Source organism: Barbus barbus (assembly GCF_936440315.1).
Source record: "Barbus barbus genome assembly, chromosome: 26".
Classification (NCBI taxonomy): Eukaryota; Metazoa; Chordata; class Actinopteri; order Cypriniformes; family Cyprinidae; genus Barbus; species Barbus barbus.
The window spans coordinates 5685334-5745995 of NC_136754.1; the positions used below are offsets into that span (position 1 = coordinate 5685334).

Sequence of the window (60662 nt, forward strand, 5' to 3'; positions counted from 1 at the left end):
CGTTATTCTGCATTCCACGGCTTCCTCTTGGATGACATCAGTGGTTATTTCCCAGAGCTGAAGCACGTGCGGGGAATCTTTGTCTTAAAGCCTTTAATAACACACATTACATTACAATTGTTCTACATTACAATTGTATAACATCATAATGAGTCTTTTATGTGTGAACTTATTTGTGTGTGTATGTGTGTGAATAGTAATACAAATTATTTTTTAAATAATTAAAGTTTTATTATTATTTTGTTACATTTCATTGCATTAAGTTTGAGGTATAAGAACATCAATTAATTCACTTTACATAGAACATTTAATTTAATGCAGTTAATTAAAAAGCAAACACTGTAACAGTATAACATAACATGCATATACAAATATGCAAAGTACATTTCATAAAGAAATAGATCCTCCTCCATTGAGAAATATTCTTGTAGTAACATCTGTTTAACCAGAGAAGTTGTCAAATTAGACTTTTGAATGTTTTTTGCGGATTACTTGAACTTTCTCCCTAAAAAACAGGAAAGAGATAACAGAATCATTAGCTTTAATTTCAACACTGTCCAGTTAATGCTCATTTGTTTTTATTTATTAACAGCAATCACACATCTGCAAGCTTACTTCAGCATACGGACCCTCTCCATCACCCAGGGTTTGGAGGGGTCTGTGCAAATGTTCCTGCCTCCTTTTGTGTGGAATCTGTGAGGTAAAGAAGCATGTTTTGGTTAGGGTTTTCTCTAGGAATCAGTTATAATGCATATAGTCAGTCAATACAAAATGCACCATATAAAGCATCTTATACTTACATGACAGCATCAATGTGGCAGTTTCTTGTCATGTCCTGAATGGAATATCCTTTGATAATTGCCATTTGTATCTGTCCTTTGGTATACTTCCTGCAACATGCTGTAAACACAATAATAGTTTAGATTTTGTAACTTTATCATTACAAAAATATCTTCACATCATGAACCTCAGATTTTAAAAATATTTAACAATGTCTCTGAGAAACAAAACCCAAGTTAAACCTAAAAATTAATCCGTGACTCTGCCAATAGCTTTATTATCAGTCTAGTTATAGAAAGAAATAAGGAAATGTACTTACACAAAGCAGAAGCATCTGTACAGAGTACACTGAGAGTTGCAACCAACAGCACGATCACTGTAGCTGAAATGCGAGTCATCGTTTCTGTCAGTGTGTGAGAGATCCTCAGAGCAAGAGTCAGATGAGAAATGTGCCAGTTGTGAGAGCAAGTCTATACTTAAAGGGTTGAACATGGAAACACCCGAGACAGGGCTTTCCACGTACGTAAACAGAAGTACATGTGTACAAAAAAAAAAAAAAAAGCCACAATGAGATCTTATCCGCCCTGTCAGTCAAACAGGTGCAACGAGGAAGAACACAGAGGAAAAATTAGCCAGAGGGAAAACACAGAACACAGAGTTTACTTCCTGAAAGAGAGAGTGAACCATCAACATATTTGAATTGTTTCCTACTGGCAAATTAATAGAAAGAATGCTGGAAACTCCAGGAGTACAACTTGAAGGTCACTAGAACAAAGGAAAATTTCAGGGGTGATAATTTGCCTGAAACATAGCTTTATATTATGTCAAATGAAATGACATCAAAGAAAATGCCAGAGGGTATGTGACATAGTTTATTACTTCTGATACTTTAACTCTGCTGTCATTACTTTAGTGTATATTATATTATATTATACTATTATTTCAAATAATTAGTTACATTTACATTTATATAGCGCTTTTCAAGGCACTCAAAGCGCTTTATACATACAACTAACAAATATCCCCATGCTCAATTTGGGAGGCAAACACATTCAGATTTTATTCTTTACAAATAAGCTAACTGCACACATGCAATGTAATCTGACCAGCACATTAGGAATATATAATGTGATATAATATTTTAAGTTTCTTAACTGTTTGCTCATTCACTTTTAAAATTATTTCAACCCACACTAAAACTTATCATAGCACTTCATTTTTAACTGCATTTTTTTAAATTAAAAATAATTTGGTAAAAATTTTGTAGAGGTTTTAAAGGAATAGTTAACCAAAAAACGAAAATTTAAGAGACTCTGATGAGTGTTCGATTTCAGATGCCGTTGACTGCTGAATGTTAGTCTAAGTATAGATGTTTAAATCATTTATGTTATTTATTTTATTGTGGCAGTAGATGCAAAGACATTTAAAGATTTAATTCAAGTAACTCTTCTGCATTACTATTATCCACAGATTCCACATCTTGGAAATAATTAATGAAAAATAAAACAATTAAAATGAAATAATTAATTTCTTTGCTCATTTTTAGCTGCATTTTTTTAATTAATAATAATAAACAAATTGTAGATATTGTTAAATGAATAGTTAACCCAAAATGAAAATTTGCTGAAAAGATGTAGATGAGTTTGTTTCTTCATCAGAGCAGATTTGGAGAAATTTTGCATAACATCAGTTGCTCACCAATGGATCCTCTGCAGTGAGATGACAAAAGGTGATGGACTTTTTCACTCGAGGAAGCATTATTATGGATTATGAACTTGTATTTTGGCCAGAAGCAACAGTTTAAAGTTACAATGTCTTAATGATGGATTTGTTTCTTACAAAAACACAGCTTTTTACTTAAGACATTGATTAATGGGCTGGACTCATATGGATTACTTTTGGAATACTGTGATGTTCTTATCAGCTGTTCAGACTCTCATTCTGACGGCACCCATTCACTGCAGAGGATCCGTTGGTGAGCAAGTGATGTAATGCTATATTCCTCCAAATCTGCTCTGATAAAGAAATAAACTCATATTCATCTTGGATGGCCTGAAAGTCAGTATATTTTCAGCAAATGTTCATTTTTGGGTGAACTATTCCTTTAAAATTACTGTTGCATAAAAAAAAAACTTTCTCTGTTTAAAGTGTCAATGACCAATATTTGAATTTGTTCTCAAAGTCACTGCAGCACATGGAATATTTTACATACTGTAAAACCGCTTGGAATTACCAGTTCAGATAATGATTGATAAAGTGCGACACAGTTCATTTGACATGGAACTTTTGAAACCAGGAAGTGGGAATGTCCGCCAGAACAGGACTCAAACATTAACCTTTTGATTATAGAATGAATGCATTATTAAATTATGATTATATTGTGTTTATGATTATATAACATCTTTCATAGATAAAATCACACACACAAATGGATGCAAATGCATAATTATGAACTACCCACATGCTCATCGGCGTCCTCATTTCCATATGCTAACGTGTGGTTTCTTGTGGGGGTGTAGAATTACATATATTTTCTAGGTCATAATTTTTTATGTAACTCATGTCCTTAAATCAAAGGGTGAAATAGGTCATAAGAATGAGAACAAAGCCTGACAGTGGCTCCTCTAGCAATGAATCACTTCCCTTCAAACCCACAGCCTTCGCTTTAGTCTTTCTGTGTGACTTTAGACACCAATTTTAATGTCGCTTAAAAGTGTTGCTCTCTGTGTTGGTTTTACAAAAACATTTTCACATTCTTTCATTTACACCTCCAGGTTTAGAAAGGTGTCATGACATTTCGAGTTTAATTTCTACGAAATACACTTCTGATCTTTTAAAATGGGGGAATGTCTGGATTAGAATTAGAGTAAGGTTTAAGTCATATCAGGTCAAATATAATATTGTTTTTTTTTCCCATCAAAGGCTGCGATCTGATCTGAAGCTGTGATAAGAGAAACTTGATGAGTGTTCAATTTCCAGGAAAGGCGGATGCTTTTGACTGCTGAATGTTAGTCTGAATGTTTGACTAGATGTTTATGTTATTTCAATTGTTTTGTCTTGAAAGTAGATGCATAGAAATGATATTTAACTCAAGTAACTCATCTGCTATCACAGGCATCACTATTATCCACAGATCCCGTATCTTGGAAAAAAATAGCAAAAATTCTTGCTTCAAATGGAAAATAGTTAATGAACAACTGATGAGTCTTGCTGTGCTCACTGTTGAATGTTTAATGAACATTTGCATGACTTTGTCTAGAATAAAATGGGAAAGGAGTTCGGACACTGCAGATGAGATGAAGTCACACATGCAATACAAACCTTCAAGTTAAAGTTGTTCAGTAATGATCTGCTCTTTTATAGACATCACTTGTATCTGTTTATATTTTACATCTGTTTTATATTTTAAATCGTTCTACCTGATTTTCATTATTTATATATATATATATATATATATATATATATATATATATATATATATATATATATATGTATGTAAATGAGTTTATTTCTTTATAAGAACAGTTTTGGAGGAATTTAGCATTACATCACTTGCTCACCAATAGATCCTCTGCAGTGAATGGGTGCCGTCAGAATGAGAGTCCAAACAGCTGATAAAAACATCAGTTTTCCAAAAGTGATCCATATGAGTCCAGTCCATTAATTAATGTTTTGTGAAGTGAAAAGCTGTGTAATAAAAAGTCAAAATGATAATTTTAATGATTTTTTTCATTACTTCAAGATGCCATTGGTTACATTTAACATATAAGATACCAAGGAGATTCAAAGACATTATTTTTTTTAATTTACATGTATGCATTTAGAAGAATCAGAATCAGAAACTTGAGAAAATTTAGCAGGTACTTTTGTCCAAAGCGACTTAAAATAGAGGAACAATTTTTCAATACATATACATATATACAGTATATAGCTAGTGTTAAAGGGTCAAGTATATGCATAATATTTTACCTATTTAAGTTATTTTGTTGAACTAAATAAACGTTTATGCATTATTTGGGTTAATTTATTTTAAATCATTATTGCTTTAGGATCTCCTCAGTTTTTTGTTGATGTTGATTTTTTTAATGAAGACAAATGACACCTAAAATATACAACTCATCTTATACTGTATTCATATTGTACATTTTCACGTAAAAGTAAAATCTTGATGTTGAGAACAAACATCCATCTACATGTTTACCCAGGTACAATTTTTAACCTTATCTAGCTTTTTGAATTATTATTTTTAAGAACTACATTTAATCTATTCTTAAAATAGTATTTCCATTTTTCATTTTTTTTTTTTTTTTTGCATCTTGTTTGTTTTGCATTCCTTACATATGTTTTTGAATTTAATATTTACCAGCACTAATAATGATTTGTGTCTAAACCAGTTATTTCAGTGACTACGCACTTGTGATAGTATCACAAAACGGGAAAAATTTAGCTGACCTACTAATATTTAACTCAAGACACCTTGATTTTCCCCCAGTCTTCCACCACTCCGTGACGCTGCTGTGTGGTCCACAAATTCCCCTCATGAACAGCTATATAATGTAGCTTTTGGGGATGCCAGAGAACGTGGACTAGGAGAGCTCTGCATCTTCATCATCACTATCATCGACTCTTCTGCTGCTGTCCGCACAACTGTCATCAACTTGTTGAATACTTTTTATCAATTTGAGTTTTCTTTTTCACCTGTGAGTGTCTTGTTTCCCTCCCATGATGAGCAGACTTGTCCTGACGTCCTCTGCGCTGCTGCTGTTACTGTGTGTCTGGGTCAGCCTGAGTCAAAGCAGTAAGTAAAACTGACTTTTCTCAGACAATCTTTTTGGTTTAAAGTATTGCTCAGTGCTTTGGGGTCCTAAGGCTGCTCTTGACACGTGACCACGTGCATTTTTATACATTTAGAATTGGGACACTCACATTCGTCATATAGCTGACGAAGCTGACGAAGCTAGCTGCTTATAATCAGGGATTTTGCAGTTGATTTGATGACTTAACTGAGTGATATGATGGGTTTATGTCTTAATTCAGTGGCAAATTGAATATAACTTTATCTAACGAATAGACATCTTATTTGAGCATCACTGATATGATATGGTTTTGGTTTCTGTAATAGTACAAATAATCTGAATGTGCTAAAATTAAATACACAATAACCAGATTTATATATTTATTGTCACTAAATCCAATTTATTTCACTTTAACTAATATTGCTTATTCCACATATTTTTAACCATGTTCATACTTTTTAATTGAATAAATGTAATTGCTTTCACAATGAACAGATTCATATTGATTCTAAACAATTTCAATAAATTAATTTTGAAAAAAAAAAAAAAAATTAAATTAAATTAAACCGATGCTAATAGTTAATTATATAACTATGTTGTGACTTTTTGAGTGCTATTTCTTGCTAATGACAAATATGCATCACATTATGTTTATTATTGTTTATGTTCTTAATATATATTTTTTGAGTGTGTCGTTACTTATACATTGCTGTTTTGTGGGATATATATGCAGTAGTTGGGTTAAATGTCATGAAACCACATGAACTGAAAATTTGTCTTGTGTTTAGGTCCGGTGAGGTGCTGTACCAAATATTCATTACAGCCTTTCCCTGTCCTCCGACTGAAACACTTCACCCGACAGGACGCCACCATGACCTGCAACATAGAGGCTGTCATGTGAGGAGCAACGCTTATTTCTTAAATAGATGAAAATGACATGTCTCAGATATAAATATTCTTTCATAACAATGTAAGAGAACAATCTGTAATATCTGAAATATTTAATCTAGAACATTCTCTCTCCCGCAGTTTTACTACAGTGAAGAACAGACAGATCTGTGCCAACCCTGATGATCTATGGGTTCAGAATGCCATCTTGCATATACAGTGAGTTCAGCATTACACACACTACATGTATGTTTTTTTGGCAATGAGCACAAGGCTTAATAGTGAATGAATAAACTGCAAACATACTACTGACCCAGTTAAAAGTTTTGTAATCTCCTTATGCTGGTTATACTGGTAAATATGAATGAGCTAAAGTTCAAATTTGAGAATCGTCTCCTAAGAGTTTCATTTGATTGTCTCTTGCAGGAACACAAAAAAGTCCTCATAATATGGACACCATCAAATCGGTCTAAACTGCCTTAAGCTGAACAAACGAACAGTGACAGAAATCCTTCAATAAAATGTATTGATTAGAATTTATTTTTATAATTAATAAATGGTTTTGACAGCAACACTGTTTGTTTTGTTTTGTCTGCAACATTTCTAGTAAGATTGACAGTTTGAAGAATTTGTTCACAGTATTTTATGCTCACAAGGAGCTCTGATATAACAGCACACTAAAACAAATAATCACAGCAGTAAACCTGGCAAAATATAAGTTTGTGAGCACATACAGTAGACAGCAGGTGGCTGTATGTGCCCATTTGCCAGTAGTCAAAACCCAACCACCTCAAAATACAAATAAAACCTTTAATGCATTTTAATTATTGGAGATTTATTTATAATGAATCCAATGCATTCTCCTTTTAACCACATTATTTATTTATGCCACAGTGATTATACTGTTACAAATAGAGGTGATTACAGTAATGCAGACTCGGCAATCATTGTGATTTTAAAGGAATAAGTTAAAGGATAGCAACTTGTATACAATACTATATTGTTATTCACATAATGTTTTCACAGGCTTTACCAAAAATCTCTGTATTCTCTTTAAGCATTATAGATTAGGCAGATATGGTGAGAACTCGAGTGAAAGACCAACACTCAGGTCATCATAGTTTGATTGTGTTGTGCTTAGGTTTTTGGTAATTTGGTACAAAAAATGATCAAAGTTTTTATTCAGTAAGAAATGAATCTAAACTACAAGTTCAATGTTCAGTTTGACTGGTATTAATTTCATAATTGCCTGTGTTGTCATCTTACCTTTTATTTAAATGTGATATACTGGTAATTGGAATAGACTTATGTAAAATCCCACCCATGAGTAATACAATACTTATTTATTTATATTAGTGAAGGTCTAGTCTTCTTAATGTGAAGATGATTACAAGCTTCAGGCAGACTTGATCCACTTAAATTGGGATGAGACTGTGTTACCGAAACAGGCTTATTGAAGAAGTCTGAATTGAAGATCATGATTCAGATAAACTGAAGTATCTAAACCCCGAGAGGAAGTCTTACCATGACCTTGGGACATTAACAAATTCATGAGTTTAAGGCTGGAATAACCTCAGATACTCCAGATAGATCTCCTGAGACAGACAGTACAAACACATACAAGGCATCAGTCTCCACCCAACAGGGTAATAAATAAAAAATGTGATAAATGTTCCCAAAATCTAGAATGACATGATTTTTTTAAATCATTTTAGATGTTTGTGAATTAGGTTTCTGATACAATGGTTTGCTAATTTTGTATATCAAAACAAAGACACAGACTCAGCTCACTTTCATCAAATGCATTGTAATAGATTTTAATAGAAATTTGAAACAAGCAGAGTTAAGCAATTTCATATTATGGATACATTGTATATAATTGAATTTTTCTTAGTATATTTTGATTATTATGATATACATGTGAATATGATTGTTAACACAAATTTATCTTTTTTAGATTAATATAAATCATTTGTTGAAAACAAATTGAGATTTCATAGAGAAATCTTTGATTAACAACATATGCTATGTTTATTAGAACAATGTGTTAATTGTCATGCATATCAGGACATTGGCAGCAGATTGTTACAGATGTTAGTTTTATATGTTGTATATTTTAAAAGAGCACAGTGAAAGTTATTAGAATTCATGTTGAAGATCAAGATTCTGTGTGCCACAATCTGATGGTAATATTGTGGCTCTTCAGCACCCTACCAGGGTTTAGTTTTTGCTAAAACGTTGTAATAATATGTGTTCAGCAGGAAGCGGATTTGAACTCCAGGAGCAATGTCCAATTTTGACTTATACTGGTAGATATCATAATCCTTTGTGCTCTTGGTTTCAACCTTTTCAAACTTCACAGCATATTGATAGGTGTAATAGTTACCATTTCCATCTTCTGAACTTTTGTAAAACCCAACCCATGCATAGTAGAAGGCATCTTCCCATTCACAGAAGGTGTGTTTGATGTACAGCTTAGCACAAGCTTTACCATCCTTAGTAAAGAGCTGAAGACTAGCATCATATTTTGGTATTGCAGTAGGTAACTCTTTGTTGGCATCATAAAACTCTGGTCCATAAAAGTATTCTGGTTTAGACCAGGGCAATGGCAGTACAGGCTTATGACCAGGAATAGATTTGCAGATTTTAGATGGTAATATTGTCATTTCTTTATCATCCTCCCAGGAACTAGTATGTGCTAAAATATTGTTATAATTTTTCTTCAACATTAAGCGGATTTGAACGCCAGGAGCAATGGCCAAATTTGACTTGTACTGATAAATTTCATACTTCTTTGTGTTATGACCTTCAACTTTTTCAAACTTCGCAGCATACTGATAGGTGTAATAGTCACGATGTTCATGTTGCAAACTTTTGTAGAACCCCACCCATGAGTAGTAAAGAACATCTTTCCAGTCGCTGAAGGTTTTCTTGATGTAGAGTCGAGCGCAGGCTTGTCCGTCTTCAGCGTAGAGCTGCAGACTAGCGTTAAGCCCCTTTATTCTGATGGGAATCACTCTGTTAGCTCCATCAAACTCTGGTCCATACCAACTGACTGGTTCACCAGAAGAACTGAGAATATGCAGTCGGGGTTGGAGACCAGCATTCAGTGAAATAGAAGTCTCTAAATCCCCAGATAAGTCATAAAGAGTGAACTTTTTCTTTCTATCACTGGAATGAGAGTCTTCCCAAGTATCAATGTGTACGTCAACGTTTCCGTTTTTTCTCATTATGTCCTCAGGTATCTTCCATTTGAGTTTTGCAGAACCTCGTTTAGTTGCTTTTATAACTAGTTTTATTCCCTCGAATGTATTACATTGGGAATTGAGTGAGCGTTTCTTTCGACGGCTGATGGGTGAACAGTCAATGCTGTTATATCCTACTTGTGTCAGAAACTGGCTGCATCTCTCATCTTCCAGATCTTCTGTATATTGTGATATTTTGTAAGTGTAATATATTTTGTTTTTTTTTTCATGTAATTTGCAATCAAGAGTGTGTCTGATCTCTAAAATCAGTGGAGAATCAATTTCATGGGTCTCATATGGATTTAAGTCATTCTTGCCTTCTTTATATGTTGTAATAAACACCTTGAATATTCTGTTTGGCCTGTTTTCATCCACAGAGACAATGAGCCTGTCCATGCTTCTTTCTGGCTTATTGGTGTTTTTATAATACCTCCGCACATAGGATGGCAATGCATTGGCTGCAGGATAACTTAGATTGCCAACCGAATAGTAACTCTGCCTCAATGAGCTCAATGAGGGGAGAACACCCTCTCTATTTTCATACAGATGGAATCCAAAATCTCCTCTATGAGGATCAAAATTCGAATCAAGGATAAAACTGTTGCTTTCATCAACATCCAGGACTTTTTGTGCAAACCAGAACAATAACTGAAGTCCATGATGTGGAGGAGAATTGCCATATTCAACATTTTTCAAGTTTTCAATATTGTTAAGTTTTCTCATAGAAGTGACGTGCGCTGAGCAGAGGCAGAAGAGCAGGAAGCAGAGTCTCATGACAGCCATGGCAAAACCTTAATCAAAAACAAAACTCTGTTAATCAAACATATAAGCTGTACATAGAATTGAATAATAAACTGGCAATTTAATGATGGAAAAATGTTTAATTTAAGATTGTAATATTAACAAATATAACAGTTTTTTCTGGTCCTCAAATCTGATTGGCTGATAAGAGTCCAGTATTAGAGTGATAACAGAGCTCCTTCACCGTTTGTTTTACTCTGCATGCTGAAGTTGCCATATTTCTCACAGCGAGTGTCATTGGTGGACCCCCCAATAATTAAAAAAAATAATACTGTTTTGTGTCACTGAATGTAGTTTTAAGATTTTTTTTAGGTGAGAATATACTTGTTTGGACTTCAAATATGCGGCTTGTTAATAAAGATAACGTCTATTTGAAAATTTGCTTTGACGTTTTCGGAGATGTGAGCTCTAGGGTGCCAACGGCCGTTCAGCGCTCATAAACCCGCTGAGAGTTCATAATAATAAACAAATACTCTGTGTATTTGTTGGCTGCGTAAGTTGGTTTTGCAAAAAAAAACTTGCTTGTTCAAAACTGCGCTTTAGTATTTTTTAATTTAAAATTCTTTACTGCTGACTCGTAAAACAGTCTCTTGTCAGCATCTAATGGCAGAAAAATTTTACTAAAATTACCCACAAACACACACAGTTTCCTAATACTCAATACTAATATTATTTATATAAACTATTACTTATGAATAATAATATTTAATAAACAACAACAACAAAAGTTGCTAGGCAATTCAGTCAAAAGTAAAGGCAGCGCTCTGATATACAGCATTGAAGTTACATAAATATTATGAGATTTTGCCAAAACTATTTGCTCTGGAAAAAATGATAGATTAATCAGGTGAGGCACTCTTGGGTGGGTTTATGAGCTCTGAACGGCCGCTGACGCGCTGGAGCTCATATCTCCGAAAACGCTGAAGCAAATTTTCAAATAGACGTTATCTTTATTACATACATACATATAAGGGATAGTCAACGGCTTGCCGTGCATTAAAGGATTTTAAATGTACGACATGGATGCAAAGAACCACCCGATAGAAGGTTCAAACGCTCATTGATGCTCCATAAGGAAAAACGATGCATTAAGAGCTGGGGGTGACAACTTTAAATTTACCCTGATCTTCAAATTCAAAAAGTTTTCACCCCCTGGCTATTTATGCATCATTTTTCCTTCTGGAGCATCAGTGAGCGTTTGAACCTTCTGTCTGTAATAGTTGCATATGAGTCCCTCAGTTGTCCTCAGTGTGAAAAGATGGATCCCAAAATCATACAGTCATTGTTGGAAAGGGTTCAAATACACAAAAATGCTGATAAACCAAAGAATTTGTGGGACCTGAAGGATTTTTCTGAAGAACAGAAGGCAATTTAACTGTTCAGGACAAACAAGGGACTCATGAACAACTATCACTAAACAAAAGAACACAGCTCTGGATCATTCAGGTAACAACACAGTATTACGAATCAAGTGTACAGTGCATCCGGAAAGTATTCACAGCGTTTCACTTTTTCCACGTTTTGTTATGTTGCAGCCTTATTCCAAAATGGAACATGTTCCTCCAAATTCTACAAACAATACCCCATAATGACAACGTGAAAGAAGTTTGTTTGAAATCTCTGCAAATTATTAAAAATAAAAAAATGAAAAAAAAAAATAACGTACATAAGTATTGCCATGACACTCAAAATTGAGCTCAGGAGGATCCTGTTTCCACTGATCATCCTTGAGATGTTTCTACAACTTGATTGGAGTCCACCTGTGGTAAATTCAGTTGATTGGATATGATTTGGAAAGGCACATGCCTGTCTATAAGGTCCCACAGTTAACAGTGCATGTCAGAGCAGAAACCAAGCTTGAAATCCAAGGAATTGTCTGTAGACCTCCAAGACAGGATTGTATCGAGGCACAGATCTGGGGAAAGCTACAGAAAAGTTTGAAGGTCCCAATAAGCACAGTGGCTTCCATCATCCGTAAATGGAAGAAGTTTGGAATCACCAGGTCTGTTCCTAGAGCTTGCCTCCCGGCCAAACTGAGCAATTGATTGAGAAGGGCCTTGTCTAAAGTTGTGACTAAGAACCTGATGTCACTCTAGTTGAGCTCCACGAACATATGTGGAAACAAGCATCACTGCAACTCTCCACCGGTCCAAGCTTTATGGCAATGTGGCCAAACTCAATCCTCTCCTTAGTGAAGACGCATGAAAACACACTTGGAATTTGCAAAAAAGTACCTAAAGGACCCTCAGACTCTGAGAAACAAGATTCTCTGGTGTGATGAACCTCAATTCTAAGCATCATATTTGAAGGAAACCAGCTCTGCTCATCACCTGCAGAAACCATCCCAAAAGTAAAGTGTGCTGGTAGCAGCCTCATGCTGTGGGGGTGTTTTTCAGTGGCAGGGACTGAGGGACTCATCAGAGTAGAAGAAAAGCTCAGTGCACCAAAATATTCAGATAGCCTTAATTAAAACCCAGGGCCGAGCATTCAGAACCTCAGACTGGGCAGAAGGTTCACCTTCCGACAGGACACTAGCCCCTTTCACACAGTAATACCAGTAAATTGCCGTAAAATTACCGGAAATATACCGGTATTTTTGAAAAGGTCCTGTTCACACATGATCTCTTTATGGCAATTTGCCGGCAATTTTCCAGAAAAGTCTGTATGTGTGAAAAGGCTTGCTGACCCTAAGCACACAGCATGAGTGGCTTCTAGACAACTCTGTGAATGTCCTTGAGTGGCCCAGCCAAAGCCTGCGAATGAACCCAATAAAATATTTCTGGAGAAACCTGGTGCGTCTGCCCCCATCCAACCTGATAGAACTTGAGACGTGAAGAGATGAGGAGAAGAATGGCAGATAATTGCCAAATGATATTAAGCAAAGCTTCTCGCTTTCTACTCAAAAAGACTTGAGGCTGTAACTGGTGCCAAAGGTGCTTCAACAAAGTATTGAGCAAAGGCTGTGAATACTTATGTACATAAATTAATATGAATAAATTTACAAAGATTTCAAACAAACTTCTTTCACGTGGTTATTATGAGGTATTGTTTGTAGTAAAATAATGACTTTAATCCATTTTGGAATAAGGCTGTAACATAACAAAATGTGAAAAAAGTGCAAAAAGTGAAGTGCTGTGAATACTTTCTGGATGCACAGTATATATATATATATATATATATATATATATATACACACACACACACACACACACACACACAAATATTAATAATTTTTAATTTATAAATAATTTTTACAGCAATATAAGTGCTGGTTTGTCTTAAAGCATATTAAAAACAGCACATAGACATATAAACATCATTAAAAACTTAATTTCTACCACAGGGGGTCATTATATGTCAAGAACCCATTAGTACATTCTATCATTGATTGACTATGTAAAGTCAATAATTTAATAATTTTGTTTGATGTAAATTTTCTCTTTTGTAAAATGAGTACTCCGTAAACTCAGTAAATGTAATTCTTCATCATTTTTAATCTGAAAGCATTTCAACTCTATGAAGACATATATAATAATCAACAGACTTAAATTTAAATTCATCCTACCTCAGATTGAAGGTCCTCAGTGGAACAGCCTCTGCATCCTTCACATCTCTCAGATGATTATTTATACAGAATGGAGGAGGCTGTACTTTACAGACAGGGCGTGTCTGCAAAGGACAGCATGTAAGACAGTCCTTCAGTTCTACCCTCATTTTCAACATAATGATCAATTTTCAATTTAGCAGAATTTAAGTACACCAGTTTAGTATACTAAAAGTACATTTATAGGGTATTTCTTCATAAATATGTAAATGCATTTGTAGTTTACTTAGCATGAAATAAATGTATTTCAAATATATTTTAGTATATTTATTTTTAATAGGGTTGATCTGATAAAAAAAAACAAAAAAAAAACATCAGATGTATTAGTTTGTATCTAAAAAGACTTAACAGTAAACTTGGAAATTTCGGATATAAAAACATAAGTATCAAATTGTGTTAAATTAATCACTTATAAATAAATGCATAAATGTAAATTTAATTTATAAATAATTTTCCCATCCAACTCCAAATAGTGACCCATAGTCTTCTGTTTAGTTCCAATTGTAGACTTCACTCAACCCCAAGTCTCTACACCTTATCCTTATACTGGAATTTAACTAACCTAACTTCCTTTTTCACTTGTTTCTGAGCTTCTCTGTACTGAACACTATCCCTCGTTTATAAAAAAAAACTATTATAAAACTTAAGGCTGCCAACTTTTGAGTTCAACCTGAAGTGAGAATTCCCACATGGGGTGGGACAGGGGTTTAGTTGGTTGCGTGAATGCAAAACTCAAAAAAATCCAAAGTTTTGAGCGGTGAAGGAATTCTGACTAATTTGAACGTAGTGGAAAATCACGAGTTCAAGACTGGCTACACTGCTCAATGTTACAAGAATGTTGTAAATAGAAACTTCTAGGTGCTTTCATTTGAGTATGTTTTTCATTGCGTGAGTAAATGATTGTGCGGTGTGAAAAATTCCCCTACACACCTGATTTAAGTTAATCCGGGTGTCTCCCGACAACAAAAAGTATCTTCAGGTGACTTTTCTGACTGCTAACAGGCCTAAAACAGTTTAATTAAGAATTACAGCTAAGAGAGTCTTACTCTGAGCCAGATGACATCTCGGCCCCTACGATCACTATCACATGGGACTAAGAACTGTTCCTCTACACCTATAGCCAGACAGACTTGAAACAATGCCTTTGAATATGCTTTCATCATGGCTGGGAAGACTTTATTCCAATCACAGAGAATCTCACCAACAAAAAGAATTCAACAGTTTATACAGTATAGCATAGCATGGCAAAGATGACATGATTCATTATATATTTTTATGTAATGTAAATGGTTCTTCATGCAGTTCAGCACTCACCCCTGCCCACTGTTTCTGGCAAAGCCAAATTTGGTTTTTGATTACTTCAGCTCTTTTCTCGTTATGAGTTGTCATGTTTATTTTTATATTCAGACAGATGTCTGTTCCATCCGTCATAACTAAAGTGTTGGTAAATTGTTCTCAGAAGTATATAAATGTTAGGCCTGCAAGTAAAAGAAAGACAAAAATTAAGCCTGCACGAAAGAGGAATGTTTGTCACGATTAATTTAAAATGTTTAATTCAAAATTTCCTTCACAATCCCCACTCTTTATTTCTCTTACATGATCATCAACCTTCATTCATCAAATGAATTTATCATGCTTACATGTTTTACGCACTCCTTACCGAATAATCGCATTATAAGTAACATAAGTGGTCAAAAACATTACCTAATACAATGCGAAATAAATGAGCAATCTAATCATAACATCATCATGTTAGAATTTGAATGTTAATACTTATATTCCTTCTGTCAACATCCTAAGCTGGAATGAAAATCCAACTAATTTTACCACATACTGTACATACCATCTTCTCCCAACTTTCTATCCAGTGCCATCCTGTTTTCAAAATGAATTTTTGAACAAAAAAAGAATTGTTCATACCTCCTACATACCTTGGTTTAATTCATGTTCTGAGTTTGACTAAATCACAAGTATCGTTAGCAATATGTCAGACATTTTGGTATGATATTTAGCCATGTAATCAATCAATATTCTTAAAATATGTTTGCTCTTACAAATCAATCTACTATATGTGACCCTGGACCACAAAACCAGTCATAAGGGTCAATTTTCTGAAATTGAGATTTATACAACATCTGAAAGCTGAATATATAAGCTTTCCATTGATGTATGGTTTGTTAGAATAATATAGACAATATTTGGCTGAGATAACTGTTTGAAAATCTGGAATCTGAGGGTGCAAAAAAATTAAAATCATTCATACTCTTGGTGATGAAGTCTGGTTAGACTAATTTAGTGCATTTAGAGTGCGTTCTTTCATTGCATGATTCAGTCTATTAATATTCATTAAGAATGATAAAGTAATTCAAGACAAGGGGGTTAGAAAATGTATATATTTATATAAATTCATATAGTTAATATCACACGAAGAGAGCTATTTTTTCTTTAAAAATCAGCATGGTTACAAATGTAATATTGATGATGCACACTTTTAGAAAAAATGGCTTTATAAAGGTAAAAATGCCCATAAAAGGATCTAAATTTTTGGAAAAGATTAATTTCTATAACTTCTGTGAACTGACCACACAGAATATAAAGGATATAAAAAAACATTAGGAGTCAACTGTCCACAGTGGCCCTTAAGATATCAGCACAATAACACGCTCAGCAAAATATTGTCTAATTATCTTTAGCGATAAAATCTTGGAAAATATTATTTTTAACATTATTAAAAATATTAGATATAATTTTTTTTGTCAGTATCACACACCCCTACTGACACAAAATTATTTGCTGTGGTCACTTTGTCACGTCCAGTTTAGACAGCCTCAAGCTGTTGGTTTATTTCATTTTTTGTCACAGGGATATAGTGTGTTTCAGGTTGGTTCCATCCTTAAAATTTCAAAGATTGCAGATCATAAGAACAAGGTCAAGCCAGACATTGGGGACAACAAAACTACAGATCAGCAGAGGGCAGCAGAGGTGCTGATAATGATTGGCTTAGGTAGAGCAAATTTCCATCGTTTGCCAACCAGAGGCAGAGTGCAGGTGTTCAAAGGGAGCTTCTGCAAACTGGAAGTATAGTGTGCCAGAAACGTGTCCTAGACCAAGACCAGCAAGCAGTTACCAGCACATCAGCACACCACCTTAGCAGAGACTCAGCCATAGAGGATGAGGAAGACACCTCTTCTACCGCTGAAAGTCAAGACAGATTATTTCAAATCAGGAGCACAAGAGATAGCCTCTCTAAATGGATTTGCACTGATAAAGAAAATGTCATTGAAATATAATGCAGCCACTCTGTCCAGTGCCCCAGTAGAGAGACTCTTTAGTCTGGGGAAACTTATCATTCATCACTCCAAAGAGGAATAGACTCTCTGACCAGACGTTTGAGAAGCTTCTGTTTTTGAGATACAGCCACTGGTTTAATAGTTAGGATGGAGAGATGGATGGATAGCTTGGATGAATGGGGAAAATTAATTGATGAATTGGTTAAATGACTGGGTTGTTTGGATGAATTACTATGGTGGATGAATGAATGCATGCATGGATGGATGAGTGTTAGGAAGGAGCGTATCGACTGATGAATAAATGAATGAAAAGTTGGATTAAAGTTGGATTTATGCAGCAAATGACAGTGATTTGAATAGAGGCAGAGGGGGTTACAACAGTACCCTCTGCTTGACCTCTACTGTGAGAGGAGCACTTGTGTGACTTGTATATGGCCAATGGTCAGAGATGGCCATAGAGTTTTATTTTTTATTTTATTACATGTTATATATTTTTAATTCACAAAGAGTGTATATTTTTATTCTTTTTATTTATTTTTGGTACATTGTTCAGTATTATAATGAGAGCACTTCTTGTTAAACTGTTTAATTTTGTGAGGAAGAAAATACTTCAAGTAGGCTACAGAATGTCTGCCAGTTGTGAAGTTGTGTGACAGTTTTATCATTTTAATTTGCACTACAAAGAATGTATGTATATTTATTATTACCATTTTTTTTGGTACATTTCTTAAGAAGCACAATTTACTTTTAGACTTATCTGTTGGCCAGTTGTGGTCTGTGCAATAAATATTAAAAGTTCTAAACCATCCATTGTGTTTTATTGCTCCACTATAGTAATGATAATATTTACAATAGTAAACTAAATTTGATAGATGCCTCTCACATTGTCCTACAGCAAGATTAAAATAGTGTAGATTAGTGTACAATGTTTTATAAAACTGATCATTTTGCAGTGGTCTCTTAGTTTTTTTCCAGAGTTGTGTATAACCCTTAATGTTATAATTACTTTTTTTATTATTATTAGTTTATATTGTACTTTATTTTTAAGTGTAACACAAGCTTTACCATCATAAGTAAAGTGGCAAAACTGCATCAAACATCTGTGTTCTAGTTATTATATCAAGCCCCTTAAATTAATATGTATCAGTCAAATATGCTAAGAGCTCAGGTGTATAAGGGCAATATTCAGGTAATCATAATTTAATTGCAATGTACTTAGGTTTTTGGTACCCTCCCAGGGCATGCATTTTATTCAACGTGAAGCGGATCTAAACAGATTCAGCGTCCAAATTTGATTGGTATGAATTTCATAATTCCTTGTGTTAGTTTGTTCTACTGTTATTTAGATGTGAAATACTGTTTGACATCTTGTAAACTTCTGTAAAAACCCACCCATAGTAAAAGCTTCTTTCCAAATATCGAAGGTCCGGTCTTCTTAATAAAGCTAAGCACAAGCTTTACTAACTTCAGAGACGTGTACTGCTGTTAGCTTTGAAAAAGCCTGAGACAGGTTTGTAGGCTATAACAGAATTTAGGATTGAAAATGAGGATTGATGGAGAACTCTTTACCCTGAACTTCGGGCATTCGTGATTCATGAAAGCTGTAAAAGTTATCATGTTTGCAAAAAGCCATGACCTTTAATGTCATTTTAATGTCATTTCCTCTGTTTTATTGCATTATTTTTGTTCACTGGGGATTGTGATACAGTGAATCTTCGAGCAAATGTTCTGCAACAGTAGTTTATCTCATTATTTTTAATGTCAAAAAGGGCACATGGGACAGCAACTTAGTTAAAACAGAATACAGGTCTAGTTTTTTCTCTGTCCCCAAATATTAAATAGCTGTAATGGGTGAGACAATCTGCAGGGTGACAGGTCCAGACTGGTGACCAGTTGTCAGCAGTTTCATTAAACAAAATGTCCAACATCCTTGTTTTTTTGAAAAAGGAACTTGTGTTCCTTTTTCATAAAAACAAGGTTGAGCATGTAAAAATACTCTTCGTTGAATGATTTATAAGGCTTTTGTCCAGTCACCAGCTCCTTATCCCTTACATTTTTTCTGAGTTGCTAAAACACATTTCTCGAAACCATCACTAATTTTCTCAAAACCTTAAACACATCCAAATGACAAAAAGGTTTACTGTATATAGTAAACATTTTACAATTTACAAAACACACACACACATGCCCAAGAGAAAACACACCTAAGTTTGGTGAATATACCAAAAACATGTTATACTATATATTTTATACCAGTCGAGGTCAAAATTTACATCCCCTTGCAGAATCTGCAAAATGTTAGTTATTTTTTTAAAATCACAACAAAAGGCACAACAAATGTATGCATCTGCAAGTTTTATTCCTCAATTTACAGTTTTCCTCGATTGCTAACACACAATTCATGAAACAATTCACCACTTTCTCACAACTATAAACACAATCTCAAAATTACACACCAACTTGTGCAAACTTCAAACTTGCAGGTCAAAATCAAATAGTTTAGTCAAAAACATGTTCTCTTTTGTCAGACTCAAACTTTGGCCTCAGATGATACACAAACCTATCAAATACTCTACTACTAGACTACTTCACGGTCTAGAGAACACTATAGTGAGATCAATTCAAAACACTGTTACAAAAACCTCCTTTTGGGAAACAGGAATCATTTTGCTATTCAATGACTGTTACAGTATACGGCATAAATAGGGGTGCAGATACAGTAAAATTCAGCAATAAACTTTAAGAAATGTTTACTTTCATTACACGACTGTAAAGAGATCTTACAGTAGATGAAAAGCACTAGAAGAGAAAAGTTCAAAGACCAAACAACTGAATATACAGTAAACACACACTGGAATATACTGTCAGTTACTGTAAATAAATAAATTAATTCATCCAGCATCCACTGCCAATTTGCATTACAGTATTGGTAGTATCCTTATTTGTTATAGTAGTCTTCTGACAAAAGACTTCTCTGCCTCTCCTAGACAGTCGTCTCTCAGTTCTGCAAAAAATAGAGTACATGTAATGACTACTTGGCTACAAATCAATTCAATAGTAATGAGTTTAAGGGTGTACAACATGTGCTACAGTATTTACTGTACATAGAATAATGAAATTTCTCTCATCTGAAGTACTGCTGCTGTGTACTGTAATTATACCGTATGTGTAAGTAGTATTGAAACCCTGTAGATGAGCCTGTAGGCCAACTTCCCTCATGGTCAGTCCACGGAGAAGAACATGGTCAACTATAGTGCTTTGTATTTCATCAGGAACAAATTACCTTTGACCTCATCCCCTTCATTTTCATTTATATAAATTGAGAAACGTGTCTTTATTTTGAGAACTGTATGAATGGTTTAGAAAATTGGGCCAATTGAATCAGTTATAGTGTGTTAGCAATCGAGAAAAACTATAATGTACTGTAGAGTACAGTACAGTACAATACAATACAGCAAACAACAACAAAAATAATTATTCTGCCCCAGAATCCCGTCTTTGGTCTGGGACAGGCCAAAGAACCTTGTCAAAAATCACAGGCTATATTGGCCCTGGCCAGAAATCCTCTTGCATGCCTGATCCAACACTGGCACACATCAACTGAAATATCCAGGCAGGCTTCTTCCATGGCCTGGAGGAGGTGAACACAGATGTAAAGTTCTCGGTCATATACTTTCCATCACAATGCAGAAAAAAACCCTCCTCTATAGGGTTTAGAAAGGGAGAGTATGCAGGCAGAAAGAAAAAAACTCTTCATCTTTCTCCTTCTCTTCCTCTCCGTACTCCTCCTCTTCCTCTTCCTTCATTTCTTCCTCCTCTTCTTCTTCTTCCTCCTCTTCCTTCTCCTCCTCTGCCTACGCTCTGGTGTCCTCGACCTCTTTCTTCATGTCTCGCTGGCCCTTTTATCTATCAATCAAAGGTTCTGATTGGTGTGTGATAAATTTTGACTCCTAGTGTTTCCACTTGGGTAACTGTGTGCTAATTGAGCTCAAACTGTGCTGACAATATTGAATGCTAGTGCTCTCTAAATTACCACATGGTGTAAGCCCTGAGAAATGTAGGGATTTGTGTGTAGAGTTTTGCAGTAACAGTTCACCAAATCTGACTCATGTGTCAAAACAGGGGAATAGTGTTTATAGTTTAAGAAAATGGGTGTGCTTGTGTTTGAACTAAAATTTCAAAACCATAACGCCATTTTTAAAAAAGCATTTCACATTCTTTTGAACAAATTGTGATTGCTTTGGTATGCAACTGATTATGTACATTTGTCTGCGGTTTCCTACATTTTCAGTTGCTAATATCATGTTGCTCAAAATGTATTATATAGTTCTCTTTGCTATAGTCTTACCCTTCAAAACATCTAGTCATTAGTTCATCATATAAGTCATTAAATGCAAAATGGTTGATCTAGTTGTCATAAACTGTCAAACATATTTTCTACACATTTCTATTAAACTTTGTAAATTTGCCATGAATTGTGCAGATGAATCTTGACTTTCACTAATGAAGAGTATATATATCAACCAATTATTATAAACCAGTTCTCTGAAATAGCTCAAAGGTACATCTCATGAACCTTCAATTGGAAAGCATATATAGACAGAGGACAACACAAGACTTACAAATTCTGACAATGGACTTTTTCATTTTTATTTTCGCCTTTGTGTCCATATTTCTTTTTCTTTTTTATTTCACAATGACATTGTAATGTATTTTATTTTTTTTCTGTCAGACCACTAGTAAAAGTGTAACTGTGAATCATATCCAGTCTTTTTCAATCAATATCCCACATACAGTAATGTATGGTGGCCGAGAGCTCAATGTGCTGCAAATAGAAAAAAACACCTGCAAATTAAGAAAACAACTTCATCAATTTGACAACACATGCTCTGCAAATACTCACAACACAACCAAACAAAGAAATGCGCTGCAAATAAATTAGTCGTAAATATTCACTGGATGGATATATCCTACTTAAAATGTTAAAATGCAAAGAAGAAGATTTGTTTCTGCGGAGCTCCGCTGGGGGGCGCGCCTGCTGCAGCTCCTCCGCCCGCCGCGTGCGCGTCCTTCCGGTCATGGCCATGGGATGGATTGCCTTGGTGCAGTGTTTTTATTTCTTCGAAAGCACTGATTGTGTTTCAGCCATATGGTTTCAGCGACCCCAGAGTCATGGCCTGCGATTGCATGATGGATTTTACTTTACTTTGATGCTTTTCTTCGCCTCGCTTTGGCCATGTCATTCAAAACCGCTGGCTGTATGTTAGCATCCCAGCTGAGCTGACGGTAACTCACGTCTGGATGATTTAATGATGAATACTTTTGCTGATTTTTGTGTCTGTGCATGTTTGTCTCTAAATAGATTATAAAGAGTGGAAATCCCCAATTCAAAGTCGGAACTTATGTACAGCTGAAACTTTAAACTGGACAGCAGCACGTCATTTAAAAATCACATACTGTATATGCAGGAACAAGCTATAATAATGGTCTTACTATAACGCACCGTTCAGGTGTCTTTTAGTCTTAAAACGCACAGCACGCTCAGACTGTCACAGGTGTTATTATTACTGGAAGGGTTTCGTCTTTCAGAAGTGAAGCAGAGAGGTCCGGTTGCCATGGAGACGGAGAGTGAGCATCATGGGATGTTTGTGGATCCGGATTTTCCTGCTGCCATCTCCTCACTCTTCTGTGACTGCACCACGCCCCTCCCCAAATTGTTGGGTGATGTCACATGGCTCCGCCCACAGGTAATATTATGTAGAAAACATACCTTTCCAGTGAGCACACATGAAGACCTTCTATAAGAACTGATTTTCATTTATCTAGGCTTTGCTTGTGTGGATTTTAAGACTATTATGAAGTACTCCTAAATATTGACACAATTAACTTTTGCATATATATGTGTCAATTAATATATAAGCGTCAATTTTACAAAATTGAGATTTATACATCATCTGAAAGCTGAATAAATAAGGTTTCCAGTGATGTATGGTTTGTTATGATAGGACAATATTTGGCCGAGGCAACTATTTGAAAATCTGGAATCTGAGGATGCAAAAAAATCTAAATATTGAGAAAATCGCCTTGTAAGTTGTCCAAATGAAGTTCTTAGCAATGCATATTACTAATCAAAAATTAAGTTTCGATATATTTACAGTTGGAAATTTACAAAATATCCTCATGGAACATGATCTTTACTTAATATCCTAATGATTTTTGGCATAAAAGAAAAATCTTTGACCCATACAGTGTGTTGTTGGCTATTGCTACAAATATACCCCAGAGACTTAAGACTGGTTTTGTGGTCCAGGGTCACATAATCATTTAGTAAAGAATTTACTGGCTCTGTGTCCAAATCTCTATACTGTATCATATCATAGGCAAAAAACAGTATGTGAGCAAAGTAGTACGTCCAAATTCTTATTCATAAAACAGCTGCCTGGATGACCTATAACCATAACAGTGACAGCATGACAAATTTCATTCATAATACACACATTCATGCTATAAAGAACATACTTTTTTAATGGTTGTGAAGTAAGTTTCAAACCACATGTAGTACCTACTGCACAGGATTTGATTTCGGACGCAGCATGGCTCTTTAACAATGTAGATTGTAACAGACCAACTTTACAGTACTTTTCCTTGCATATATTCCAGGAGATCTGCAAGCAGCCTCAACTCTTCCCCAGTGACCCTGTGGAGGCCCACCCAAAGCAGGGCATTCTGGGAGACTGCTGGTTGCTCTGTGCCTGCTCCATGTTACTCAAGAACCAGTGTCTTCTGAACAAGGTGAACACTGTCAGGTTTAATGTGTAAGATGTTTCACCTTAAATGGAAATAAAACGCGTTTAATAGATCGCAACAGTCATGTTCCAGGAAGAAATATAATGTTGTACCTTCGACTTTTTGTCCAATTTTCAAATACCTTTTTGCTTCAAATAGGAGTTAGTAATGTTGTGATTCACTTTGTAGCTAGTTGGTTTGGCTAATAGATTTTAACAAATACGATTTTTAAAATCCCTATGGGAAAAATGAATGGGTAAAAATCCTGAAAAAGTGGGTGGTCACTGTTGCACTCTGTTATTCAGTTATTTTAAATGCATAGCATGAAACTTCAATCATATTTCACACATTAGACTCATTCTAAAATATTATGACAACACTGCTGTGGTTTCTTCTTTCATAATTCTATACAAAGACTCTAGGTGTATTTTTATTATGTGTTTGTGTTTGTTATCAGGTATTTCCACCAGAACAGCCTTTATGGGGTGACCGTGTTTACCGCGGTGAGTTCCGGTTCCAGTTCTGGCAGAACGGACACTGGACAGAGGTACGGGTGGATGACCGACTGCCCTGCATCAATGACACTCTCTGCTTTTCAAGATGCCAGAGCCGTAGAGCATTCTGGGTAGCACTTTTGGAGAAAGCATATGCCAAGTAAGTGGAATGAAGGTTTTGGTGTAGTATAAAATATAACTATAATGTGTGAACTAAAGCAAAGAATAATAATTGACAAGCTGTTAATTGTTCTTCATGCTAGGTTATGTGGTTCATATGAGTGTTTGTGGGCGGGGCAAGTATGTGAGGCAGTTGTGGACTTGAGCGGAACCATAGCGGTACGATGGAGTCTAAAGGGAGCGGAGTCTACACAACAGCCCAAAGACTCCCAGACTCTACACACACCTAATGGGACGAGGCTGTCTGAACTCTCACTGGAGCTGAAGGAGCGATGTGCCATCAGCTGCTGTGTTCACAGCGCCCCCACAGGTGACAGAGGAAGCTTGCTATTCTTGCTATTCTGATCTCCAAACAGGAGCTTATAGCTGAATTGAACTTGTCATAATTGATGAACTTTCCAACTTTGACACAGCCATTACATGAATACATTAACTGAAACTGAACAAAATTGAGTATTATAGTATTTGTTAATATTTTAAATGGGATTTTATGTTCATATTTTCAAATTTAATTTTAATGACAGTTTAAGTTAATTTTGTTTTATTAGTTTTTTTTTTATTTCTGGGTTTTTTAGTCATTTTAGCACTTTATCTTAAATTAATTTTATTTAGAAATATTTCAAATTTCATTTAGCTTGTTATTTGTATTTTATTTTATTTCAGTTAACATTAATTTTATTGCATTGAAATTATTTTTAATAGTCTTAGTTGACAATAGCAGCTATTGACTAATGATTATAGACTGCAGCAACAATAGCTAATAGTTTACAGAACTATATAAAGTCTCTCATTTACTCCTTAAATTTGTTGCTGGCAACTCTATAGTTTTTAGAAAATCTTTCACAGAATACTATAGGGAGTATTTTGTAATAGTACTGTAATAGCTCTAGTAATTGGTTTGTTGTTTGCCTCTCTCTGCAGGTGTCCCAGAGCTTGGCCAGTTCCACGCCATGGGTGTGATAGAGTGGACAAACGTGACTACCTCTTCAGGTGAACAAATGGAGCTGATCAGGATACGAAACCCCTGGGGCAGGAGGAGCTGGGCTGGCGTATGGAGGGAGGGGTATGGAGTGAAAAACTGCTGAATCATCACATACGGTCCATTTTTGTTTTGTTTTGTTTGTTAAATACCTTATATTGCATATATTATTTATTATAAATAAATGTTTTTAGAAGAATTTAATTTATTTTATTTTGGGGTTATATTATTGATGAACAAAGTGAGAATTACCAATATTTTTGCACTAAAATGTGATTCTTTAAACATTTTATCTCTCTAAAATGAGTGGTTATAATTATTTCAGACAAAATTATTAATATTATAATTCTTAAATAATTAATTACGTTAACTGTCCCTAGAAAACCTATTATGTTTTTCTTTCCAATATATTAGTGGTCATTTACTTGTTATGTGTGGAGATCATTATTCATTCATTTTACTATGATGAATAAATAGAGGCAATTCAAGGCATTAATGTTTACCTACAGAACCACCACTGGCTCTGCACCCCTGTACCTGAATTCATTACTTCAGACTTATGTGCCCTCTGGACGCTTGCGTTCTGCAAGTCAACATCACTTTATTGTGCCATGTTAAAGCACTTGCGTATCAGTGCTCTTTTGTTGATATTGATTGCTTCCATTGTCCTCTTTTGTAAGTCGCTTTGGATAAAAGCATCTGCTAAATGACTAAATGTAAAATTTTAATGTAATGTAAGTAGAGGAAAAGTTGTTTGACTGCCACTGGGGGCGAAGCATGACAATCATACGCAAATGTTGCTTATAGTGGAAATGCAGCTTCTGTCTGAATGTTGTTTTTTTTCTGTCTCTCTGTACAGTGGGTCAGGTTGGGCTTCTCTGGAGCCCTCCTGTTCTCAGGCTCTACTGGGCCGCACAGCAGAGGGGGAATTCTGGATGGATGAGACAGAATTCAAGCAGGAGTTTGATGAGGTCACAGTGGGATATCCCATCAGTGATGCAGGACACCTCCAAAGCATCTACTCAGGTATTGTCTATCGCAGAGTTGCCCAAACTTTTTAGAACAAAGGTACAAAATTGTGGTTGTAGGCCATGGGCCAAAAGTAAATGTTGCTTCTATATTACTTGAAAATGTATTACATTTTACAGTTGTTTAAATAATTAAAAAATGTATAACATTTAAAATTTTTATTTATTCTCACATTCACTTATTTAGTTTTTTACATTTAAGTGCAAAAGTCAAACAAATTGTTAAAAACTGAAATAAAGAAGAAAAGAGGATATGCTTCAATGGCATTTTTTTTTCCCATTCCTCTTGTGATACGGCATGACAGACCAAATCACTTTGGCCTATGCATTCTTGAAAGCATTTGCATGACCAGTCTCTTTCTGTCTTATAAGTTATATACAGTAATTTTTTTTATATCTGGTGAATAATTTACAAGTTTAATAATAATGTGTGGATATTTATTTCATATACAAACCCGATTCCAAAAAAAATTGGGACACTGTACAAATTACGAATAAAAAAGGAATGCAATTATTTACAAATCTCATAAACTTATATTTTATTCACAATAGAATATAGATAACATATCAAATGTTGAAAGTGAGACATTTTGAAATGTCATGACAAATATTGGCTCATTTTGGATTTCATGAGAGCTACACATTCCAAAAACGTTGGGACAGGTAGCAATAAGAGGCCGGAAAAGTTAAATGTACATATAAGGAACAGCTGGAGGACCAATTTGCAACTTATTAGGTCAATTGGCAACATGATTGGGTATAAAAAGAGCCTCTCAGAGTGGCAGTGTCTCTCAGAAGTCAAGATGGCAAGAGGATCACCAATTCCCCCAATGCTGCGGCGAAAAATAGTGGAGCAATATCAGAAAGGAGTTTCTCAGAGAAAAATTGCAAAGAGTTTGAAGTTATCATCATCTACAGTGCATAATATCATCCAAAGATTCAGAGAATCTGGAACAATCTCTGTGCGTAAGGGTCAAGGCCGGAAAACTATACTGGATGCCCGTGATCTTCGGGCCCGTAGACGGCACTGCATCACATACAGGAATGCTACTGTAATGGAAATCACAACATGGGCTCAGGAATACTTCCAGAAAACATTGTCGGTGAACACAATCCACCGTGCCATTCGCCGTTGCCGACTAAAACTCTATAGGTCAAAAAAGAAGCCATATCTAAACATGATCCAGAAGCGCACGCATTTTCTCTGGGCCAAGGCTTATTTAAAATGGACTGTGGCAAAGTGGAAAACTGTTCTGTGGTCAGACGAATAAAAATTTGAAGTTCTTTTTGGAAAATTGGGACGCCATGTCATCCGGACTAAAGAGGACAAGAACAACCCAAGTTGTTATCAGCGCTCAGTTCAGAAGCCTGCATCTCTGATGGTATGGGGTTGCATGAGTGCGTGTGGCATGGGCAGCTTACACATCTGGAAAGGCACCATCAATGCTGAAAGGTATATCCAAGTTCTAGAACAACATATGGTTCTATCCAGACGTTGTCTCTTTCAGGGAAGACCTTGCATTTTCCAACATGACAATGCCAGGCCACATACTGCATGAATTAAAACATCATGGCTGCGTAGAAGGAAGATCCGGGTACTGAAATGGCCAGCCTGCAGTCCAGATCTTTCACCCATAGAAAACATTTGGCACATCATAAAGAGGAAGATACGACAAAGAAGACCTAAGACAGTTGAGCAACTAGAAGCCTGTATTAGACAAGAATGGGACAACATTCCTATTCCTAAACTTGAGCAACTTGTCTCCTCAGTCCCCAGACGTTTGCAGACTGTTATAAAAAGAAGAGTAAACTTATATTAATAAGTTTACTCTTATATAAATAAATATAAATAAACTTATTTTAATAAATATTTAAATAAACTTATTTTTCCCTTAAAATAATACATTTTCTCAGTTTAAACATTTGATATGTCATCTATGTTGTATTCTGAATAAAATATCGAAATTTGAAACTTCCACATCATTGCATTCTGTTTTTATTCACAATTTGTACAGTGTCCCAACTTTTTTGGAATCGGGTTTGTATATATTTATATATATATATATATATATATATATATATATATAGACTAGTCAGGGATCTGGAGTGAGGACTCAAATGCAGAGTGAGTGTCAACAGATTTATTAGACAAACTTGCAGACAAGACGAGAGAAGGTGAGGAGGGGAGTGAACACAGCTCAAACAATAGGCAGGAGACGACTAGTAGTCAGGCAGGCTGAGAGAGAGGCTGTAGGGTCCAGCCCTGGATGACAGTTGGCCAGAGAGGAGAAGGGACTGTGCAGGAAATGACCGGAGGTGGCAGCGGTGGCCTGACAGGAACACAAAGCTCGACCACTCCTCACTCGTGATCTCTCTTGGCAGTGCACTAGCTTGGATGTGAGGCAGACCCAGTGAGAAGACCGGTAGCTCAGCCTGCAGAACAGGATGGGACTGGACTGGACTGGACAGGACTGAAGACAGACAAGTGACTGGAACAAAACTCAACAAGTTAATAGATGGGGAGTACTCAGTAGCTTAAGGTAGAAAGAAGAACTAGCAACACAGAGAGGTTAGAACAACGAACTGACAACACAAGAGAGAAAGGGACAACATTATAAAGGAGGAGAGAACATGAGGAATAGGTGGGAACACTCAGACAAAAAAGGAGAGAACGAGAGGGACAGGTGACAACACTCTAAACAAGGGGGCGTGGTAACAGGTAACAAGGAGGTAGGACAGGAGGAGCACATGCAGACAACAACAAAGACAGAGCCATGTGCTCAGAAACAAAACAAGCATGGAAACATGAAACAGAGACAAGACTCACAAAACAGTGAGGGCAGGATCCTGACATATTAATGTGTAATTTCCCTTCATGTAGGAAGCTATCTAACCCATAGCCACCAGATTGGAGGCCGCTGGGTCAAAGGTCACTCTGCGGGTGGTTGCCGCAACAACAGCACTTTTAGCATCAACCCTAAGTTTTGGTTAAAAGTGTGTGAGAGAGGGGAAGTGTTGCTGTCGTTGATGCAGTATGGACATCCTGATCCACCAGCAGAGGGCAGCACTCATCAGCACCCACACCTCCAGGCCATTGCACTACATGTCTGGAAGGTTAGTTAATCACTAAACAATAATTTTTTAATGATCTAAAATGTTACATTATGTAATGTTAAATGTAATATGTTACATAGGTGGAGAAGAAACACTTTAACCTGATGCGGACACTGAACAAGCCACCACTTGTGTCACACACACATGCGTACGATCGGGAAGTGGTGGTACACACTCACCTGAGTCCTGGTTTTTACCTGCTTGTGCCCAGTACCTTCCTGCAGGGAGCGGAGGGCCGGTTCCTTCTGAGAGTTTATTCTTCCTGCTCTACTTCTCTTAGGTGACTGCACTAAGAGAAATATAACTTTATTGAAGTTTTTGTACGGATCAAAAGTTTGGGTTTGGTAATGTTCCTTTTTTATGTTTTTAAAAGAATGCTCACCAAGGCTGCATTTATTTTGTCAAAAAAAAAAATACAGTAAAAACAGTAATATTTTAAAATATTATTACACCTTAAAATTGTTTTCTATTGTAAAATATTTTAAACTGTAATGTATTATTCCTGTGATTGCAAAGCAGAATTTTCAGAGTGTCACATGATCCTTCAGAAATCATTCTAATACGCAGATTTGCTGCTCAACAAACATTTCTTCTTATGTACAAACAGTTGGGCTGCTTAATATTTTAGTGGAAACTATGATACATTTTTAGGATTCTATGATAAATAGAAAGCTCAAAAGAGCATCATTTATTTGCAATATAAATCTTTTTGTAACATTACAAATGACTTTACTGTCACTTATGATCAAGTTAATGCATCCCTGAATAAAATATATTTAAGAAATTCTTACTGACCCCAAACTTTTGAACTGCCATGTATATAATAATGACACCAATTATTAGTGGTCATATACATACTGTATCTAAATACGCAATATGATGCGATAAAGCTATATCACTTGTCTAAAATATCTGTATTTCTCTCCAGTGTAATGAAATCCCCTCCTCTTCAGCACTGTTCAAAGGGTGAGTGGGAATCCATCAGCTCTCATGGCTGTTGGTCCATCGGTTCTACTGCTGGAGGAAGTCGTAACTTCTCCACACATGGACTCAACCCTCGTATACCTCTTACTGTAACATATGACCCTGGAGGTAACAACGTAAAGGTCACTCTACGCCAAAACAGGCCTGAAAACTCCCTCCATGCCATCGGCTTTCATATTTACAAGGTCAGAAATGATACATACCTCATTTATAATCGGTTTTGAGTCATCTATATGACTAAACTGCTGAAAATCTATGTTTATTGTGCCAAAATTGTCCAGTTCTGTTCTGGTAACAGTGTTAGTTATAGTAGGTGTAGGTGTCTAACATTCAATAGTGAATCTTTTGTCATATGCCTTCATGATATTTAAATGTGTGTGTCTCCAGGTACCTGATGGTGACTCCCTGTTAACCCCTTGTGCCATGTCTCCAGTGGTTAGTTGTGTACCTCATGCCCACTCCCAGGAAGTCAGTTTGTTTTGCCGTCTACAGCCGGGCGAGTATGTCGTAATTCCTTCCACCTATCAGCCAGAACTCAGCGCTCACTTCACCCTGACTTTTACACGCAGGATACATCGGTAAGCACTCCGCCTACACTCTATTCAACTACTCAAATCTAGAAATATCAGTGAAAAATGTATTAAAGTCATAGACATTAATAAAATCTTATGTATTTAGATATCCAGAAAACTGTAATTACAATTTAACTGGTCAATGCACTGTGATTTAAAAAAAAATAAAAAAGCCCAGATAAAAACAGGTAAAATGTACTTTCATGTTAAGAAATTGTTGCTATTGACATTGAAATCTTTGGCTCTAGTACTAATGTTGTCAACTTCCTCAGGAAAGCAATGCAGAGTCAAGAGCTTCTGGGCCATGTTGTTCAGGAGGTAATGATCTTTCACCTCGTTTTAAGAAATAGTTTGCAGAACTCCAAAATCAAATTCTGTCATGATTTACTCAATCTCCTGTTGTTTCAAACCTGCATGGCTTTCTTTCTTCTGTGAAACACAGAAGATATTTTAGAATATTGGTAACTTAACAGTTTCAGTTCCCATTGACTTCTTTTGTATTGTAATACAGTGGAAGTCAAAGGGAACCGAAACTGTTTCACAGAAGAGAGAAAGTTATACAGGTTTAAAATGACATGAGTGTTAGTGAATGAATTTTCATATTTGGGTGGTCTATCCATTTATCTTTAATTTTCAGATGACCATCAAGCCACAAGCAATATATCAATCCAAAAATAAGGCATTACCAATGATTTTGTCGAAGATATAAAATAATCATAAATAACACTTACTAATGAATAAATATTTTTTCATGTCTTTCATAAAACATTTAGAGTTCCTCAATTTGAAAGAAACTTCACTTGGGTTGAAACTTTAAACAAGATATATATCAAATTTTGTCTATTTTTATTATATTATTAAGTAAGGATCATATTAATATATATTTATATATATTTTCCCAGCCTTCTAAAGAATTATTGCTAATTTGCTCATACCATTGGTTTTGTAAGATGCTCTTATCTCTTTTGCTTTCCTCTCACAGGTCTCCTGTGTCTCTGTGATGAGACGATAGTGAAATGCCCATGTTGAAATGAAGGTCTTCCCCACCATCTTCAGGACAGGAGTCTGATGGTGTAGCCCTGTAGGGCTTCGTCAAGCGTAATGGGAGCCATGGGTACAAATCACTCATCACAAACAGCTATGAATGATGGTATACTGTATACTGTTTAGGAATTTGCCACAATGGTTAGCTAGTCTTCCAAAAAGCGCTCCCTAAGGAGCATGTCAGATCAGGGTCATGTGACCCCAGTACATCCTAATTATACAGAATTATACAGAATTAGTCAACTAATCATTCAGACAGAGACTGACTCAAAATTACAGATGCGTGATTTTACAGTGGCTTCAAATGTGGCCAACTAATCAGAATTTTGAGTTGGAACTATACTTTTTAATAATAATAATATTAGTTATAATATATTTTGATTTTATTACAAGTTTTACATAATGTACTATAAATGTGTACTGATTTCAGACTTACAGTATTTATTATGAATTACCTTATTTATTATGCATGATCACATATTTACGATGATCTTTCAGTATTTGTCCTGCATAAAAGGCAAAAATAATCAACTAAGAAGCACCTTTCATTTTGAAGTGTTTCATTGACTTCAGCAACAAGCATTATTACAGTGTGGTTATTCAATATAAACACTTTTATATTCACACAGATTTATACTTGATCATGATATTTAAATTTACAGTGAAAAAAATAAGTAATAAAAATAATTGTTCGAAAATACTGAGAGAGAGAGAGAAAATAAGGATGCAGAAGATGAATAGAGATTTATTAAAGAAGGCGATTTATTGGCAACAAGAAGGGTAGACAGTGATTGAATAAGTGGGAGGCTCGGCGGCTCTACTGAAGCTCCAGCTCTCTCTGAAGTGTGCCGCAGAGTTGGAGCCCCTCACGCAGTCGCTGCCCTGTCGGCCCCTCTGTAACCGCTAATAGCCTGTGTGTGAGGGTCCGCAGGCCTGTTAGTGCCGCACTAGTGACGAACGTGTTGCGTCACTGCCCACCCTGATCCAGTGTCTGGTGCCGCCACACAATGACTTGTTATGTGAAGCAAATGCGCTGCTGTGACCCTTTCCTCCCCACGTGTGTGTGTGTGTGTCTGTTACATGTGTGGCAATATTCATTAAATTATTTTGAATTTAAATACTTGAATCCTACTTTGTTTGAATGCTTTGCAAAACATTCTTAAAACATGTAGAATTATTTTACACTCATTGTTATTCATATTCATTTTTATTTAAAAAGGAAATTTTACATCTATTCCCCAGTGACTTAGCTTACCGAACATTATATGACCCCCAAACCCTTAATAATTTAATAAAATGTAATTATATCAGTGCTATCAGTCTAGTTTCTTTTATTAAATCATTACCTTTTGATTTAAGTCGCCTAATGGATAGAGAGTTGGACTTGTAACCCGAAGGACGTGGGTTCGAATCTCAGGTCCGGCAGGGATTGTAGGTGGGGGAGTGAATAGCCAACACTCTCTACTCCCTCAATACCACGACTGAGGTGAGACTTGACAACTTGAGCAAGGCACCGAACTCCCAACTGCTCCCCGGGTGCCGCAGCAATGGCTGCCCACTGCTCCGGGTGTATGTTCACTACTTTGTGTACACTTGGATGGCTTAAATGCAGAGCACCCAGAGTATGGGTCACCATTCTTGGCCACACACCACTTCCCCCCCCCCCCCCCCCCCCCCCCCCCTTTCAGGGAGATCAGTTACAAAATCTATTACCAGGGTCAGCGAGGAATAGGGAGGGGTACGAGCTTGCCCACCGACAGATGGCAAGGAATCGAGGACATGGCACAGACTGAGCAACTGCGGACGTACCTGATGACATCACGGGACATACTGGGCTACCAGTACCGAGTTTGGAGGAGCGAGAGGGTCCATTGGGTGCCTGGATGTCCAGAGCCCGGTGCATTGTGAACTGAGCCCAGAAGGGAATGTCATTGACATTGACATTGACATTATGTAATTCTCATTGGAACGAAAGTCTTCCAAGTTTGGTGGTTCTGATGTCCTTGTCGATCAATGCCGCCACTGCTCCAGGGCCAGCTTGATGGCCAACAGTTCCCTGTTTCCGATGTCATAATTTTGCTCTGCCGGGTTTATTTTCCTTGAATAGTAAGCGCAAGGCTGGAGGCTAGGAGCCTCACCAAACTGCTGGGACAGCACTGCCCCAACTCCCGTGGTGGAGGCGTCCACTTCTACCACGAATGGCACATGGGGATTAGGATGACGAAGGATGGGGGCCGTGCTGAACGTGGTTTTGAGTTTCTCGAATGCTTCGTGGGCGCTGGGATTCCAGGACAGGGACTGGGGCTTCCTGCGGAGCAGGGTGGTAAGCGGGGTTGCGAGCAAACTGAAATCCTTAATAAAACGGCGATAAAATCCCAGGAATCTCTGAACTGACTCGGGGGTTGGCCATTCCACGACTGCTGTCACCTTCCCTTGGTTTATCTGGATATCTTCTTGACCGATGATGTAGCTGAGGAACTGCACGCTGGGGCGATGGAACTCGCATTTCTCTAGCTTCAGATACAGGTGGAGTTTCTGGAGGACCTGCTTAACGTGGTGGCGATGGTAGGCCAGGTTCCGGGAGTAGATGAGGATGTCGTCGATATAGACTATCACAAAGTGGTGGAGGAACTCTCGGAAAACCTCATTCATGAATTCCTGGAAGACGGAGTGGGCGTTGGCAAGGCCATATGGCATCACGAGGTACTCATAGTGGCCGGAAGGAGTAATGAATGCCGTCCTCCATTCATCGCCTTCCCGGATTCGAATGAGGTTATACGCACTTCGCAAGTCCAGCTTAGAGAAGATGTGGGCCCCACGGAGTTCCTCTAGAGCGGCAGGGACCAAGAGAAGTGGATATGGAAGCTTGACAGTCTGGGAATTCCGCGCTCTGTAATCAATACAGGGCCTCAAGCCCCTGTCCTTCTTACCCACGACGAAGAAACTTGATGCCGCTGGTGAGCTGGATGGTCAGATGTAACCTTGACTAAGAGCCTCCTTGATGTACTCCTCCATAGCCTTGCGCTCTGGGATGGACAGTGGATATACTCTACCCTTGGGGAGTTTGTATCCAGGCAGCAGATAGATTGCACAGTCCCATGGCCGATGAGGAGGTAACTAGGTGGCTGCCTGCTTGCTGAAGACATCCTGGAATGCCCTGTAATCAGATGAGATGGAGGGAGTTGAATCACCCGCATAGGCAACTGGTAAAGCCATGGGACTGGCCGAGGCAGAGGGGTAGGGGCTGGTAGAAACGAGGCACGAAAAGTGTTGACCAGCTCCTCCAGGATTTCCGTCGGGGATGAAGGCAGGGGATCCATAGAAGTATTGTGTTGGTCCGGTCTTCTGTGACAAACAGAGGTTGGAAACAACAGGTAAGTGAAACAACAGGATGATTTATTGACAGGCAAAGCAGATAATGATGAGCAGGTGAGTATCTTGATGCTTAGCCCAATTCCGAATGTCTCGGTGAGAACTGATATCTGTCTCGTTCACAGGTGAGTGTAGACCGTGAGCTCAGGAGAGCTAGATTCGAAGCTGGAGATACTGGGATCCTGGAATCTTCGCTGGAGTATCGCGGGGAAGTCTATAAGGTAAGTAAACACAGGTAAGTGCATGCGGAGTCAAGTTACTGTTCGAGGTAGTGAACCATAGACCGGACGATGAGTGTTAGAGAGAGAGTGGTGTTTATAGGAGTGCTGATGAGGGACTGCAGGTGCGTGTGATTAGAACTCAGGTGACTGTGATCTGGTGATTGCTGTTGATGGAGGTGACTGTGACTCTCTGACAGTATACTATATATATATATATATATATATATATATATATATATATATATATATTTGTGTGTGATACATCAATGAAAAGTTTATTTATTCGGCTTTCAGATGATGTATAAATCTCACATTTCAAAAAATTGACCTTTATGACTGGTTTTGACCCTAATGACACACACATACATATATATATATATATATATATATATATATATATATATATATAAACACACGTACAAATGTACATACATGCATATATACAGTATCTCTCTATAGACAGATAGAGAATTTTTAAAATGTCATGTTTTCATATGTTTATATATGAAAAACAAAACTTGTGAAACATGACATTACTTGACCCCATTAAATTCTTATTTCATAATTTATTTATTCAATATTATTAAAGTAATTCAACTGTAATTTTTATTATTAAATAATAGGTAAATATATATTAGTTAACTTTTTTAATTTATGGATTAGCTAAAATATTTATACATTAACTATTCACCAACATGTTTATTAGCCTCGGATAAGGTAAAAGTTTATCTCACTTTTGTTTACTACAAAATACAAATATCCACCAAGTGTACAGCATGCGCGTCACCCACAACGGTGCGATGCGCGCGCCCGCTGCCACCACTAGCGCGCGCCGCAGTTGCTGCGGAATTGACGGGGCTGCCGTCGGCGCGAGAGCGGAGACAGACACTCACCTAGAAAATAATGAACAACAAATTTGACGCGTGAGTAATCACAACTACGCTGCACGTTAGCAGGCATTAGTCGTTCGTGAATGCAAATGCATGCGTTTCAAGCGTCTCTTGAACTCAGAGAGACGGAAAAGAGGGAGAGGGGAGGAAAAGAGGTGTGTCTAGAAGCTTTGGCATGGGCTGGGAGGTCACCATGTTTAGTTGCATGATTGGACTCCTAAGATCTTGTGAAGGATTGTGTTTTAATGCATGCGGTGAATGCAGCATGCAAATTACAACTTCTAGAGCTAGATTTGCATGCGTAGGGCCTCGAGGCCGAGGACGGATCACCGGTTACGCGTGTGTGTGAGCAGCGGGGGCAGGTGCTCTGCGACCCGGGCTCCAACTCTTCTCTGCAGCCTGCTGGAGTGGCATGTGGCGGTGTTATAAACACGCGAGGGGTTGTGCAGGAGCGAAACACGCTATACTGTACATGGCACGTGAAAAAGAAACTGCTATATATCCTTATGTGTTATGTAAGCAGCGTGCTTTATTATGTTTGCAAACTTCTTGTGCGCAACCGCTGACCATTATAAGCGCAGTTAGTGCAGTCTGTCTCTGCACACTCAGGTGGGGCCTCTGTTCTCTCTGTAATAAAGTCGAATTTTATAACATCCTTTATAACAATCCTCAGAAATGTAATTACCCTTACAAAAAGTGGTACTATCATGATGGTATCAGAAAGTGAAAAAAGCGTGCATTATATACTTGTATTACCTAATTTAGCATATATGTCTATCTATAAAGCTAATGTATAAAATGACACTAACATAAAGGGTACAAAATGTACTGTTTCCATGACTGTTTTTATGTACAGTGGTAATTGGTTAGTAAATTATATACATACACATCCTGTCAAATAATTACGATTTTTGAGTGTTTTTTTGAAAGACGTCTCTGAAGCTCACCAAAGCTGCATTTATTTGATCAAAATACAGTAGAAACAGTAATATAGTAATACTGTTATAATAAACAGTAATAATACTGTGAAATATAACAATTTAAAATAATGGGTTTCTATTTTAATATATTTTATTCCTGTGATGGTATATCTGAATTCTTTGGTCTTCAGTTGAAGTTTTAAAATAAGTGTTTTTAACATAGTAAGAAATGTTTAGCAGAAAATCAGCAAATTAGAATGATTTCTGAAGGATCATATGACACAGAAGACTGGATCAATGACTGCTAAAAAATTAGCTTTGCCATCACAGGAACAAATTACATTTGAAAATATATTTATGTGGATTTTTATAAAAAAAAATTAATAAAATTTGACCATATTACTGTTTTTACTGTATTTTTGATCAAATGTGTGCAGCTTTGGTGAGCAGAAGATTTTTCATATGTGACCCTGGACCACAAAACCAGTCTTAAGTGTCAATTTTTCAAAATTATACATCATCTGAAAGCTGAATAAATAAGCTTTCCATTGATGTATGGTTTGTTATGATAGGACAAGGGTGCAAGAAAATCTAAATATTGAGAAAATTGTCCAAATGAAGTTCTTAGCAATGCATATTACTAATCAAAAATTAAGTTTTGATATAATTACAGTAGGACATTTACAAAATATCTTCATGGAACATGATCTTTACTTGATCATGATCCTAATGATTTCTGGCATAAAAGAAAAATCAATCATTTTGACCCATGCAATGTATTTTTGGCTATTGCTACAAATATACCCCAGAGACTTAAGACTGGTTTTGTAGTCCAGGGTCACATATATAAATGATCACACAATCACACGTTTCTTTTAAATTATTATTATAATTGTCACTGCAATTATTATTTCCCTAATTGAAGCCACGGTGATAAAAATAGCATATTGTGGCTGAGTGGAATTGACAGTTTTGTCTTCATTTAAGCCTGAAAGATGATGACAGTGGAGATCACGACCAGGACAACAGCTTACCGAAAGACGGGGAGAAGGAAAAAAATGACGAAGAGGAGAAGGACTCAAACGCTACCAAGAGAAAGGTATAGATTACTCAAACTGAAATAAATCATGTGTAAATTATAATAGATTGTTCCATATAACTATGAGCTGCTCTATATCTTAAGGCGGTGGTCCCAGGGGCCGGAGAGCACCCTCTTCAGTACAACTACACGTTCTGGTATTCTCGTCGCACACCGGGACGGCCAGCCAGCACACAGAGCTACGAACAGAATATTAAACAGATCGGCAGCTTTGCTTCGGTAACCTACAGACACAAACTCACATTGACATATTTATTCAGACTCGCGTAATGAAGATTCAAACACAGGCACAGTGGGGGATGAAGTTAGGCTGCCTTACTGTAGGTCACATGATCACATGATTGACAGTTCAACAGCTGCCCTGTGTTTGTAGGTGGAGCAGTTCTGGCGATTTTATAGTCACATGATCCGACCGGGTGATCTGACTGGTCACAGCGATTTCCACCTGTTTAAGGAAGGAATCAAACCCATGTGGGAGGTGAGGATTGTTAGATCACATGTATGTATGCTTCTTTTCCTAGTGACCGATAATAGAATTTGGATTGTATTGCGTTATAGGATGATGCTAATAAGAGTGGAGGTAAATGGATCATCCGGCTTCGTAAAGGCCTGGCGTCACGCTGCTGGGAGAATCTGATCTTGGCCATGCTGGGCGAGCAGTTCATGGTGGGCGAGGAGATCTGTGGGGCCGTTGTGTCCGTTCGCTTCCAGGTACTGCAATATAGTTTTTCTCTTTTATAGCATGCAAATAAAACCTACTATTTGCTAAATATTGTTTTATAAAATAGCATACAGAATATAGTGTCATTTGCAATAAGCAGTATGGCAGTTCTTCATTAAGAAAATTGACAGCTCATTGTGTGTTCATAAGTGGAGCTATTATAATGTAAACAATAGTTTTTCTGTATTGTAATTAAAAAATGTGTTTTTGTTTGAAGGAGGATATCATTTCTATCTGGAATAAGCTGGCCAGTGACCAGGCCACCACTGCTCGCATTAGAGACACTTTACGCAGAGTCCTCAACCTGCCTCCTAATACCATTATGGAGTATAAAACACACACCGACAGCATCAAGTGAGCATCAATGCGCCCAGATATTTGTGTGTGTATGTATATATATATATATATATATATATATATATATATATATATATATATATATATATATATATATATATACTACCAATCAGTTTGGGGTCAGTAAGATTTTTTTTATTTTATTTTTTTTAAAGAAGTTGCTACTTTTAATCAGCAAGGATTGGCTGAAAGTGACAATACATATAATGTTACAAAAAAAAGTGACAGTATTTATGTTACAAAAGATTTCTATTGTAAATAAATGCTGTTCATTTGACCTTTCTATTCATCAAGGAATCCTGAAGCAAAAAACATAACATGGTTTCCACAAAAATATTATGCAACACAACTGTCTTCAACATTGATAATAATAATAAATAAATGAGAAGCACATCAGCATATTAGAATGATTTCTGAAGGATCATGTGACACAGAAGACTGGAGTAATGATGCTGAAAATTCAGCTTTGAAACAAAGGAATTAATCACATTTTAAAATATATTAGAATACAGTTATTTTTTCATCAAATAAACACAGCCTTGGTGAACATACGAGGCTTATGTTGAAAAATCCTAATTATTCCAAACTTTTGAATGGTATTATATGTGTATGTCATATTAAATGGTAAAACTGTCTATCAGCTACAATGAATTTAAAGTTATTAAATGGAGAATGGGGGGGAAATGTGTCAGAAGTTGTACGTTCTTCTTAAACTAAACAAATTATCCATAAATTCATACAGTGTTTGATCACGGGGTGCATACATTTACTATAAGGAAGGTAATACGAGTTTTATCAAACAAGTCAAATAATTTATTTGTCAAATTATACATATTTAGATCTATTAGGTCTATATTTAGGTCTATATTGTTCCCCTGGATGTCAGCTGTCACTGTGAGGTAAAGTGCATCAGCTTTGCATATCAATGAAAGAAATATTACAAATACAATTACAAAATGTTTAACAATTACAAAAAAATATTTTTTATAATAAAATCCTGATTTATTCATGTAAATATTGCGTATCAGTTTACTTGAGAATAGAATTGTGCATAAGTGTATAGTTTTCCCCCCTCATTCTTTTTGTTTTTATTTGTACTGTCTGACAGTATTAATATCCATATGTTGTGTGTGTGATCTTTCAGAGCTTGGGAGGATTTCCATGGTCTAGTGAACGCAGGTGGAGGACGCTAGTTTTCATCTGAAGAGTGTGTGACGGGTATAAACTCATGACACATAATCACTCACACTGAAGCTGCACAGTTCTCATTATGAGATATATATATATTTAGATTCATTCCCAGCTTGTTCATTACTGGGTAAAAGACATACCTTTTTTTTCTCCATCTAGCTTATCAAGATAATTTTTCCTCCGAAGAGGACGCTTCCGAGGAATTGATCTGTTTTTACAAGAAAAACAAACAGGACGTCATGAAAAGGGTCAGCATGAAAAATTTTTACTATTGAAGACTTACGCCTTCTGTTTTTAATAATCATCCAAACGCCACATCACCTGAGAACTCTCACAGAAGAAGAAAAAGAAACCGAATCATCAACATGTGAACGAATGTTTTCCAGTCAGTCATTAGCTGGAGCTCTCAGAGGGACACAGCGGGACCACATAGTTCAGCCACTGTGACATGAACTAATGGCTGGGAACTGCCACCGTTTTCCAAGAAGAAAAACAACAACATGCCCTTGTGTAGTGCAGTCACATTTAAAACTGAATTATCATCTGAATAACACAATCTCATGAAGATGGCCTGAGAGGAAGACAGGATTCATTTAGGTCACATTATTTACTAACGAGGTTGCAGGTTGATGGGGATATTTTATTATAGTGCAGTATTTTAGCTACAGTGTTGAGTTGATTTAAAATAGAACTGTTGTACAAAAACAAATTATATTTCTAAATGTATTCGGAGAGCTCTATAATGGCAAACTTTTTATTTCTGCTGAGTTGAGAGAGTGTAAACCCAAAGGACAGTGCCCTGTCAGGGATGGGTACCACGCTGCCTGATTCACTGTGCCTGGCCTTCGCCTCCGGCAAATCACTGATTTTCAAGATCGCTCCACATCCTGGCACTCCGCTGGAGGAGACCACACTGGAGACGCGACTCGTAGGACTCCCAAGCCCTGTTTTAGAAATCACTCAAATAACTAACAAACACTGATCTGTTAACGGGGCTGTGCATCAACACCTACTTTATACTGCCTGAAATTCAGTGCTGGTGCTGGACCGCTGTATTCGAGGTACATAAAAAAAAAAAAGTGGAAAGGAAAGGTTTTTAATTATGATTGATAATAGCAATAAATGTTGATTATGCATCTGCTGCTAATTTACAAGCTGTGGTGTGAATCTGTTTTGGGAAGCATCTCAGAATGATAATTACATACAGCCCTGTTAATGTTATCTGAACTTCACATGACTTTGAAAGATTTACAGTTCTTGTGTCACTCTTAACTGGGAATAGAATTTGGGCTTATTTTTCTTTAGCCCTGGTTTTTAACTGCAAATATATTAATCCAGTAAATTTTCTTATAGAAACAGGCCTTTTATAGCCTAAATCAAAATACCAAGTGCTTAATAGGCCATTCCAGACTCAGAAGTCTGCACTTTTTAATGCTTTTAACTCCTCTATAACTCTACTACTATAGAGTTTACAAAAGAGTGCATTGAATATTTAATCCGGTCAAGACTGACATAAGAAAAATATTTTTCTTTTAATGGAACACACTAATGCGACTTTAGAAAAAAAATGTTTTTTAACAAGTTTGCTTATGTTTTTGTTGAGTATCATATTTGATACATAAGGCTTTGATGACACATATAGTATGAGACAGGAAATACAGAGTTCATACTTGTCAAAGAAATTCAGAAGCCCTAACTAAAGAAAAAAAAAAGCACTTTGCTTCAGTTTCTGATAAAAAGTAAGATAAAATTCTGATAGTTTGTAACGTAAATCAATCAAATCTTTTTAACAGTATTACGCTACTTAAATAAAAAGCATAAATATCAGATAATAATAACTTCTTTAGTGAAATGATATTTAAATGCTTAGTTTTATGATCAAAGCTCTAGTTTTTTATTGTGGGGCAAAACAGTGCAATGCAATACGATGATTGAGAGATGAACAAATGAACATTACTCAAAAGTTTGTTGTATCATATTTGATACATTTTAACATGATTTTTCTAAAAACAAAATCAAGTGTACCTAATCAAGTGAACCTAAGTGGCTTTTGTGTTCATCTTCAAATATTACTAACAATATCAGTTATTTTTATACTTAATAAAATCAGTGCACCATGACCTGAAGCTGGATATTTTTATAATGATACTAAAAGGCCTTTTACTTGCTAAAACTGTATGAACTAGAAGGCATGTAGTAGACTGTTTTTTCAAGTTTTGATCATGTTGGCTTTAGAAATTTGTCTATCAAATAAGTTCAATTTTAGTGTGCAAATGTCCAGAGGTGTAGAGAGGCTCTGCACAGATGTACACAAGTTCAGATGCAATTAGCTCAGAAAAGCATCAGCCATCTACATTCCCTGCAGTTGTCATAGAAACATCTTGTGAGTCACCATAATTCTATATTGTTGGGTTCACACTTCACTTCAGAGCTGATGTCTTTCATGTCCTTGAAGCTTTATAGCATTTGCAATTAGCTCATCTCAAAAAACATATGATTCTGCAAACAGAAAGAGATAAATTATATATCAGTTACATATTAATAAAATAGCAGCATCTGTGTTTGGTTGACAACTTACCAGCAGAAAGGCAGCAGCTAGTAACAGCACTTTGGTGTTCAAATTCATTCCTTGAGGCACTGAGAGAGAAAGAGATGTTTAGCCACCTTTTCAGCTGTAGCCACGAACTGAAAAAGCAGACTAGGAATGCTGGTCTATATAGTTGGTTTTAAAAAGAGAGAGTGTGTGTGTGTGTGTTTTTATATACCGGTGGGGACTTAAAGCTGAATACACACAGACTCATGGGGACTTGTGTCACGGTGGGGACCTAAATTGAGGTTCCCACGGGTAAACAAACTTATAAATCACACAGAATTAAGTTTTCTGAAAATATAAAAATGCAAAAAGTCTCCTGTGAGGGCTAAGTTTAGGTGTAGGGCAATAGAATATACGGTCTGTACAGTAGAAAAACCATTACGCCTATGGAAGTCCCCGCAAGGATAGCGAAACATGTTTAAAAAAATTATATTAAATTAAAAAACTAATTTTTACTGTCACGCTTGATTGATCAATTTCATGCTTTTTGACCAATTTAAATGTTTTACATTAAAAAAAATTTTTTTTTGAATGAATGAATGAACAAATAGTTTGGCACTAATGCATTAAATTGATCAAAAGTGACAATAAAATGTAGAATGCAACACAAATGTATTTCTAATGTACTTCTTTTGAACTTTCTATTCTATCAAATAATGCTAAAAAATAATATATATATATATTATATATTATTATATATTATATAGATAGGTCACTCATTGTTATGTTGTTGTGGACCACTTGATATGAACATATATTATATATTAGTCTTACCATCCAGTCCAAAATACTCATGATCCATGTTACATTCCTCATTATATCCAGGCCACCTTTTCCATATGCGCCCAATACTCTCACCGATACTGGAAACCAGCTGATGCCCCCAATACATGAGAATAATTAAAACAGAGTATAATTAGAACTGCATGTAAAAGGTGGGCGATACAAATTGCCTGCTGGAGGGTTTCTGACCTGCAGCTCCTGCTCAGAGAGGCAGCGAGTGTTGCAGCAGGAGCCCTGGATCCTCACGGCCGAAATGCCCTCAGAGTCACAGACCTCGAAATACGGCGTGAACATGCTCCACCTGATAAACACCTCAGGGCTTATTCATACACTCTTTTGGTTTTAGAAAATTGCATAAGAAGAGTTTTCTCTGAGAATGTTCATTTGTGTGTGACTGATATTATGTTAGCCTGATATGACCTGATGCTGAAAGGCTCGGTGTGTGACAACAAACAAACATGGCATGGTCTTTGTTCATGGCTGTCCTGAGAAGGAGGTCATGTTGATGGTTTCATCTCAGAAAGTTCACCACATCTCTCCCTGTTCAGTCTGGGAGAGATTACTGGAGGGGTTTTTGTCTGGCGCAGTTACTAGATACACAATAGTGATCTTATCTGACAGAATAGCTGGCATCATGATGAAACATGATGTGGACGGCTCTGTCCTCATAATAGATTTACAGTACAGGAGATTACTTCATCCATTAGACAACAGTTAGATCCGCTCAACTAATTTGATTGGACCAAGGCTATTATACAGCACTTGACTAAAATTAAAACCATAAAAACATTTGTTGTTCCTTGAAATAAAATAAATGTTATACTGAATTAATTAATTAAACATTTTGTTTTGGCTGGTTTCCAAAGCAAACTTTCTCATTTAGATTACCTATATATAGTAAAATAACAAAAACTAAAACTGAAATATAAACTAATAAAAAAAATATTACTTTATATAATATAATATATTGTTATAACATTGGGAGGTTTGCATCTGTATATTCAAACTCCCTAAATATCATGTAAAACCACAGTTAATTGTTTTACATGTCAATCAGATGGCGTTTTCCTGTCTAAGTGGCTGATTCTTGCAGTGTGGATTAATATTCTAGCATGAAACTGAGATCTGGTTTGCTGTTGATCTACCTTTGGTGAACTGTCCCAATAAGCTCTCTCTCTGGTGTATAGGCCCTTATTTCCATCAGGCAGCAGCCGAGCCAGCACATCTCCGCTCTCAGCGGCCTCTCAAACAGAAAGACGCACTCTGCATCCTTATCAAAGCCTTGTAGTGAACAGGATCGAGCAGGACCGCAGCATTGCATACACATGCATGAGCTCTCTAACAGAGACAGGAACACAAAAGTTTACATGTGGCTGCTTTGGTGGCTTTGACAATGTTGTACAATCATCTTAAAGACTGATTCACAATATGACAATTTATAGAACAACACACATCCTGTCTCTTATATTTACCTTCCACAGCCACAAAGAGCTGATCACTGTTTTCTGTGGAAATGCCGTATGTTCTCCGGGCTATACATTGAGGACCTGACACATCACAGAAATATAAACCTTTAAAGGTTATTATTTTTAATACAATTTTTCCGTCATGAATATTTTTTTACATTTATTTTACTGTTTAGTATATGTTTTATTCACCTCGCAGTTCTGGTCTGGCAGTAATATGAAGTCTTGAGACTGTTCTCAGAACAGAGAGTTTTCCCAGTCTTTCATTGTCTGTCTCTTTCCATCCAGGTCCTCCATCCTGTCCTCTTGTCCTGCCTGTATCCCGGAGCACAGGAGTGAGGTCCTGCGTGTCTGCAGTAGGTCTAATCTGCCTGTGGAAAGCTCTGAAGAGCATGTTGATGTGTTTCTCCCTTTCCAGACCAAACGGAAGAGGCTGAGTGGTCACAGATGGGGAGGCCTGATTGAGAGAGAGAAAACACAGGAGGTAAAAACAAAGCATATAAAAGTCAAAGTAAATATTTGTCAAATGTCACTGAACATCAGTGTGAACTGACATGTGCAACCCATTTTATTTCAATAATATAATGTATTTTCACATAAAACAGGATATTCAGTGTGAAAAGTTATAGGGAGGGATGAGAACGCAGCCAGACCAAATGTGAGTTTACTAAAACATTTCCCATTCTACTGTAGCTTTCTAATAAATCGAATGAATTATTGGAAACTATGAATATTATACTTGTTTAAGTTCCTCATTTGTAAGCTATTCCGTATAAAAGTGCATGCTATATTAATAAATGTACATGTAATATAAGAATCAAAAATGGCAAAGACTCATTTTATACATTATAAGACAAAAGAGCAAATGTCAATTTCACTGTAATAAAAATATTTTTAATACAAGTTTTGAATCGTCTCTTTGTGAAAAGCTTTTCATAACCATAATTTCATAACAATGTATTTATGCATTATATCCATAAAAATTAAAACAATAATATAAAAAGAATACAGAAAATTATCAATAAAAACATTATTCAAATGATTTAACTGTACTCAAGAACATTTATTTAATAGCCTAATTATTTTTATGCATTATTATTATTTATATTATTTAATACCATTATTTATACACGATAACATATGCTAATTATTTAAAATATATAGCAAGATTAAGACTTCTACACATCAAAAAATAAATACATAAAGTTAATTTTGATTGTGTTTTTTATTTTTTTTTTATGAAGCCATGAAAAAAAAAAAAAAAAATCAGAAAAGGGGGGAAATAATAACTTCTCTTTTCATTCTACACTGGATTATTATTATTTCAATCAAAAGTTTGTGATTAAGCCATAATTTGTTGTGCAACTATGCTGGACACCTTAAATGGATCATTTACCCAAAAATTTAAATTCTTTCATCATTTACTCACTCTGAAGTTATTCCAAACCTGTATCAGTTTCTTGTTCAGAATGCTGGTAACCAAATGCATAATATGGAAAAATATTAAGTCAATGGCTACTAGCAACTGTTTGTTTACCAACATCCTTCAAAATGTCTTTTTTTCTTGATCAACAGAAGAGTTTGGAACAACTTGAGGGTGAGTAAATTAAGACAGAGTTCTTGGGTTTACTATCCCTTTAAGACCTTAACCAAACCGAATTCAGCTGCTAAATAGACACAACAACAGTGTAAGAACATATCCTACCATTTGAGGTCCTGAGGTTTTAGGAGCTGCTGTGCAGGTGCAGTAGTGATGGGATAAGGGTTTCCTTTACTGAAAAACAGCTTCCAGACAAGCTTCAAATACTGTGTTAGTAGTTGTAATGCTACTCCTACACTGAACACCCCCCTCCTGCCCTGCTCTCTCCTTCCCGGATCTGGTCTTTGTCAGACAGAAAAGTAGCAGTCAGCCATGTAATTAAGATCCTTCTCAAGTTAGTGGGGGGTAGAGGAGTGACATTACCCAACCTGAAACAATTCATGTGATTTCATGCAGAAGATCATCATTTACCTGTAAGAGAAGTTTGAAGTTTTTTATTTTCAGGAAAGCATCAACTGTTGAATCACCACACAAAATGAAAGCTGATAAAGAAATTGACAAGCAAATAGCATGACCTTCATAACCATCAACATCTCATCAAAGCTCAATGAAGCCAGTCTCAAATGGCTTCAAATCCAACCAACTCTCTTCTCTGGAGACCTTCGTTCACTTTTTTTGGCCTGTAGCACTGCTAAATTGAAGTGCTGAGAGGTCCTTTGCCATAGTATAGAACAATCTGATGGCTTTTTGTCTCTAGATCCTCTTCAACAAAGTCCTCCAGACTTCTGCTGGGGTTTCTCTGAGTCTATTGTTTGGTTTTACACTTGCATTCAGCCTGTGATGTCTCCAGGTGAGATTTCAGGCAGGTATTTTTTAGGGTCTCCAGGGAAGGGCTGAGATGGTGCCTGGTTAAAATGTCCCATCAGGAAGATTGCGATGGTGCCCAGTATAAACAGCAGCACCATGACGATGAAGCACATCCTGTTAATCACCCTGGCAACCAGAAACCATTCTTCATTTTCCTGCAGAGCGAGAAGAAAGGATGACTGGAATTCATACGTCAACACCAGTTTTTCTGGGATTGGAAGGTTAAACCCTACACAAACATCTGCTGTTCTTGTGTAAATGAGAGACACATTCAGCCTCATGTTTGGAGGATTCTGGAACAGTCACTCACACTCTGAAAGTCATTTTGGTGCTTGGCACTTTCTGCAATGTGTTTACAGGAAGACACACACTGCTGCACTTCTGGTGACGCTGAAGCCCAACTGAATTCCAGATCCTGTGCTGTGTTCCCTTCCAGGCCATTTTCTGAGGTCGGACCACAAAAGAGCAAATTTAAGGCCAGAAACAACCTTATTAAAAATGTTATCTAGTTGTATTTCACATGAAACATTTTAATTAATAAAATACGTATTTTTATTAATATTATCTAAAAATGTCTAAAAACAAGTATTTATTTATATATCTATTAAAATATATAATTTATGGTTTATTTTTAAAAAATATATTATTTAAAGGATATACATTTTTATTTAATTTTTTGTAATATTTTTTGACAGAAATCTTTTCTGCTGCATCAAAAAGAAAATATATAGTAAAACTGTAATGTGTTTAAATATTTTCACAATTTAAAATAAAAATACAGTTTTTGATTTTAATATATTTTAAGATAAATATGTCATGGCAAATCTGACTTTTCAGCAGCCATTACTTGAGTCTTTTTTTCTCGATGTTGAAAACCCTGGCTGTGAAAACCCTGCTAAAGTCATTTTTTTGGTGATTTACTCCTAGGTAAAGAACATTCTGTGAAAATGTAACCCTAATATCTTTAATATTGACTGAGTAAGACCATGTCAAAGATTTAAGTCATAATGAAATTAATGGTTGAAATCATTTTAATTCAATCATCATAATTAGATTTTGAGACTTTGGCCTGGATTTCACAGAGAGGGTCCCAATTGTGATCCTTAATGTATTTGTGGAAATTGTGATATAAATTTTAGAATGCAAAAGAAGAGCATTTATTTGAAATATTTGCTTTTCCACCCTTATAAATGTGTTTACGCTTACTTTTAATCAATTTAATGCATTCTTTCTGAACAAAAGTATTAATTTATTTCCAAAATAAAAAAATAAAATGAACTAAAACTTACCGACCCCAAACTTTTGGATTCTAGTTTATCTCATGTATTTTCTCTAAAGTGTTCTTCAGCAGCCCCTTTCTCTCCTTCAGTCCACTGAACATCAGCTCTGAGCGTGCTGTCCTGAACATGTATTCATCAGCCTTTGCTATTAATCCTAAAGAGCTTCGTCTCCTGCGGCGAAGCGGGGTGCCGTTGCCCAGGGCAAACAGTTTAAAATCCCCTTCCTCCTGCTCGGGTGTCCAGCGCTGCATCGTCATCCTCAGCAGAAGAGGAAGGATGTTCAGCAAGACCTGAGTAGCCCCAAAGTGGAGGTAAAACTGAGAGCTTTACCAGAGAAATGAGGTTTGTGAGGGTCATCTTGATCTTCACATCGGTGATGTCACCATGGTTCTCCATTGGTCGTATGTTCTTGTTGTATCCCACCATTAGATCTCTGTGCAGAGATCCTTCTAGATTACAGATCACATCTGAAATACACAGCATACCATGTCAATCCAATTCTTCGTTTTATTATTCATCAAAAATAATTATTGTAACTTTACTCAAAAAATAAAATACAATAAATAAATAAAAATTGTTCACTTAGTTTAATATAAATAAGGAAAACGTTTCCACACAATTAGTTGATAATTAAAAAAACTAAAATTGGAAAATGTTTAATTGAACATCACTAAACACAACTACAACTTTGAGTGTTCACTGTAAAAAATATTACTGTGATTAGTTATCACAACTTTAGCATAAGTAATCATTTGTTGTTATAAGTTATAAATTGTTTGTGCGCAATTTTTTATTTGATTAAGTTAGTTTAGTTTAAAATATCAAATCAGTAATCAAAGAAGGTAGTGAAACCATTTCAAGCAAAATATTTCACATTTCATAATATTTCATATTAAGATTGTAAATGAAAATAATTTGGATAAAAATATGACAACCAAAAACTGATGTCATAAATGCTCTGAATGCCCTTAGATTAGTTTAAAAGTATTGCAATTTATTCATTTCAATAAAATGTAGGTTATTTTCCAGTGTGTGAATTTTCTTAATTTAATTTCAAGTTTTCTGTTTTGGTCCTGTGCCCGTTGGAAATGTTTTGAATGTTCATATTTCCCCCCTCTTCTTTTATGTAATGTAATGACATTCATATACAGTATGTATTAAGTGTGACTTATGTCTAAATACCAGTCGGGACCACTGCATTGAATCGTAAGGTTCAACATTTTGTGCTATGAGTTTTTTGTTTGTTTTTCCAATTCTTTTCAGAATAGACTTGCTGACCTTTAGTCTTGGTTGGTCTGAGTACACACACATTACATCTTTACAGTTCAAAAGTCTCTTTTATTACTAAAGCAGATATATGTTTATAGGATTTAACACCCTATTTAACACCCTGTTTGACAGTTTAGCATGCTGACGCTCCATTCTCTAACTTTAACACTTCATAAAGACAAAGTGTGAACACGTAAAGTCCAGTGGTGCCATAAAGGATTTGTCCGCCAGAATTTCTTTTCAATTTGCTTTCTACAACATATTGTTTATGGCAGTCTGCATGTGTTGAACTGAATTAGTTCACCCAATAGCTGGATTTGTAAATAAAGCTTTAGAACAAACCCATGGTGACCCACTGAAAACTTCACAAGTTTATAATCCATTTAACATAAATTATTTAACATATATTAATGTCCAAATTTGGTTGAAATAATGTTACATTGCCATTCAGTGTAACACAACATTTATATAAAAATTCAAACAACATGCTTATTCTGACTTGTACATATTAAAATAATAATTAAAAAAAAGGGAGCATATTAAATTTGATTGTGTTTTAAATGAGTAAATAATTCTTACTGACAAATGGGCAAAACCTAGGATAGTGGTAAATTTACAAAATGTAAAATTACAACTAATTTGTATTTGGGGTGAAAGTAATTAGTCTTTTAATATGTCATAAATTGATTTTTGTTGTAAATATGCCTGACAAGATTGTTACACTGAATGACATTTTAGTGGGTGTCTTCTGTAAATCAGGGAAAAATGTATGATATTTATTTTTTGCTCAGAAAAACAAAAACAAAATTGCAATTAAATCAAACAGAAAACCTTTTAATTTTGGGGGGTAAAAACAACAACAATTTCGCTTATTGTTTTTATGTTTAAACCCTTTTTCGTCTTTGACCCTCATATACTTTCGTATATATATATATATATATATATATATATATATATATATATACGTATTAGTATTTAAAAAAGAGTTCCTGACAAGCTCATGAGGACAGCATTTATTTAAATATCCATTTCATTTTTTAATCTTTTTTTCATATTAAAAAAATACAAAGAAATACAAATAAATATATAACAAACATCAAATATAATATTTGTACAGTTTGCAGCTCAGACAGGAGGATCAACCTCTGTCCCTGTGAAATAAGTTAAGTCAGGGTGGACACAGTCTCAGTACGCAGTGACCAACTCCAGAAGTGTCAGCTGTCCTGTGATGACTCTAGAAAGGAAGTCCCATCCAATCATTTCCATAGCAGCAGGTCACATTAAAGAGTTTAAGCTGTAATAACGTTCAATGTTGGGGATGCCATTTCAGCTCAAGTATAATTTGAGCAGCATACATGAGTGTGCTTTATGTTTTGAGAGCATCAATGGCGACAGCAATGATGCGTGGCATGCTGCGATAGAACGCCTCATTCTCTAAACCCACCAAGCTGTAAAAGGTCAAAGGTCGCCCACCAACAGTGGCCTTGATCCGTGACTGGTACAAACCACGTTCATTCTTAGAATTCAGGTCAACCAGCACCTGAGATGAACACACACAAAGAAATGCATACAGAATTAAAATACAACACCTAAACAAAACTACACAAACATAACATACATTACAAACGTTTGGGGTAAGTAGATTTTTATTTTAAGATTTTCCGATTTTTAACAAAGGTGCATTAAATTGATCAAAAGTGAAGGTTATGTAGAAGCCATTTATAATACTTTAGTGTATTTTGAACTTTCTACTTATCAAAGAATCCTTAAATACCTAAATATTAAGCGGCACAATTGTTTTCAACATTGATAATAAGAAGAACTGTTTCTTGAACAGCAAATCTGCATATTAGAATTATTTATTAGACTGGAGTGATGACTGGTGAAAATTCAGATTTGCCATCACAAGAATAAATTACATAAAAATATATTAAAATAGAAAACAGTTATTTTAAATTGTCACATTATATTTCAGAATATAACTTTTTAAACTGTATTTTTAATCAAATAAATGCAGCATAAGAGACTACTTTCAAAATTACAAAAACTTACAGACCCCAACATTTTAAACAGTAGTGTATATCCTAGAATCTAATACAACCTCTGCAAATGTATACTTGTATGATCTGTTTGTCTGTCAAAGCATGTACATAAGTATCATATTTTTTACTTGCAAATGCAGTCTAGTAGCTTCTAGGACACACACAGACTCACCTCCTGGAAGATCATGTTTATGTTGTTCAATGGAACAGACAGGATCCAGCTGTACATCTCTTTGGTGGTGCTGACCAGCTGAGCTGATTCAGTTACTCCTGAGCAAACTACAAAACACAATGAACAAAGCCTTACAACACAGTCTTTAAAAACAGTAAATAATAAAAACTCATATTCCTTCAAATACATCTAATATTAACCTTATATTCCTTCTCAAATCATATGAATGACGCAGCTGAAGTGTGTAGGCTCCCTAACACAATTTCCAATGGATAGAAATGCTAAATGTTAATGAAACGAGAAACTGTACCTTTGTCATTGGTTCCTCGTTTCTGTCGCTTGTGTAGATCTCTCTTTCTCCTCCACAGGAGCTCTGAAACAATTATTAGTCTATTAGTCTGGACATTCATGGTTTAACATTATTCTGCAAAACTATTGAAATAATACAACTGCAATGTAAAAAAAATATAATAATTAATATATTTTATTATTAAATACATAATTCATTATTACTATTAATTCATGTTATGACAAAAAGTTGGTTATAGTCCATTCGAGGGTTTAAATTGAGTCATTTACATGAATTCCTTTATTGAAGTATATATGATTTGATTTTAACAGGTGAAAAAAAATGCAGTTATTGCAGAAAAGTCCTTTTAGGAGTTAAGGTTTCTTGTTATTCTTCCTCAATATTTTGGCACTCAATTTCCCATTTTTAACTCTTACTTTTGAAGAGTGGCTGTTGAAGCAGGGGCATCTGGGTAGGGACAGGGGGTTTTTCAAGCACTGAGTCAGAAGGTTCCCGGTTCTTGAGTTTCAGCGGTTGTGTTGAAGGTTCCACAGATCTGGATGTAGTAACCATATCATCCCGAGGGGATGCTGTCATCACTGGGTGTTCTGTGCCGCTTCCTCTCAGAGCTTTATATATCAGAGCAGTCCAAATGTCAGCTGACCATACAGACTCCCTAGATTTGGCACTATTATCCTGTTGTTGTTTTCCAGTGGTGGGAAAGGGGAAATCCCTCTGAAACAGCTGATAGTCAAATTCTGGTATGACAGGAATGCGCAATGATTCTAGTTTGGAACGCAGGGCAGCAATGGAGGAGCGCAGTGATCCGTCGAGCTGCTGAAGAGGTGCTTTTTCACTGTCCTCATCCTGAAAATTTCATCAAATCAAAATAGTTCATTGTTAACTAATGTCTGTCCTAAATAGAAATGTATTGAACAAGCTGCCCCATCACATCTAAAACCTTATCTAAAATTAGACTTTACCGGTGTGAAGAGTTGCTGCTCCTGAGACAGTTCCTGTGAGTTCTTTAATTCTTTGTGTCGATCCAGATCTTCAGCAATGCCTGTAAGGTAGCTCTCCCAGTCGTCCAGCAGGGGGCCCACTTTCTGGAATAGTGCTGGCCGGTCTACCTGCTCTTTGAGAATAATATGTTGTTTAGAATAATAATATGGAGAATGATGTATACAGATCTATACAGAAGCTACTTCATTTTGGAAAGAATTGTATATCCGTCTTGAGCCCTGATTGGCTGTACAAGTACAATGCAGAAAGGTTTAATGGCTCTACCTGTTTCAAGTGCATTTCTGCGTCTTCGTGGTATATGAGCAGAGCTGTACACATTCTCCACCAACTGAGGAAGAGTCTGAGTGAAGAAGGTCAGATCGACTTTATCTCTGATGTAGTCATCGGCCGTCTGAAGCAAGTCCAGCAGAGTCTGCAGGAAGGAATGCAACTCTGTAGAGAGAAAGACAATGGACAGTGAGAAAGGCAGTAGACGGAGGTAAGGTAAATATATTCTAAAATTTATTAAAATAGAAAACAGTTTTCTATATTTCACTGTACTACTGTTTTTACTGTATTTTTTTATCAAAGTACACTGCGTACACTGAGTCAAGTGTGGACATAAAGTACGTAACTACCCTAAGTAATATATTTACTCGCATATCATTCGAGACTTACTGATATAATATAAAAATTGCAATTAAACTTTATTTAGAGTATCATTTGTGCACAATGCACATTTCTTAATATTAAGCCTAAAATGTGTTTTAATATCACGATTGATGATCTTTGAATAATATTGGCCTTTAAATGCAAGATATTTAAAGTTTACCTGAAGTATATTTGCAATAGTTCCACTTCAGCACAATCAAATATTAAATCTTTAGCTGGACTTCAGCACTACTTCTGCACAATTAAAGTGCATTAAGTACACAATTAGTTGTTCCAATTTAAGTATACCAGTTTAGCATACTAAAAGTACAATATCAGGTTATTTTTATTAAGTACATAAATATGTAAATGTATTTGTAGTATACTTAACATGAAATAAACATATTTCAAATACATTTTAGTATATACATTTTTCAATAGGGTAAATTTATGACCTTAAAGTTTAAATTAAATGTAAATTAATTTAGATTAATTGTTCCAACACACACATTTCTTTAAAAACTAGTTTCAATTCACATTTTTTGAAATTGATGAATTGAATTACATAGAAGTGTATGAGCGAGCCAACAAGTGCCAAACATACATGTGAACTCCTTAAATACAGTTTAAAAAGCATCCCAGAGTGCACTCTGTTAAGGTGCAGAGCTAGTCAAGATGACTACATGATTCACATATTTCCATTGCTGTTATTTCATAGTTTGTTGACTTTACTATTATTCCAAAATCTGGAAAATTGTAATAATAAAGAAGGAGAATGCACATTCAAAGTAGCACTCAGCTGTACTGTAGGTTACATTTACATTTAGCAGAAGCTATTAGGTTCATTCTGTTTAAATATGTAATTATGTTTTTTAACTGAAACTGTCTGGATAACTTACGGCACTTCTTAAACCGGCTTTGACATTTGTCCTGAGCGAGACGCTGACAGGCAGAGGGTTCGAGGGTCGAAGAGCAGAACAGTGTGTAGAAGTGGCAGAGCGTGGTAAATTCTGTCATCTGCTGTTCTTCAGACAGCTCAGTTGTCTTAAGCAGCTCAGGACATGTGGGCTCCCGACTCCCAAAGGACTCTGGAATTTGGAGAATGGAATGTAAAAGATGTTGCAGGATTTGTGGACTTTCATTGAGCAGAAAGAGTGGGAGGGTTTAAACTCACGGTGGTGGAGATATTCTTTGTTTCAGTAGTGTGTGTGCAACATGTTGAGCAACTCACTCTGTATCTCTGTCATGACCCAATCAGAGAAGGCGGTGACCCGTGTGTAAACGCCAGGCTTTCCCCTCTCCCCACAGCCATCCCCCCAAGAGGTGATGCCAAACAACTGAAATCGTCCCGATAAACGGTCCTGGAAGATCAACGGCCCTCCAGAATCACCCTGTATACATGCAAGGAGACAGATTCTAGTCAGATGATAAAGCAGATATAGTGCTTATGAAGCAGATATGATGTTTCTTCATCAGGTGTGGTGTTCGTAATGCAAGCTAGTAAGACAATGTGGATATACCTGGCATGAGTCAATGCCTCCAGACAGGTACCCAGCGCAGAACATGGTGCTTGTGAGCAGCTCCTTCCCCAGTGCACTGCGACAGGTGGACTGAGAGAGCAGGGGCACCTTCGCCTCCATCACCACATCTGCTGAGGGACCGTCTACACACATACAGAGAATCAAGACAAACATAAATAAACCCTTCACAGCATTTTAAGCAAACATTGTGTGATATTATTGAGCTCTTTTTCTCAAATATGAGCTATGCAGATTTTCTTACCCTCATACAAAGAGCCCCAGCCGGCCACCAAGCAGGGTGTACCAGCCGGTGGATCGAGGTCAGAGGGCAGGCAGACAGGTGTGACCCGTTCAGACAGAATTACTGGAGAACTCAGCTCCACCAGAGCAATGTCGTTATTAAACGTCTTTGGGTTAAACTACACCAAGAGTAAAGGATTGGACACAGATGGGACACATTTATAAGTAATTTGCACTCTGCATTGTTTTTACTTAAATAAATAAACAAACACACACACACACAAATATATATACTGTATATATATATATATATATGTTTATATGTGTTTACCTTCGGATGAGTGATGATACGATTGACTTTCATGACCTGCTCATCAGGGTCAGTTTTTGTGAGGTCAAATTCTCCAACTACAGCTGTCCAGTAACTCTCACCGCGGCTCCTAAATGGGGGAGATACATACATTCACAAAACATTTGAGTACATTCACGAATAAAACAGTCACACACAACACAATTTATAATGCTTTTCATAAATTTGTAATATTATGGCACATTTTTAAAGTGGAAAGGCAACAAGGTTGCTTGAGTTGGGAAGGTTACTTTGGAAATGCAGTAGGTTACAGATTACAAGTTACCCTTTTAAAAATGTAATAAGTAGTGTAACTACTTCAGTTCCTTTATTAATGTATAATATTAATTCAGTTCCTTAATTAATAAACCCAACTTGGGAAATAAAAGAGTTATCAAATAAGCATGTGTCCTAACTGCTGAAACATTGGTGTCTCATATTTTAGAGCAGTCAGTGCAATTTGGAAAATATATCAATTAAATCTGTACGTATGTGAAAATATTCAGATGTAACCCCCTTTGTAATAATTAACATTTTCAAAAGTAATTTAATTACACATTTTCTCTCAGTAACTCTAACTGATTACAGTTTAATTTATTTTGTAATTAAACTCCTTAAAGCCGTTACATGTAACTAATTACTCCCTAACACTGAAGATATCCCACTTGACATTAAGTTATTAAATTATGTAGGTATGTATTTTGTAATACATGTAATATGTATTTTTTACCCAGCAAAGCAGTGGGCGGCAGTGAGGACCCAAGAGCTGTCAACCAGAACACCCCCACACATCAGAGCCCCATCCAGCCGAAGGTTCACCAGCCAAGGCCAGCTGCCCAGAGGAGCAGGAGATCCCCCCATGATACGAGAGCGAGGCTGTGTCAGGTTTTGCGTGACAGAGAAACGCTGGCCACACACAGCTACATAAGGGAAGCCACATCAATAATTAGACCTCTCACAGTAAAGTGATCAAAGTCATAACTTAAATTACATTTAAAGTGACCTTTATTATTTATATATCAGTATAACTACATGCTAATTTTTAAAGAACAATTTGAAAGTTCTGAGTATGTTTTCATAATCCACTGAACTTTTTTTATTTTTGTGTTTTTTGTCTTACCCTGTGCTGTGGTCTGTGTGGCCGGCTCCAGGTTCTGCATGGTGTTGAGCAGACTGCACTGCAGGACACGAGCGCTGCAGCTCTCTCCCATGACTCTGACGCACAGGTCTTTGTTCACCTGTGCAGGTGTGCAGTGGCGTTTGTAGAAGCCACAGGCCTGACTCAGCAACCAGCTCCTCTCTCCTTCATCAGCTTCCTGCTGGGCACTAGATATGACCTCACAGCTTGGCTCTGACTGTGTGTCCTCTGGAAACGCTACGGAGTTACCACCACCATCAGCATCCGTGTTTAAAGTCAAATAGTCAAATAAAGCGTATGTGTTCAAGCTTACCACAGGCGCCTTTTCGCTGTCCACAGTCCTGAAACAGACAGGGCACACACCCTCTGCAGCCTGCCTCAGCCTTGCTGCGGTCCGATACGGCAGCGTCTACAGCAGACAGAGCTCGGGACAGAGCGGCCTCCATCACTACTGTTCCTCTATCAGACAGCGCTGCAGAGAGAAGCAGAAACAGATGTAAGCAAAAGTGAGTGCAAAAATTGTGCTGATTTGGTGTTTATGTGAATTAGAGAAGATGAATGTAATATTTTTGTTTCAGCAATAAAATGGTCATTTATGCATACGATCAAAAACAAAAAGTACAGGATAGTGACCAAACTAACAAAAATATGCAGTAAGTATGTTTTGCTAATGTTTCCATTAAGTTTCTGAATGCTAAAAATGTCCAGATTTTTAAACATTTTCTTTTAGTTGTGCATATGTTAAGAAAACATTAAGGCGGCCATCAGGACCATGAACCAGATGAGTCCTCTGCAAAATCTGACTTTGTTGCAGCCTAGAATTAAACTGCTGGTTTCTTCTGGCCAGAGGAGAACGGAATACATTTCGCCACACTATTTCCCTGTTTAATACTGCAAAGCTGCAACATTCTGCATGGTAAAAAGCGCTATATAAATAATGGTGACTTGACTTGACATTCCATTTTATCATTGAGCAACCATTATAGTAATGTTACTTTTGAATGTTCTCTGAACAATTCTTGAATTCTGTGAAAATAATGTTTTTGTCATAACATTTTGAGAACTTTATTAGAGACCAGATGACTTTGAATGAACTTTTTATTAACATTGTTGAAGAGAACAGAACATTTGCACAGAAAACAAACAGAATATATTTCTTTAGCAAAACAAAATCTATTGGGAATCTCTGTACTGTCTGTGATAAAACTACAGTTATATATATAAAAAATCTATATGTGTGCAGTATTTTATCAGTCATGGTTTTTCTATCAGAATAAGTGAGCAAAGTCATGCTCAAAGCAGCACTAAAGACACCAAACACAAAGTTCAAACACACCGATTCACATTCAGTCGTCCGCTCTTCTCTATATCCCAAAGAGTGAGAGAGACATCAAAGCTGATTGAGATCTTAATTAACGGCCTGAACTCTGGCCTCTGTGGTGACTACGCTAAACTCCTGAACACAGTCTCACTGTGATGGCACACAAGAGTCGAGAACTGATTCTGATTGTATTTTGGTCGAAAGGTTTTTTTTTCCTGAGCAGTTCTACATTTGCAACAAGATTACTGAAAAGAAAAAGAAAGCATGAGATTGGTTTAGACGTCACAGTGTTACTGCATCTTCTAGATCTACACTCTCAGTCAGTGGGGTGAAACCTTAAAGTACAAAAGCCAAAAGGTACATATTTGTACTTTATTTACCCCTAAATGGTCCATGTTATTACCATATAGCTACATATTGGTATCTAAAGTGTACATATTAATAGCTTTTGAAAGGGTGCTGTCCCACTGACAGTTTTGTATCTTTCTTCTGAGAATGTAGAAGCAGCCAAAATGACAAATACCTGGCCTACCTTTAAGTGCGCTCTGAGGCATTCTGTACACCTCTCTCGCCGGTGGCGCCCCACCACACCAACCAATCACCATCAACAGCAGCAGTGACATCACACCCATGATTCCACTTCACCTGTCCACAGGTGAGTCTTCCAATAGAAAAACGTACTTTCTAACAGCCTTAAGAAGTTCCACTTAAAAGCACAGGTGCACGGACACAATGCAGCTCCTTTCGCATCAAGGCGTCCCACCTCTTGGCAGGCTTAGCTTTC

General features: G+C 36.3%; 5 protein-coding genes across 10 annotated transcripts; 3 read left to right on the forward strand and 2 right to left on the reverse strand.

The window, feature by feature from the left end:
- Window positions 1-215: 215 nt before the first annotated feature.
- ccl20a.3 (chemokine (C-C motif) ligand 20a, duplicate 3) lies at window positions 216-1225 on the reverse strand. The gene is made up of 4 exons (XM_079378536.1): window positions 1100-1225; window positions 801-900; window positions 616-693; window positions 216-505 (listed from the first exon to the last, which is right to left on the reverse strand). The coding sequence occupies exons 1-4, from the start codon at window positions 1176-1178 to the stop codon at window positions 463-465; spliced, it is 300 nt and encodes a 99-aa protein (XP_079234662.1). The 5' UTR covers window positions 1179-1225; the 3' UTR covers window positions 216-462.
- Window positions 1226-5272: 4047 nt separating this feature from the next.
- LOC306846359 (monocyte chemotactic protein 1B-like) lies at window positions 5273-7034 on the forward strand. Its single transcript, XM_079379681.1, has 4 exons — window positions 5273-5578; window positions 6365-6473; window positions 6606-6683; window positions 6891-7034. The coding sequence occupies exons 1-4, from the start codon at window positions 5503-5505 to the stop codon at window positions 6910-6912; spliced, it is 285 nt and encodes a 94-aa protein (XP_079235807.1). The 5' UTR covers window positions 5273-5502; the 3' UTR covers window positions 6913-7034.
- A 15421-nt stretch (window positions 7035-22455) lies between these two features.
- Window positions 22456-33896, forward strand: LOC306846251 (calpain-10-like). Its single transcript, XM_079379485.1, has 13 exons — window positions 22456-22690; window positions 22994-23151; window positions 24065-24196; window positions 24648-24844; window positions 24948-25174; window positions 25786-25927; window positions 26703-26869; window positions 29753-29985; window positions 30066-30265; window positions 30914-31154; window positions 31357-31547; window positions 31814-31859; window positions 32524-33896. Exons 2-13 carry the CDS (start codon window positions 23020-23022, stop codon window positions 32551-32553), a joined length of 1938 nt encoding a protein of 645 aa, XP_079235611.1. The 5' UTR covers window positions 22456-22690; window positions 22994-23019; the 3' UTR covers window positions 32554-33896.
- A 3058-nt stretch (window positions 33897-36954) lies between these two features.
- On the forward strand, window positions 36955-43475 carry LOC306846252 (eukaryotic translation initiation factor 4E type 2-like; the record flags this gene model as incomplete). 6 transcript variants are annotated; one of them, XM_079379491.1, is made up of 8 exons in its annotated part: window positions 36955-37101; window positions 38976-39087; window positions 39172-39306; window positions 39461-39565; window positions 39646-39798; window positions 40026-40162; window positions 41310-41383; window positions 41516-43475. In XM_079379491.1, exons 1-7 carry the CDS (start codon window positions 37082-37084, stop codon window positions 41356-41358), a joined length of 711 nt encoding a protein of 236 aa, XP_079235617.1. In that variant the 5' UTR covers window positions 36955-37081. The 6 variants fall into 6 exon arrangements, with proteins under 6 accessions (XP_079235617.1, XP_079235616.1, XP_079235615.1 ...); XM_079379490.1 differs by having other exon boundaries at window positions 37045-37223; window positions 41516-43472; XM_079379489.1 differs by lacking the exon at window positions 36955-37101 and adding an exon at window positions 37235-37677 and having other exon boundaries at window positions 41516-43472.
- Window positions 43476-43828: 353 nt separating this feature from the next.
- LOC306845782 (uncharacterized protein) lies at window positions 43829-51500 on the reverse strand (the record flags this gene model as incomplete). Its single annotated transcript, XM_079378765.1, has 11 exons — window positions 43829-43855; window positions 43935-43993; window positions 44724-44823; window positions 44922-45033; window positions 45878-46070; window positions 46205-46279; window positions 46391-46655; window positions 48644-48760; window positions 48916-49049; window positions 50176-50352; window positions 51497-51500. The coding sequence occupies 11 exons, from the start codon at window positions 51498-51500 to the stop codon at window positions 43829-43831; spliced, it is 1263 nt and encodes a 420-aa protein (XP_079234891.1).
- Between the last annotated feature and the right edge of the window lie 9162 nt (window positions 51501-60662).

Coding starts and splice junctions, on each gene's coding strand:
- LOC306846251 (XM_079379485.1), top strand. CDS start 23,020: ATGGAGACGGAGAGTGAGCATCATGGGATGTTTGTGGATCCGGATTTT. Junction 24,845..24,947: donor TTGGAGAAAGCATATGCCAA/GTAAGTGGAATG, acceptor TCTTCATGCTAG/GTTATGTGGTTCATATGAGT. Junction 30,266..30,913: donor TCCTGCTCTACTTCTCTTAG/GTGACTGCACTA, acceptor ATTTCTCTCCAG/TGTAATGAAATCCCCTCCTC.
- LOC306846359 (XM_079379681.1), top strand. CDS start 5,503: ATGATGAGCAGACTTGTCCTGACGTCCTCTGCGCTGCTGCTGTTACTG. Junction 6,474..6,605: donor TGCAACATAGAGGCTGTCAT/GTGAGGAGCAAC, acceptor TCTCTCCCGCAG/TTTTACTACAGTGAAGAACA. Junction 6,684..6,890: donor AATGCCATCTTGCATATACA/GTGAGTTCAGCA, acceptor TGTCTCTTGCAG/GAACACAAAAAAGTCCTCAT.
- ccl20a.3 (XM_079378536.1), bottom strand. CDS start 1,178: ATGACTCGCATTTCAGCTACAGTGATCGTGCTGTTGGTTGCAACTCTC. Junction 694..800: donor TGCCACATTGATGCTGTCAT/GTAAGTATAAGA, acceptor TTTACCTCACAG/ATTCCACACAAAAGGAGGCA. Junction 506..615: donor GAGAGGGTCCGTATGCTGAA/GTAAGCTTGCAG, acceptor CCTGTTTTTTAG/GGAGAAAGTTCAAGTAATCC.